This window comes from Nicotiana attenuata, chromosome 6 (genome assembly GCF_001879085.1).
Source record: "Nicotiana attenuata strain UT chromosome 6, NIATTr2, whole genome shotgun sequence".
Classification (NCBI taxonomy): Eukaryota; Viridiplantae; Streptophyta; class Magnoliopsida; order Solanales; family Solanaceae; genus Nicotiana; species Nicotiana attenuata.
The window spans coordinates 23,639,376-23,711,464 of NC_031994.1; the positions used below are offsets into that span (position 1 = coordinate 23,639,376).

Below are 72,089 nucleotides of genomic sequence, written 5' to 3' on the forward strand. Positions count from 1 at the left end.
CCCTAGTTTATAGTGATTTCTTTGTTTCCTTACTGTGAACAGCTTCCATTGCTGCATACTTCATTACTGCTGACAAGACAATCTTGGCATGCGCGAGGAGAAACACTCACTACGATAAATCCGCTTAAGATACTAGTATGCTTGTTGTGAGTGAGTACACACGCTGGTGCTCCATTACTATCTACTCTGTCTTAAAGGAAGATTTATGAATTTGTTGATGTTAGCATTTGGATTTGCATCATGTTTGAGTAATGTTTTCCTCTTTTTACTTGTTTTCCTCTTTTTTCTGCCTCTGTATATCAAGGATTTGGAGTAAGAAGTGGTTGGTCCTTGGTCCATGTTTTATATATATGATAAGTCATGTTTGCTTTTCATCTTGATAAAGCCATTGACTCACATTTGAATTGACACTCCCAATCAAATTTTCTTCAGTTAAATTTAGCAAAATTTCACTTTTTATCAAAGTCTAAAAGCTTCTTTGAAAAAGAATCATCACTCTTTTGCTTCTTCTTCCAAAAATATATGGCCAGGGCAAGTCTTGATTGCTTCACAGTGTAACACAAAAGCTAAAGTAGAACAATTACCAGACCTCTTCAGCTTTTCTGTATTTCTAGAATTTGTATTTATAAAGCTATCCATCATTAATTTAATTTTTCAATTTTGCAAATATTTTCCTCTTTTTCCTTTTTTGTCTTATTCTCTCTCTATATATGTATTGATTAAAAACTCTAATATATTATTTTATTTTATATTTATATATTAAGTAAATAAAAATTAATTAAAATCCCCCCGTAAATATTTAGATCATTTCTATGCTTAAATATTACTAATTGTACAATAAATTTTGATATTATTATTATTTGACATGCAAAAATACTTTTGGAAAGAATGTTCGAATACAATAGTTTATCAAATACTTAAAAATTACTTTTCAACCCAATTGATCCAACACAAACTGCTAATTTTTCCTATACCATATATGAACCTATATTAACAACTATGTTCATAGTTTGCATATTACCCTTCATGCTAATAGTATTTCTACCTAATATATACAATGCATTAAATAAGGAATCGTTGTAGCTTTATGATTCCTTATTTTGCGCGCTATAAAAGGGGAATTAAATATTTTCCAGATCTTTCCCAACGTAAATCACGCACATTCCATAATTATCGTCGGCTTCACTCTGATCTTCCACAACGCAGAACAAGATTTTTTATACTCTATTTTTGCGATACACTCTGTTTCCAGAATTCTCTCTACATCTCTCTCTATTTCTCAATCGCAAATTTCAGTAATACAAAGCAAATGAAAAGAGAGCAGCAATTCCACCATTGACAGCCATTAAAAAGCTTGAAAGCTTTGAATTCAAATTTGGGTTTTCAAAAATCATTATTTGTTTGGATTGGGTGTTGTTGAAAATATCGGGAATATGGTTTGGAGTTTATATCTCAATTTTGAGGGGTTTTGGTGAAGATTGGACTTGGTTTTGACTGAATTCCAGATTGAAACTCGAAGAAGAAGGAGAGAAGAAGACATATTGCAGAAATTGTAGAAAAATTGTAGATAAATTATAGACTGTTGTTTATTTATTTATCTTTTATTCATTTACCTATTGTATGAAAGTTGAACAACATTGTATAAAAATTGTATTAAAGTGGATGATTTAGTACTGTTTTGGACAAAAATATGTATAAAAATTGTGAAACATACATTTCAGGGGAAGCATGTCGAGTCCAAATATGTACCCAGTTTGTAGATATTTTGTAGATAAATTGTAGATTATTTGTATTCTGATTGTAGATGCTTTATTTTCTGTTTTCACAAATAAAAAACGGCTAAAACTTCTAAAAATCTTCTGAAAAAATGTAATTATGTCAAAAATCCCAATTATGCTACAATTGAATGGGAATTGGGATATAAAAATTCAATGTACCGAGTTTGTAGATAAATTGTAGATTATTTGTATTCTCATTGTAGATGCTTTGTTTTCTGTTTTCACAAATCAAAAACGACTAAAACTTCTACAAATCTTCTGCAAAAACGGCAAATATGTCGAAAATCCCAATTATGAGTCGGATAGCTTCTCATTTGTTATGGCTAGGCCCTTTTATGGCGGATATTGGTGCGCAGACCCCTTTCTTCTATATTTTTCGAGAAAGAGAATTGATATATGACCTCTTCGAAGCTGCCACCGGTATGCGAATGATGCATAATTATTTTCGTATCGGGGGGGTGGCTGCCGATCTACCCTATGGCTGGATAGATAAATGTTTGGATTTTTGCGATTATTTTTTAACAGGGGTTATGCTATAATTGAATGGGAATTGGGATATTAAAATTCAATGTACCCAGTTTGTAGATATTTTGTAGATAAATTGTAGATTATTTGTATTCTGATTGTAGATGCTTTGTTTTCTGTTTTCACAAATAAAAAACGACTAAAACTTCTACAAATCTTCTGCAAAAAACACAATTATGTCGAAAATCCCGATTATGCTATAATTTTGTGATTCTCCTATATGCTCTTATTACTCATTACAAAACTGCTATGCTAAATATGGAATCCAAAAAAATATGATGAAGGGATAGATCTTCCTAAGAAATTTTGTAGATAATTTGCAGAAACATTGAAATTCTGTATTTTCATATTAATTTTTCAAATGATATGTAGTTTTGTTGTAGATTAAATGTAGAAAACAAGCCATTGTGAGTCTTATTTGACTCATTCCTCACATTCAACCTATTCTACAAATTCACGCCTCTTTAAATACAATACAACCATACTTCTTGAATTTCAAAGAAGTATTCATAGTTTGCATATTACCCTTCATACAATACAACTATACTTCTTGAATTACAACCATACCTATTTTACACAACTGAAACGTAAAGCAATGCTCATTCTGGAAGCCCAGGAATCAATTTCTAAACTGATAAGCTACGTAGATTTCAAAGAACCGAACGCCTAGTGAACAGTTCTAATTTTAGTATTAACAGACCATTTTACAAGTTAAATATGTAGAAGTACTGGTGTCAAAGATTCTCCTGGTATCTGAACCAAAAACATATGAAGGAAAAAAGAGGGCATGAAGAAAAGAAATCCCTCACTAAAACGTGGGTGAGGGTGAGGGTTTGGGAGAGAGAAACGTGGGAGGGGTGGGTTATACGGTACCTTGAATTAAGGAGGGATATATGTTGCATTAATTGTACCCTTAAAATATACTATGGTATAGAATTGGTAATTTGGGATACTAAATGTAATTATATCAAACCTTAAACATTGAGGGTAATAAGGTTTCCTATATGATATAGGAATGTAAAAATCTCTTTCCAAAACTACTTCTTTGAAAAGTTATTTTAAAGAAAACACTCTCATAATTTAAAGTTTGATCAAACAGATTTTAGTGATCTATGAGAAAAAATGGAAGATATTTATGGGTCATCACAAACGTTATTTTAATTGTATGATTTTTTTCATATGAGATTTGTAAAATCTAACGCATAAGATATTTGTAATCATTTTCTTCTGTTCAAATTATAATTGGTCATATGAAATCACTTCCTCCAAAAAGGTAAGGAATAATTTTGGCTATTAAGCTATTTTCTCATTTTCGTCTCTACGATCCTACCTAAATGGGCATAAAAGTTGATGGGCATCAAATGAGCGAAAATTACTTTATTTTTCCTAATTTTTTGGGAGAAATTTAAAAATAGCCAGATGTACAAGTGGTCATTCAAAAATAGTCACAGTTTCAAAAGTCATCGAGATTTAGCTTTTCATGTAAAGATAAATCTAAACGAAAATACTGTTCAAAATCTGGAAAATACTCTAGCATAATATACTGGAGCCAGCAAAGTATATCGGTCCAGCATAATATGATGGAAGTTCATACGCAGGTGCACCGAACTCCACTATATTATGCTGGACCGGTCTCTGTTGCAGCAAAATAGTGGCTATTTTTCAATGACTTGGCAAACGCTATTTTGATTAACCTGTCCGAAAACTGGCTAGCCCGTGCTATTTTAATCAATTTTTTCCATCTCCTAAGTTTTGTCTTCACTCTCAAATCAATAGAATTTGTCAGCTGTGACATACAATAGCAAGTCTTGTTTAATATAGGGAGAAATTCAAAAATAGCCAGATTTACAAGTGGTCGTTCAAAAATAGCCCAGTTTCAAAAGTAATCGAAATTTAGCCACTTTTCATGTAAAGATAAATTTGAGCGAAAACACTGTTCAAAACCCGAAAAATACGCCAGTATATTATGCTGGAGTTCCAGGATAAGTATGCTGGAACTCCAGCATAATATGATGGAGTTCCAGCATAAGTACACTAGAACTCCAGCATAATATACTGGAGTTCCAGCAAAGTATACCGGTCCAGTATAATATGCTGGAAGTTCTTACACAAGTGCTCGAATCTCCAGTATATTATGCTGGAGCTTTCCGTGTGTTGGAGGTCCAGCATAATATGCTGGAAGTTCATACACAGGTGCACCGAACTCTAGTATATTATGCTGGACCGGTCTCTGTTGTAGCAAAATAGTGGCTATTTTTCATTGGCTTGATAAACGCTGGCTATTTTTGAATGATCAGTTCGAAAACTGGCTAGATCGTTCTATTTATGATGCAAGGTCTATTGCATGGGCCTTTTGCACCCACCACCCAAACAAAACAAAAGAAAGAAAGAATAATGACAAAAGGTGAAAACTCCATATCCCTCCTTATAAAGAGCAAACAACACCAAAATTTTGGCCATTCAATTTAATAGTTTCCCTTAAGTTTTGGAGAATTTGTTAAGCAAACATTTTTAAATTCTAATCGATTTCTTGAAATTCAAAGGCGTCAAACTAATTGTTATTACAGACAGAAATAAGCAAAATGCCACCCATTACCGAAGAACAAAAAAATCAAGACGTTCAACGTAATTTTCTTTCCTCTTTATTCAATTTTTTCTGCTCTTAAAATGATAAAGATCCTTCATTTCCTCTTTTTTTTTTTTAAAGAAATATATCGTATTATTTCTACTTATTGTTTGTCTAATTCTTTCATTTGTTTTCTTTAATCTTCATTCATTATGCAGACATCATTCAAGATGGATTTAAAGGAGCTACCATGACATGTGCTATTACTTCTCTAGTTGTGGTAATCTATTTTCTCCCTTTTCGAAAAATATTACTACTCCTTTATTCCTTTGTATTAAGAAATTATCTTTATTCTTTTTTTTTTTATAAATAATTCCGATGAAATACTTTGTGTATTTGTGTGTTTTTTCTTCCTAAATGTCTCTTTTTCTGGGGATAAAATGTTTCAGTTCGGGCAATACAAAATTGGTCAGTCGTCCAAACTAGTTACATTTGCTAGCCAATATATATATATACACACACAAAATATATATTTTATCGGCTATTATTTTTAGGAGCGGCTAAAAATATACATTTTTCTTTCAGTTTGCTGCTTCTCGCTACTGTCCATGGACTAAGAGAAATATAAACTATGCTGGTAAAACATTCATTATATCAGCATGTAAGTAATCTAAAATTATGATGTAACATTATTTTTATCTTCAATTAAAATCATTTCATTCTTCTCAATAATTTTCAGTTTTTTTTTTTCACAGTGACTGCAGCTTCTTTTGCCTTCAGTGCTGAACAATCTATGGTGAAGAAGCACCGTGGTCATGGAAGAGAGGACTAACCATGACTCTATACAATCAAGAAATTAATTTTGGAAAATAGAAAAAATAAATCCTACAATAATAAGAAGATAATATTTTGCTTGTGTTTCCCCTTAAATTTTGTAAATTTTTGTAGTTTAGGGAGATGGCTATGCTGTCCTTTTTTCATTTATATATACATCGGTTTCCCTACTCATTTATTAATCTCAGTTGAAGAAAAGATCATTTCCCCTTTTTTGTTCGCTTTAGATCCTTTATGACATTTTATGTAATATTTTAAGATATAGTTTCCATAATATTGCCATGCATTCTCAAATTTTCTGTCCTACTACAAGTTGTTATTTCTTTTTTCACAGCAATACAATTCATGCGATATAAGCCATCTCCAAACTGCCCAAATGTAGAGGGTGTTTGGATTGGCTTATTTTAAGTGCTTAATGGCTTTTAAGCACTTTTTTAGTTTGTGTGTTGTTTGGCAATGATAAAAAGTGCTTAAAAAGCACTTACTTTTAGGCATTAAAAGTACAAAAATAAGCCAAAAGCCAAAAGTTGGGTTTATGACTTTTGGCTTTTAGCTTAAAAGCTACATTTTATAAGCCAATCCAAGCACCCTCGTAGTCCTTGATATAGTTAAGTCTCTTTAAAAGCAATAGGAGGTGGATCTAAAATTTAAACTCGATGAACTTAACCCTTAAGGTTCTTTACACTTTTGAAATTATGGGTTAGAATCTACTATTTATTAAAGTTTTAGTAATTTTTCACATAGTGTATCCGCCGTGTTGTGTCGAAATTTATGAGTTCAATCGAATTCATTTGACCTACGCTCCATTCGCCTCCAAACTGGCGTGATGCCAACAATTATACACCAAGCAGTAATCTGTGAATGCATTTTACTTGTTCAGAATCTAGACAGCAAAATGATAAAATGAACCAGTTTATCAAATCAAATATCTGCAGATATGTGGGGACTTGGAGCACTAATTATTTATGTTGCATGTAGAGTTCTAAGAATTAAATCATTGTTGTAATATGTATGAGCTCAGGTTCACATGCAATGAGTATAAAGATGCCATTGACATTCCCTATATTCATTAAAAATTGATATTCTCTGCAGTTACAAAATGTGGTTCTTTCCTCATTCCTTCTGAGGAAAGGTAAATGACAATAAGCAAATTCTTGATCTAAACTCACTATATGGGACCTATGGAATGAAATAAGGGAGTAATTTGCTCCACACTTCTGCCTTATTGCTGGCTTAATGAAAGGTTTCCTCAAAATTGAATAAATTAGAAAACTAAACCTTTAAAACTTGTTGAACTTCTCCATTCCCCGTTTTCCGATTCTTCCATTCCTGAAGACAGCCTCAAAAAGCATAACGATAGATGGCATCAGCTGCTCCATTATCATCATTGCTGGCACCAATCACATCAGCAGCGGCTTTTGCCTTCTCTGAACCATTGCTGAGAGCAACACCAAGAGAAGCTAACTCAAGCATCTCCACATCATTCTCGCCATCACCAATGGCCATTATCTGAAAATAGAAGTGGAAGCGGAGTTGGAGAAAACTCTATAACTAGAGTACAAAATTTTAGATAGCGCACGCCCACGGAGATCTAAAAATGGTTCGGTAGCGCTAAGTTTGATACTAGCTCCATCATATTTCTGCCTCCGGCTTAGACTAGTCAGGGACAATATGCAATGGAAAAATAAATCAGTCTCCCAAATCATGGCCCCATCAAGGCTGTAGAGCAAGGAATTGTTTACCCGACAGAAGCAACAGAAGGAAAGCTCCATAGTGTCAACCAAATCATTGTTGTTTTAAGAGGCTAGGGGGAAAACATAAACAGATCTTCCAATAAAAAATGCCCCATGAGTTTTGAGAGGTTGTACAATATAGATATCTCCTGCTCACTCCATATACGCAATTTTTCATATTGAAACTATTGCACTGACACCCTGCAGCATCATAAGATTTGCACCATATCGAGTGAAAGAACAAGTCTATACCAGAGGAACACCAAATGTTCAGAAATTTCAAAGGTGTCTGAGGTGACATCGCTCAATTAAGTCTATAATTTGGGAGTGCCATCCTCATATTTAACCACTTTGATGTTCGCTTTATCTCTGACTGAAAAATACGTGTGTACATGTATACAGTAAAGCCCCGTGAATTAACCAGCTAAATGTTATTAGCACGTACGCATTTCTTCAAACATACAAGAGTTAGACTTTTCTGGTATTCTACTATTACATATTTCACGGGCTAAAAATCCATTTACCGTAACATCTGCAGATGTGCATTATGCAGAGAAAAAAGGGAAGCCCGGTGCACTACGCTCCCGCTATGCGCAGGGTCCGGGGAAGGGCTGGACCACAAGGGTCTATTGTACGCAGCCTTACCCTGCATTTATGCAAGAGGCTGTTTCCACGGCTTGAACCCGTGACCTCCTGGTCACATGGCAGCAACTTTACCAGTTATGCGGAGAGAATGAAGCATGTTTCAGGAAAGAAAACGATAGAAGCAACATAAAAATGTAGGTGGCGCAACATTTATGCTGAATAAAGGTACCTAGGGAAATTTTTGGTAAACTTAAAAATATACCAGGATTAAATGCTAAGAAGTTAAACTTTGGAAAGATAACTATCAATACTCTGTCAATGTAATTCTGAATAACTTCCAATGTTTCTAGGTAATAGAAGAGATTATGGAACAAAATTAAAACAGCACTCACCTCCTTAGGACTAACACCCAAATGATCAAGAAGTATTTTTACTCCACTGCCCTTGGAAGTTCCAGGAGGAACAATTTCAAGCATGTCCGGACAAGCTTGGACAACAGAGGCATTATCTCCAATAGCCTCTGCCCAGTAGGGTCTTAATGTAGTATTCACTCCCTCCACAGTATCTAAGAAGATCACTTTCTGCAAATTGGAAATGAAGTATTATTTACAACCAAACCTAGAACTTGGATGCTGAATGAAAAAAATCCAACTTGCTCTTAGTTCAATAGAACAGGTGCACAAATTGACAAGGGTTTTTCCTTTTTTTTTTTTTAGNNGGGGGGGGGGGGGGGAATAGCCTTCTTACAGAATTCAAAAGATCATTTAAACAACCAAAGAAACAGGGAGGAAGGCAAAAGTGAAATTTAAGAATAAACAGAAACATGAAAAAAGATTTAAAACACTTTTATTTTAATCAGCATAAAAAGATGTAGAACACAGCAGAAAGAAAACAAAAAAGGCCGTAACTGTTTGCCATTTAGCTTGGACCTTGGTTTACTTTTGCGTGCCATGCCAAAGAAAGGGGGAGTTCTTTTCCCTTTCTACAAATGGAGTGTTGACCGTGTATTTTCCAAAAGCCCCCCCTCCAATACCAATAAAAAAAAGGAGGCCCCACCCTTCTATCAACACCCTAAAAAGAAAAAAGAAAAAAAAAGAAAAAAAATCCTGAGAAAACTAACAAGACCGTGTAATGATGCTACTGGCCCCTTTCACCTTGCCCATGAAAACACAAAATACCCATAAGCATGAGAAGGCCAAAATATTACAACCCAAAATACAACAACAACAACCCAGTAAAATCCCACAAATGGGGTCTGGGGAGGGTAGTGTGTACGCAGACCTTACCCCTACTCCGGAGGAGTAGAGAGCTGTTTCCGATAGACCCTCCGCTCACGACGATGGAAAGAGAGAGTGGAGCAGTAACACCAGAGGAAGCCAAAAAGATAACACCAGCAACGTAATAACCAGAAAATAGAAAGAAAAGCAATAACAATAAGCAGTACAATAGCACAGTACTACAAACACAGCGAAAGTAATAAGGACACAACAAAAGCCACTAGCATCCTAATACAAACCACTATCAAACTAGCCTCCTACAACCTAACCTGCAACCCTAATAAAGTAGTATAGACACCACAGGAGCTACTAGCAGCCTAAGACAAAACACTATCAGACTAGCCTCATACCTCCTAACCTACAACCTTAATGCTCGACCTCCACAGCTTCCTATCAAGTGCCATGTCCTAAAAAATCTGAAGTTGCACCATGTCCTGCCTGATCACCTCTCCCCAATACTTCTTAGGCCCCCTCTACCTTTTCTCATACCCGTCAAGGCCAGCCGCTCACACCTCCTTACCGTGGCATCTAGGCTTCTCCTCCGTACGTGCCCGAACCATCTAAGCCTAGTTTTCCGCATCTTGTCTTCAATGGAAGCCACGCCTACCTTCACCTGGTACCTTCATTCCTAATCCTATCCAGCCTAGTGTGCCCGCACATCCATCTCAACATCTTTATTTTTGTAACTTTCATCTTCTGGATATGAGAATTCTTGATTGGCCAACACTCTGCACCATACAACATGGCCTGTCTAACCACCACTCTGTAGAATTTACCTTTAAGTTTCGGAGGCACCTTCCTATCACACAAGACGCCAGACGCTAGCCTCCATTTCATCCACTCCACCCCTATACGGTGCGTGACATCCTCATCAATTTCCCCGTTCCCTTGGATAACCGACCCCAGGTACCTGAAGCTCCCTTTCTCAGGGATGACTTGAGAGGCAAGCCTCACGTCCATGTCCGCTTCTCTTGATACGCAGCTGAACTTGCACTCCACGTATTATGTCTTAGTCCTGCTCAACTTGAAACCTTTAGACTCGACGATCTGTCTCCAAACCTCCAACCTCTCGTTAACACCGCCTTGCATCTCATCGATCAGAACTATATCATCGGCGAATAACATACATCATGGTACCTCCCCTTGAATATGGTGTGTCAGTGCGTCCATCACCAGAGCAAATAAGAACGGGCTGAGCGCAGATCCCTGGTGTAACCCCATAACAATGGAAAAATGCTCCGAGTCGCCCCCCACAATCCTAACACGAGTCTTAGCTCCATCATACATGTCCTTAATCACCCTAATATAAGCTACCTGAACACCTCACACCTCCGGGCATCTCCAAAGAACTTCCCTAGGGACCTTGTCATATGTTTTTTCTAGGTCAATAAACACCATGTGCAAACACCATGTACAACCTAAAATAACCGACACATTAGCAAACTGGCATCTGCATCTTCACCGACAAGCCGGCACTCAATATAGTAGGGAAATCTATCTCTTTAGATTGTCTTTTATTTCTTATCTTTCCTTTTCTCTCCGCTTGTTTTGCTTTATGGAACTCGTGTTCTAGCTCATTACCTCTTCCCGTACTTTTTCTGTGATTACAATAATATGTAAATTATGAAACTCAAACCTGATAAGAAAAATGATTGCAAAAGAAAAACTAATCAGTGCTCGACTTGCATTAATAAACAAAAACCGGGAACGGGCTATTTCGAACATATGAAGAGGAATTTGATGTCTACACAAACTTTAGTTGGGGAGGGGAGGCTTCACCTCCATAATATTGCAATTTTCATCACAAACTGTAAGCCACCAAAATTAGAAAAGGCCTATAGTCGAATTTAACCAACTACCTAAGTATGTGTAGCATCCTAAGTCAGCTAATAGTTTGAATAAAGACTCTTCCAGGGAATAATGATGTCTTTTTCCTTTCAGCTTGCGTGTAGTACAAGTGCAAACTGCAATTCCCTCTCAGGGATGAATAGTATATGTTCAGGGCAACAGTGTGACCCTGCAGTTAATTTCCCATACCCTCCGATACTTGGAAAGTACTAGTCATATAATTAGCAGCTAATTTTAATAACATACCTGTATGTCCGTCCCTGCCAACAGTTGTTCAACTGAAGGAATAATCTCCGCCTGTCAAATGATTAGATATGAAGCATTCAGCAAGGCATGTCAAGGCCTGTATAATGTCTAGTGAGATAAAGACTATTGATAAGTATGGTACCTTTGGCTCGTTATATATAGTATGAAGTGAATCCACAAGAGGGTGATGAAACAATGTTAAGCAACGATCCTCACTAAATGCAATGAGAGGAACCTTATGCTCAAGAGAGTACAGAAATGCCTGTAAATTGAAGAATGATCAGAATCTGGTCTCATATTGACCAGTAAATGTAATAGCATGTGTTGATGTCAGCATGAGACCTTATGGAGCATAGTTTACATATACCCTTGTGGATGGAGTACCTGTTTTTCAATTAGTATGCCGTAATCCCAATAAAGAGCATTTCTCACTAACAGTTTGTATGTACTATCATAAACTTATAGATAATCAACAAATCCAGCATCACCCAAGTATATGATAATCATGCAACAACAACAGCAACAACTACGTCTCAGTCCCAAACAAGTTGGGGTCGGCTGTATGAATCCTCACTTCATTCTTTAAGCTCAACTCATATTATCATCATATCAAAATAAAATAAAAGTGGAAGCGAAATACAGGTTAAGTATATATATATAAAATAAGAGTAAAATAGAAAGTAATTAAGACAAATAGAAAGTACCCGGATGTTCTTATACTCGCAGACAAATCACTATAACCTCACATTTAAAACAAAAAAATTGCACCTTTCAGAAAAAAATTGTGCAATCACAAATTTGTACTTTAACTAATATAAATTTTAGAAGAATGTAGAAGTTACTTTCCATCTATAACATAGAGAAACAATGAAAAAACGAAATTCATTAAAAAAATTCTCCTAGATAATGTTCAAACCTTAAAAATAAACCATCTTTATTTTGTTTTTGATGATCAAAGTGAATCTAGTTCACAGAAATCAGCAGCTGGAAAGTGCTTAACTTTACAAATTATAAAGGACTTGAACTCCTTGAACTAACGAAGTCCGTCAACGTATAAGAATTACACAATGGTTATGAAACCAGTGCCATTATATGAGAATGATGCTGGGTTTTATATCCACAAAAGATGCCATATAAATGCAGATATTAAGATGGAGCTGTCATATAAAATACTACACATGATAGAAATGACCACATCCTACAAAAGATGCAAGTAGCCTGAATGGTGGATAAATGACAAAAGGTCGCCTAAGTTGGATTGCTCGCGCTCTACATAGACCTCCAAATGCATGATGTGTGCATTTAACTGTGGAAGGGTGAAATTTAATTGTGGCATATATTCTAACTGCATTGAACATACAATGTATTGGTAGCCTTACAGTCATAATAAGTAGATTTCCATATTACTTAGGAAAGGTAATCTAAGAGTCATTTCTTTATAATGGTAGTGTTCAGACCCAGCTCACGTGCACCTCCCACCAGTGCAAATACCAAGTAATTTTGTCCATCAAGGCTTTGGCAAATGGGAAGACATCACATAGTGTTTTTATCCTCGTGCATTGAACCTTGGATTTCCATGTTCGCATCCACTTCTTTGACCACTAGACAAACACTTGAGCGCATCTAAGAATCATTTTTTATTTGTTGTACAAGTTGAAGTTACGTCTTTTTTTTTAGAAATAAGAGAACCAATAAATTGACACGTGAAACATATGATTTTCATCCTTCCACTTGAATTTACTCCGAGTAAATCACAACATTTTGTAGTGCAATTATATTTATTTTTATTCAAAGAGATTGATTAATGATATGTGAGTATTGGATAAAGAGAGATGTTGTATAACATGTTGCTTGCTATGAAATAGTATTGTATAAAAATCTTGATTTGAAAGAACGAGATGAATAAGACTGTAAACAAATGAAAGGGAACTAAGACAGCCACAAGCAAAGGCACATACCTCTTTACACACATTCTGATCCAAGTTTCTTCGAGAAATTTCCCGGCCTTGTCTGCCATAAACGAGCAACCCCTGACAATTGTATGATTTTTAAAAACATAAGAAACTTATAGCCATGGGAAAAATTAGAAAAAGTGAAAGCTATAAATTCTATACCACAAAAGAAACTACTACTCCTTTTAGCAAAACTACTGCCTCAAATATGCCACTGAACTTGAGAAAATGGCTCATATATGCCACTTGTTAATAGTTGGTCTTGAATATGCCCCGGTTTTTATCATTTTGGGTCATATGTGTTATACCCACTAACAAAATCTAATTAGTAACATATTTTTCCAAGGGTGTGCCGCCACAGTGGTTTTCATGGTGGATTTTGGAGATGAATCGAATGTGGGTTTGTATGTTGCTTGGGGTGATTTTGGGAGAAAATGAAAATCAATGACCAACTTTATATTTTGGGATGCTAGAAAATATGTTCTTTTTACTTATAAAAGGAAATGTGTTCTTTTTCCTGAAGAGGGTACTTTTTCTCCCAGCTTTTGATACTAATTCGATATCTTATAACCAAAAAGTTAAATGGGACCAACCTTTATACTTAAAAATGCTAACATTCTCATTAAACTTCATCTCCACTCTAAACTATACAATAAAGTTCAGGTCCAGTTAATACATTTACCTAATTAAAGTAGGAGTATTTGTTTACTTCATACTCCCCTTAACCCATTTCATGTGCCACACTTCCTTTTTAGTTTGTCCCAAAAAGAATGGCACCTTTCTATATTTTTAAACAATTTTATCAAACTTATAATTTTACCCTTAATGAGATGATTTATCGCCACACAAATGTATATGGCTTGTTTTAGACCATAAATTTCGAAAGTTTGCCTTAAACTCCTTTCTATATTTTTAAACAATTTTATCAAACTTATAATTTTACCCTTAATGAGATGATTTATCGCCACACAAATGTATATGGCTTGTTTTAGACCATAAATTTCGAAAGTTTGCCTTAAACTCCGTGCCACTCAAACAGTGCCACATAAATTGTGACAAAAAGTACCTGTTTATTTCATTTTTGTCTAAAAGGAAACAGGAAATAAGAATCTCGTAAGGGCATTCAACATATAGAGATGTCCAGACTCCAAAAAATGTTGCTAATGAGAATATGTTTGCCAAATTTCCCTGCATAATCATCCTTCTAGTTCTCCATCTTAGGCAATTTCTTCTATTTGATAATCCTTTCAACCTCCTTGTATTTTCCACTCTTTTCTTTTTTGTGTGTTCATGCTCTCTCTCTCTCTCTCTCTCTCTCTCTCTCTGTGACAGACTAAAAATAACCACTTAAAACTGTTTTAGAAATTTCAGACGAAAAGACTATATAAATCAACTTCTTATAGACAGGAAATTACCAAATCATTAATTCTAATTCAACTCTCCCCAATTTCACTCACAACACAAACATATAATTTGATACCATAGCTGCTGAAATAGAATGAACAAATCATGCTATAGAGAAGAATTTGTCAAGCAGTTGTTTCCCAAGCAAAGGTTTATCCTAAATAACATCAGATATGGTTCACAAATAGGCTACTCCCTCTATCCCTAATCGTTTCACTTTTTTCGTTTCTGTAGTACCAAAAGGGCCATATTTGTTCCCGAACTAACCTTCAACATACAAGGGAAAACTTAAGTTCCCTTAATTATTATTTGTGGAAAGGCAAGTTGGAAAACATGTAAAACCCTCTATTTCACTTAAACTAAGTGAAAAAGCAAATGGGACAAAGTTACGAGAAGGAAGGATTACTGCAACCAATAAAAATCCCCTTTATTTAGGAAGTAAAAGACGTTATGATTATCTTAAATGAATCTCTGCGTAATTTTGAAGTGAATGACTATTACCCATATCCAATTGGAAATATTAAATGGTTCGAAAATTGAAGATGCTATTGACTAAGGATAGGGATGGAGTAAGACAGTAAGTTAACCTGCACGAATACTCCTGGAGAAACCTCTGAAGCAATGCCGTCTTTTCCAGCTAAACCTACACTCTTGAACAGAGTAATGACAGCAGGACGGGTCTGCCAAGACAAAATATAAAGCTTATGATAGTTACTCGGAGGCAGAGGAAAAAAATGGTATATTGCATAGGGAGATACTATTAGATCAGAATGAAATCAGAAAACTACTGTAGGATATGGGAAAAGAAAAAAACTTGTCCTCACTTTTCCAGTAGCTATCACCACTTTTACACCCCTAGAAGTGGCCTCTCTAAGAGCTTCAACAGTTGCTGAACTAATCTGACTTTTGCTGTTGAGGAGGGTACCTTACATCAACAATGGGAGGAAACCAAGAAGATAATAAACAGGTGAAACAGATTAAAGGAACCAATTCTAAGAATCACAACTGTTTTCTTACCATCCATATCACAGAAGATGTAGCTAAACTTTGGTCTGTAAAATCGAAGAGTCCCTTCTTTCTTCCTGTCTTTACACAGTTGGCATGTAAGATTATCTCTTCAATCCCATTAATCAGGAATGTAAACTTACAAAAGAGAGTAACAACATAACTAGAAGAGAGTAATTTAACAAAGAAAGACACAATCTTTTTGTTATTATTAGGCACATTACCAATGTTCTCCAAAGGAGGACTATCAGCATCCTTAGCATCATATGCACTCTGAATTAATCCTTTTCCCTTCCACCCAAGACTTTTTAGAAGGATCTCCTCTTCTTTCTCCATTTCAGCTTCAGCTTCATCACTAAGCTCATGATCGAACCCCAAAAGATGTAGCAAACCATGAACCTGCAGGGGAGACAAACAACGATTGTCTTATTTGTAACACAATACTCCCTCCGTTTCAAAAAGATTGTCTTAGTTTGACTTGGCACGGAGTTTAATTTTTGGGAGAAGACTTTTGCCAAATCATTTAAATATACTCCCTCTCTGTTAAAAAGATTGGCATCTTTGTAAATTTGGTAATCCTCTTACTTTTGAGTTCCGTTACTACCCTAGCTATCATTCCCTTTAAAAACCTGATAAGACCTCACCGAATACAAAAGTAAACAATGTGGGAACTGGGATTATTACATTAGGTAGAAAAGTCAATGTTTTAAAAGTAGGGCTACAACGTGTCAGATCTCTTTCATTTTCTTACGATTTGGCTTTTACACTTTTATTCTTTTCCACTCTTTTAGGCAGAATGATATCTTACTTTATGAATAGTTTGACATTAAACATAACCAAAGAAACAAATCCATGATTTAATTTTTTAGGTCACGTACGTCTTCAATACCTTAATTAAAACAATCTAAAACTTCATGAGATATGCACCATATTTAGATGGGAAATCACAACAAACGACTAAGCTCCAGGAACCTCAGGTTCACACCAATATTATCTAAATAGCCACCATAGTGCAACACTCTTGAACTAGAGTAACTAGATAATCAAGCATAAATAATCACATCACTCAAACTTATAGCGAAAAACAACACAAATTAATTTTCAAAAATTGGCAATTGCATACAAAACGAATTGTAATCACAACCATCAGACTAATAAATGACAAGATACAATGTTCTCTTCAACAAGATGATTTTAGCATCTCAAATAAAGAAAGCAACTCCAGTGGAATTTTAAATTTCTTGTCAAAAGTCCTCAAACTGCAGAAATTGAGCAAGCATCTCCCCAAAGCAGTGAACCAAGAAGCACGAAACAATTTTGGGAGCAAAACGCATCAGGATCCAGTCAACATCAACAAGATTAATTTCTTTGAAAAGCTTGGACTTCATATTTTCATCAATATGTACCAATTGTCATTATAAACGGGGACAAAAACTAGATTGTTACGAAACATATAATTTATTAAAGATATACAAACTTAATATTCCCGTTTCTTAAAATGCAGTACATAAGTCTTAGATTATAGACTTAATGCTTATAGCTTCATTAAATACACCAAGTGTGTACAAAAAGAGCTAACACAAACCTTGACGTAAAAGTTATAAATCAGAAACAAACCTTACAAAAAAAGTTATAGATAAAACCTCGACGTATTACTATCTGATACACCTTAAAGTACAATACACCATAAAGTACAGCTAGAGCTTCATCAACAATGACAATGTCACAACAAACTTGAATAGGAAGATTTCCCCGTCGTTCTAGCATCTCTTTTTCATATGTGGCACTTTGTATTTGTTCCCACAGTTATCTTTCATCACCTCGACCATGCAAGATTGTAGATTTAGAAACACATGCTTCAACTGTTCAACTTTATCTCATTAAAAGATCTCTCAACTGCATTTATTAACTCATCAATATTTGAAGGAGCCATTTGATGTTGAAGGGATTCGATAACTCTAAAGAATCCAAGGTCCAAAACATTTAGATCGAGACTATTAGGAGGTTGAAAACATAGCCTAATATCAAATACATCTTGTCGACCAGCCCCATTAAATTCCAAGTCATCAACCACTAAGATGAGGTCTTGAATTATCTTGTTGAATAAAAATCGGAGCATTTGATTGCGAAAGTGGCCACTTTGATTGAATCGCTGGAAGAACTCTTTCTATTAAGCAAATCCTAGTGACAGATAAAACAAGTTTAGTTTCTAAAGTTCCAGCAACTCTATTTTTGCTATTCCTTTTAGCTGGTTCCTTGACTACAAATGGAAAAATGCCTATTTTTCCAAAAACTAATTCAACTACATCTTCATCAAACCTAGGTCGTGCAACAGCACTAATAAACATAACTTTTGGTACGAAGCTCTTACTTTTGCAAGATCTATATGGGTTTGGCTAATGTTCCTCGGGAAGAAGGTAGAACTTTGCAGATTTTTGGGTTAGAAAGAACCATTTTCGCCTATATAAACATAGGACTTGAATGGAGTGTACCAGACTCAATCATTGATAGGCATAATCGAACTCTTGTTGTCTTATTTTTCTCTGTCAAATGAGGCTTTATGGCATTAGTATGTGACCTTATAGAACCTTCTTTGATACGCAACAAAACAGTTAATGTTGACATATTTATAGCACAAGCCAAAGATCGAATATTTGTTCGACGACAAAGAGAGGTTTCCTTGACCAGATTAACTTTGATGTGAACTCGTTTCCTCCCAACTTTGTCGGCATAATTAGCAGACATCTAATGAATTAGCATTACCAACACTTAAGTTTGCATGTTTCCAAATTCGTACCAATGTTCTCTTTGGAATATTGAACAAAATTTATGTTTCCTTTAGAGACCCATATTTAAGAGTTCCTTTTTTTACTTTACTTTAAAAGTCATTTTGCAATAGTTTGGCGCTCCTCATTTTTTTAGTTGTAACCAGAATATGGATAAATATAAAAAAGAAACAAAGGAAGCAAAAAAGAGTTCATCTCAATATCTATGTATAAATAGATAAGCCTTTCACTTAATCTAATAGTGGCACCACTAACAAAAAATTTCACCCGCCCTAATATCAGTAATAACCAAAAGCTGCTGAATTTCAGGAAAAGAAATTTTGAAATATGTTTTCATCCCATCAATATGGTTGGTTAAAAATATACACCAAATCTAGAATAAAAAATTCATAGAAATCTTGTTCAAACTTGGGTTGCTTTTTTTTGATGAAGTAATTGGTTTCATTACTTACATCAAGAAGATGCATAAAATACAAAAGTGTAGTAATTGTTTCCTTACAAATGTTTATACTAGTACTAGGGAGCTAACAAAATTCAAAAAACTATCAGGGGAGTCTATAGGGGATAGATAAGCCCAGCTATACAAATACATGAGGCATCTAGCCTTGAGGCATCCAACTTGGGTTGCTGATAAATCCATAGAAATCTTGTTCACTCCGTCCATAGAGAAAGAAGAAAGTTTTTCCTTTTGGCTTGGGCAAAAGGCTTACGGTGAATATTTTGTTGAAATGGGAAAGCTCCAGGATGGGATAAGTTTCTGGGGAAGGGACATCAATGTGGAGAGAGAAGATGGACCATGTCAAGTACTTTATCTGTTTTCCATTCAAAAGCTAGTTAGTGGGCCCTTAAGGGTATAATTGGAACTTGGTATACCCCCTCCGTTTCAAAAAGATTGTCTTAGTTTAACTAGGCATAAAGTTTAATTTTTGGGAGAAGAAGCCAAATTTCTTTTCCTAAAATTCAGCAGCTTTTGGTTATTACTGATATTAGGGCGGGTATAATTTTTGTTGTGGCGCCACAGAATTTCATTTTAGATTAAGTCAAAGCCTTATATATTTATACATAGATATTGAGATGAACTCATTTTTGCTTCCTCTGTTTCTTTTTTATATTTATCTATTCTTGTCACAACTAAAAAATGAGGATACAACTAAAAAATGAGGAGCCCCAAGCTATTGCAAAATGGCTTTTAAAGAGAAGTAAAGGAGGAGCTCTTAAATATGGGTCTCTAAAGGAAGTGGAAATTTTGCTCAATACTCCAAAGAGAATAGTGGTACGAATTTGGAAACAGGCAAAATTAAGTGTTGCTAATGGAAATTCATTAGATGTGTCTACTAATTATGCCGACAGAGTTGGGAGGAAACGAGTTCATATCGATGTTAATCTGGTCAAGGAAACCCCTCTTTGTCGTCGAACAAATATTTGATCTTTGGCTTGTGGTATAAATATGTCAACATCAACTGTTTTTCGGCGTATCAAAGAAGGAGCTATAAGGTCACATATTAATGCCATAAAGCCTTATTTGACAGAGGAAAATAAGAAAGCAATAGTTCAATTCTACCTATCAATGATTGAGTCTGGTGCACTCCATTCAAATCCTATGTTTATAGATATGTTTAATTATGTTCATATAGACGAAAAATGGTTCTTTAACCGAAAAATCTGCAAAGTTCTACCAACATCCTGAAGAATACGAGCCAAACTCATATAGATCTTGCAAAAGTAAGAGCTTCATAACAAAAGTTATGTTTATGAGTGACATTGCGCGACCTAGATTTGATGAAGATGGAGTTGACTTATTTTCTGAAAAAATAGGCATTTTTCCCTTTGTAGTCAAGGAACCAGCCAAGAATAATAGCAAAAATAGAGTTGCTGGAACTTTAGAAACTAGGCCTAGTTTATCCGTCATTAAAGATGTCACAAGGATTTGCTTAATAAAAAAAGTTCTTCCAGCGATTCAATCAAAGTGGCCACTTTCGCAATCAAATGCTCCTATTTTTATTCAACAAGATAATGCAAGACCTCATCTTAGTATTGATGACTTGGAATTTACTGAAGTTGTTCGACAAGATGGATCTGATATTAGGCTATGTTTTCAACCTCCTAATAGTCCCAATCTAAATGTTTTGGACATTGGATTCTTTAGAGCTATTAAATCCCTTCACCATCAAATGGCTCCTTCAGAGATTGATGAGTTGATAAATGCAGTTGAGACATCTTTTAATGAGATGAAAGTTGAACGGTTGAATCATGCTTCTAAATCTACAATCTTGCATGGTCGAGGTGCTGAAAGATAAAGGTGGGAACAAATACAAAGTGCCACATATGAAAAAGAGATGCTAGAACGACGGGGAAATCTTCCTACTCAAGTTTGTTGTGAAATTAACATTGTTAATGAAACTCTAGTTGTACTTTAAGGTGGTATTAGATAGTAATACGTCAAGGTTATCTATAGCTTTTTTTGTAAGGTTTGTTTTTTATTTATAACCTTGAATAGTAGTTGGAATATAGTTTTTATGTTAACTCTTTTTGACTTTTTGTACACACTTGGTGTATTTAATGACGCTATAAACATTAAGTTTGTAATCTAAGACTCATGTACTCTATTTAAAGAAATGGGAATATTAAGTTTATGTATCTTTAATAAACTACATTTATCGTAGCAACCTGATTTTTGTCCCCATTTACATCGTTTACAATGAAGGTTGGTAGAGATTGATAAAAATATGAAGGCCAAGCTTTTCGAAGAAATTAATCTCGCTGATGTTGACTTATGAAGTGTTTTGCTCCCAAAATTGTTTTGTACTTCTTGGTTCACTACTTTGGGGAGAAGCTTTCTCAATTTCTGAAGTTTGAAGACTTCTAACAAAAAATTTAAAATTCCATTGGAGTTGCTTTCTTTATCTTGAGATGCTAAAATTATCTTGTTGGAGAGAACATTATATTTTGTCATTTATTATTCTGATGGTTGAGACTACTATTTGTTTTGTAAGCAATTGTCAATTTTGAAAAGTGATTTGTGTTGTTCATCGCTATGAGTTTGAATGATGTGAGTATTTATAGTTGATTATTTAGTGGAATAGTGTCGCACTATAGTGGTTATTCAGAAAATATTGGTGTGAACGGTGAAATTGGAATGAGGCTGGGAGAACATGAGGTTCCTGGAGCTTAGGCTTGTTTTGTTTGGATTTCTCGTCTAAATATGGTGCATATCTCATGAAGTTTTAGTATGTTTTAATTAAAATGTTGAATACGCATGTGGCCTAACAGATTAAATCATGGATTTGTTTCTTTGTTTCTTTGGTTATGTTTAATGTCAAAGTATTCACAAATTAAGATATCGTTTTGCCTAAACAATTTACAGCAAAAGTGAGAAAGAACGAAAAAAGTAAAATCAAAATCTTGTTTGTTGTATTATGTCTTCAATGTTGAATGCTTGAATGCAACAACAACAACAACAACAATAACCCAGTAAAATCCCAATAATGGAGTCTGGGAGGGTAGTGTGTACGCAGACCTTACCCCTACCCTGCAGGAGTAGGAAGGCTGTTTCCGAAAGACCCTCGGCTCAAGACAAAGGACAAAAGGAGACAATAAATGCTTGAATGCAACAAAAGAGTAGAAAAGAATAAAAAGTGTAAAAGCCAAATGGTAAGAAAATGAAAGAGATCTGACACATTGTAGCCCTACTTTTTAAAACACGGACTTTTCTACCTAATATAATAATCCCACATTATTTATTTTTTTATTCGGGGGGGATCCAATCATGATTATCGGAATCCGGGTTCAAACCCCGGCAGCGGAAATCTTTTTCGGAAACAGCATCTCTACCCTCAAGGTAGGGGTAGCGTCTGCATACACACTACCCTCCCCAGACCCCCACTCGTGGGATATACTGGATTTGTTGTTGTTGTTGTATTCGGTGGTCTTGTCGGTTTTTAAAGGGAATGATAGCAAAGGGCAGTAATTGAACTCAAAGGTGAGAGGATTACTAAATTTAGAAAGGAGGAACAGACCAATAAGGAAATAGTGCCTATCTTTTTGAAACAAAGGGAGTATCAAATTCTGCTACTGCTGGTTCAAACAACTATGCTCCTTCCTACTTCAGGAAAATGACAATCCAAAAGGCTTTAAATATATAACTATATGACTGCATGAAACGAGCAACCGAAATAAAGAAGTGAAAGAAACGATGCATGTCCATATTTAATGGACACTAATGGATGGACTAACTAGTACAAAAAATGCCAAGGGTACTTGTCATGGAAATATATTGACAACCAAGCTTGCGGATTAGCCTTTCTTTCAGTGAAAATATTCCGAGATGACCACATATTGCATCATAAATTAGGGACAGGAATCGGTCATCAACTGTAAGACAGCTCGGATTTAACAGCAGCATACAGTGAGTTTTTCAGAGGTATGTGAAACCTACCAGTAAGATGCGTATCTCGTCCAGTAGAATATGTCCCCTTTCCTCTGCTTGCCGTGCTGCTGTCTCCACCGAAATCACAATGTCTCCCAACATTAACTGTAGACACGGACCTGGTCAGCCTTTTTAAATGAGGTGTGACATGCGAATAATGCAGCTAGTTCTTACAATTGGAAGCTCAAGTTCAGGTATATGTTGAGACATTGAAAGAACATCAGTAGGGTGGTCCTCATCTCTCCAATCCTTATTAAGCTCGCGGATGAACTCATCATTGCAAAGCAGTACTGATAATTCAACAGTTTCAAAGCAACCAACATCATTAATTACTCTATCCCTCGTTTGATACTCTGAGTCTTTCAAATTATCAAATGCTAACTTCATAGCCATTGGAACATTAAGACGAAGCATTTCAGCAATATCCTGCAGTGGCGAAACTGGGAATGAATAAAATAGAATGAAACGGGTTTACATTTTTTAAATAAGAAACAAATTTACAAATAAGAGTTGCTGCAAAGAATTAGTGCATAAACTTTCTTGATGGAATTTTACTTGGAATTTTCAATTAGCTCAAAGGGGGTGGATTACTTTACTTAAAATGCATATATGTTCCTGCCTATATTACTGATTTTGGCATAGTTGATGCTGAAATTCTTTCTTTTGATGAAGAATATTTGATGCTGAAATTCTTGCAACTTCAATCCCTATCATCCGTTGTGGAAGCGTGCATGATCGTATCTCTTTCCTGGCCCGTGAAACTCATTTATCGGATTCACATTGCATTGTCTTTTCCTAAGTACTAGTTCTCAATCTCTTTCTTACTAAGCCCAGTTTGGAAGTGAAATCATGGGAAACCTGTAATTCAATTAGCAAAATCATGGGATTCTTTTACACCAAATAGTGTAATTTACCCTGTTATAGCAGGTTAATTACCATTTATTATAGGTTACCAATCAATGTAATTTAATAAAGCCACCTACAATTAGCTTTAAGCCACCTGATTTAAGCCACATGATCAATGTATAGAACTTAAACTCAATAAAAAATGATGGGCAAATCAAAATTACCAAATTTGCGAAATGTTAACTGAGGTATTACCAGAACTTCAGGATCATCGGGCAATTGCTCTTCAATACAAATCTTTACACTAAGTTCCAACTCTTTCTCTTTGTCTCTCTTCTTCAGCGGCCGTTTCCGAAACTTCCGATAGTCTCTCTGCGAAGCAAACACTTTACCGTACCATCCGCCAACACTCCATTTCCTATCCCCTGTGCCACTCAAGCCATTGTGAAACTTCCGACCAAAAACTGACGAGGATTTTGCGAAGGAAACATGAGCCACCGTAGGCAGCGGAAGAGTAAGAAAATGCGAGTTTGCGGAGAAAGCCATGGCGGAGGCGTGTGCGCAATGGAGTGCGCGTGGGAGAACACGCGCCGCCATGGCGAGTGGTGGTGGAGGGTGAAGAGTGCGGCAAAGACGAGATAGCATTCAGGTTGAAAAATGTAGGAGTAGTATTTATTTGTGTAGTTTCTTTTTTGCTTAAAATGTAACGCTCGATTGTGTGGTGCTGCGAATGCCGTTAATTTGATTAAGATTATATATGGTAGGGAAAAGGGCTAAACATGCTAATATATACTATTAAAAATAGAATAATTATATCTTCTTTTTTTCTATGTCTATATCTATATCAATATCTATATCTATACTATATTAAAAGCACGAAGGCCCTTAATGAAATGTCGTTCGTCATTTTTACCCTTTTAAAATAGAATTCGTACTATACAAAATAGTCATTTTATTATTGTCCTTATATTTATGATTTCAAAATGACTAATAATTTTTACTGTAACATTTCCTTATTTAAATACAATCTCAAGATTTTAAAAGTATTTCCTTATTTGAATACAATTTCAAGATTTTAAAAAGGCCTAAGAGCAATATATTTTAACTATTTTAGACGCTTTTAATAAAGACATCCGAATTGAATTGCTAAATGAAGTTTTAGTAATTGACTATCATTATTTTGCTTCCATGATTTCATACAAGTTTTTGTTAGTAAGACTAATATTTAGGACTACTTATCTTTTCCTACATAAAAAGGAATCCTTCCAAGCATAAAAAAGGTGACGTGGTGTTGACCACTATCTTTTTTATCCACTTCTATTTCTTCTAAATTTTTAAATACAAATTAAATTTAACAAATTTTATATAACTTCTTAATGATCGTGTTGTTTAGAAAATGATGATAATAATTAAATTTAGTAATATTGTTGCAAGAAGATCAAAATAAATTCTCTATTCTTCTTAATATTCAGTTAATGATATTACGGATATCGTAACTAATGACCTTGAATTGGATATGATTTTTGAGAATTTGTCGTTACTTTTTATTGAGCGACGGAGTTTTGCTGCTTAGCTACATAATTTATCTGTCGCAATTTTTTTTGGTTGACTTGTCTAGAATATACAGTACCTAAAACAATCATTTTCATACAATATTAAAATAACATAGGGGGATACGTGATAGATCATTAAGCTTTTAAAATTATCTGAATTGTTTCCATGCTTAGCTAGGTCATCCGTTATTTTTTAACTAAATAGGATCAATATTTGTCATTTCAAGAGCTTATATTTTTAAATTTTATTTTATAACTCAAATATATTATTTAATATTATTTGTTAGATTTTTAAATACTTATAAGGTACACGCGCATCGCACGTATTCTAAAACTAGTTTAGGAAAAAATAGGAAGCTTTATATTAATACTAAAATTATTCCTAACATATTACCTTCATTTCCCATACTAGAGAACATATTATAAACCTTTGATGCAAGGTATTATTAACAAGATATTCCTTACTTGTCTTTTTCGATTTCAAACACAACAAAAAGTGGTGGACAAGCATAGCACATAGTCTCATCACAATATTTGCTACTATATTACTAAAGCTTATTTTTGTCTTACCTGGTTAACATACTTAGTGACGGATTCAGAATTTTGTGTTGGTGGATGCTTAACTTTTTTTATTTAACATAAAGTTACCACCAATCAAATTGTATAAGTGCGCAACTAATTAAATACCATAAAAGAACTAGTGAGAAACCCATAGTATTAATATTACAAATGCCATAAAACTATGATGGATAACGCAATTGACGAGAAAGAAAATTAGTGGATATTACCGTTTCGGAGGAACTCTTGATTCTTTTAAAACAAAATTTCATTTTCTTTCTTTGCTAGAGTGAATTAGATGAAGTAGAAGGAAAAGCAAAAAAGAAAAAAAATCAGAATCAAAAGAAATTTAAAAGAAAAAAGTAGTATTGGGTAAAAAAAACTGTCGGTGAAAAGCAAAAAAGATGACCTAATAATTGGGGCAAAAGAAAAATAGTGTTTGATAATATAAGAAAAGAAAAAGGGAGTAAAACAATCTTAATCTTGCTAGGAGTGAGTTTCAATCTCTCAACCTTCAACTTTCATAACCCTCTATCACCCATTAGGCTTTTTGTTACATGTGTGCTTGTTGTTTAATTATATCGGTTCCCTTAAATTTTTTATGTAATTATACATACTCCGAGTCAAGGTTAATGGGTGCTCGAGCACCCAATTTTTGTATGTAAATCCGCCCATGAGCAGAATTCGCATCAAATATAAGCACACATCAAAAATATTTACTTTGCTGCGATGAAAATTCATGTTTAAAAAAAAAATCAGGTGTATTTTATATTGATTTGATATGACATTTGTGTGAGTGTATTCTTGAAGCCAAAGCTAAGGCAGAGGTAAGTGGAGGTTTAATTTTCTTTTATATATATATATATATATATATATTGAGAGGATGATATGAACTTATTAAGGCCAAATTTGCAATGATTTGAAGCCACTGATAAAATATGAAAACCTAATGCGAGTATTATGAATAAACTCCATCTGAATGATACGACAGAATATAGTTAATCCGAACAAGATATCATATCTAAGATCGATTGTATAACCATACTAGTCAATGCATTATAGGGCTTCAGGGAAAGTGTGTCGTATCATCTGTCTTAATGATATAATATTAACCTTAATGTGGAAAACACCTCCGGCAAGGAGGTGATGACGATATTCCGAAGTGGTTAAGCAAGTGAAATAATTAATTGTTGAACTATGAATTAGAACAACCCAATGTGACGACCCAAAGGGTCATCACCTGTTTCCACACTCGTTCCGTGCTTCCGAGGCCTTGAAAACCTCATTTTTACTTGCCTCGATTTGCGTGCGCAGTCCGAGCGTGTAGCCGAAAAATTTTTATGTTGAAATTTGTGAATTCTGAGAAAAATTTGAAGAATTTTGATATTAACATGATTAAAGTTGACTTTGGTCAACATTTTTGGCAAACGAACCCGGACCCGAGATTGGACGGTCCCGGAAGGTCCGTAGAAAAATATGGGACTCGGGCATGTGCCCGGAGTCGAATTCCGAGGTCTAGAGCCCGAGGAAAGAATTTTTCTGTGAAATTATTTTTCTGAAATTATTAAGGAAATTGGAAATGAAAATTGATTAAAAGAATCTGGTATCGGGCTCGTATTTTGGTTCCGACACCCGGAACAAGTCTTATATATTGTTTAAGCGCTTTCTGTAAAGTTTGGTCGAAATCGGACGTCATTTGACGTGTTTCGGACCTAAATATCTAAAGTGGAAGTTTATGAAGTTTAGAAGAAAATCATGAGTTTTGAGGCTTGATTCTATGAACATAATGTTATTTTGGCGATTTGATCGCGCGAGTAAGTCCGTGGGATGTTTTTGAGGTTGTGTGCATGTTTGGTTTGGAGCCCCGAGGGCTCGGGTGAGTTTTGGATAGGCATCGGATTGCATTTTCTCATTTTTAAAAATCTGGTATTTTCAGTGCTGGTGTCTTCGCATTTGCGAAGAAATGATCGCAAATGCGAGCACTTGATCGCAAATGCGAAAAAGGGGAGACTTTGCTTGGGTCGCAAATGCGACAATATGTTCGCATATGCGAGGGCTGCCCAGTCGCAAATGCGACGTCTTCCTTCGCAAATGCGATAGCCCCATTTTCCCTATGTGTTCGCAAATGCGGGAAAAGGCTCGCAAATGAGAGGTAGGGGTCATCGCGTTGCCTCAAGACCCAAGTTCGCAAATGCGAACTAAAATGTTCGCAATTCCCACGCCTGTTTTGTTCGCAAATCCGAACCTATGTTTGCATTTCCCATATCCGAGGCCCAGCAAATTTTATACTTAGTCGAATTTTCATCACTTTTCACCATTCTTTCAAAACCCAAACACCATAGGCGATTTTTTTCAAGAGCAAACTTCATCCCAAATCATTTGTAAGTTAATTTTTACTCAATTCTTTCAACTTTTAATATCATTAAACATGTTTTCCACTTGAAATCAAGGATTTTCATGGATGAAATTGGGGTTTTTGGGTAGAACCTAAGTTTTCCATAAATTGGGGAGTTGGAACTCGATTTGAGGTCCGATTTCAAAACCAATTATATATTTGAACTCGTGGGGGAATGGGTAACCGGATTTTGGTTCGAACCTCGAGTTTTGACCACGTGGGCCCGGGGGCATTTTTGGAATTTTTGGGAAAAACTTGAGAAATTCATTTTTATGCATTCAAATTGTTTCACATAGTGTTTATTAAAGTAATTAAGCAATTTGTGATTAGATTCGAGCGAATTGGAGGTGGAACCGCGAGGTAAAGCGATAGTTGAGGATTAAGTGGATTTCAAGGCTTTGAGGTAAGTGTTTGGTTTAACTCTAGCTTGAGGGAATAGGAGTTGAGTCTTGTTGCTAATTGCTATGTGATCGAGTACGATGTATAGGCATGGTGACGAGTATCTATACATTGGTGTCTAGCATGACCGTGAGTCCTTATAATGTGGTTATCATGAACTGATTGTGAATTTCATGTTTATTGGAGTATTTCTATATGTTGTGAATAACATGTGAATGGTGATATGATAATTTGATTCCTAGGAGCATTGGCTCGAACAGTGATACGAATATTGAAAGTATATGAAATGACTTGATTCATTGAGGAGCGTCGGCTCCAGTTGTAGAACGAATTGCGAAAGTATAAGTGATAATTAAACCTCTGGAGCATCTGCTCGAGTTGTGAAAAGAATTGTGAAGTAAAAGTGAGAAAGAGGAGGGCTATTGTTGGGTTGTGATTCCTCTGCATTGTGTTCTTAACGGATACTAGGGTCGCTTAGGTTAATGTTTCCTTGTTTCGTATGATGACTATAGTTATAGATGGGTTGGTTGGGTGTGGTAGTCGGTTAGATATAGCTGAGGTGGTCAAGTGTGGTAATAGGTTGGTTATAGCTGTGGTGGTTAGATGTTGGAACTAATGTGGTGGTTAGATGTTGGAACTAATGTGGGTATAGTAATTCCCTTGCCGGGATATTTGAGATAATGTTTTGTTCCCTCACTGGGATGTCGTTCTATTGTTGTTTGTGACAGAATATGAGATAAGAATTTCTTGCAGCTTGGGCTCCAGTGATATCGTGGAGTAAGAAAAGAAAGAAAGGGAAAGAGTTACTGGTTATTCCCTTGCCGGACGTTTTGTTGATTCTGTTGTTGGTTTTTTTTTCTCTCCTTTGCCGGGATACTGAGATTATTAAGTTGTTTGTCATGTGTATTCCCTTGTCGGGATTTTCATTATTGTTTATTTACTCTCTTACCCCGTATTTGTGACTGTGGTTTGGATGAGGAAATATGATCTTGGCGGAGCGGGTTGCACGCCGCAACAATGATATTGAGGATCGGGTTGCACGCTGCAACAATAATATGTGAGGGTCGGGTTGTAGCCGCAACAATAATATGTGAGGGTTGGGTTGCGCGCCGCAACAATGATACATGATAAATGATATGGGTCGGGTTGCACGCCGCAACAGTGGTATTTGTGGAGCGGGTTGCACGCCGCAACAATGGTAATTATGGAGCGGATTGCACGCCGCAACAGTTATTTGATGCCCTGTGTATATATTGAGTATTGATTCCTTGTTTATGGTGGATCTAAGTTGCTTTAGTTTATTACCCTGGGTTACTGTTAATATTGTATCTCCCCATAGCATGTTTCCCCCTCCCATATTGTTAATTGCTTTGTATTCGATTTTCGCTATATATTTATAACTGCACAAGTTTATGTGGTGTCCAGTCTAGCCTCGTCACTACTTCGCCGGGGTTAGGCTAGACACTTACCAGCACATGGGGTCGGTTGTGCTGATGCTACACTTCTGTGCATTTTTGCACAGGTCCAGGTTTTGAGGAGCAGCAGCAGCAGTAGTACGGGAGCAGGATTTCATTTACACGAGACTGAGGTAGCCTTGCAGGCGTCCGCAGGCCCGGCGTCTCTTCTTTATGTTCTCTGTTTTGACTGTTGCCTCATTGTTTTCGAGACAGACAGCTTATATATTTCTTTCATACCTTTGTATTTAGTATATTCTTAGTAGTTCGTGAGTAATGTGACACCAAATCTCGGGTAGAGGTTATTATTGACTATTCCGCATTTTGTTTCATATTTATAAGACAGACTTCCGCTACTGTTCTTAGTAGATTTCATGTTCTATATTGATGCTACAAACTGTTAAGATAATTGTTTATTGATGCAAAGGTAAATAAGTTGGCTTGCCTAGCTACCACGAGTAGACGCCATCACGGCTCTGATGGTGGGAAATCCGGGTGTGACACCTAATGATTTTAGAAATGAACTTAAGGAAAGAATTTCATGGTTTAATTTATTGCGGCACTCTTATTTAAATACACATGTTGAAATGCTTAACAAAGCCTATGATTATTTTGTACCTATTGCTCATGTTTTACTAAAGACTTGCCATATCTTTCGGGTGATAAAGTCTATGGCACTTTCTTTTGACATACAGGTGCGCCATCCGACGGACATATACACTTGAGATGACAATTCTAGCTTCTCTCAGACCAAGTGGTTGATAAGCCCTATTTATAATTCGATAATGGCCAATAATCATTTCTTATTTTTGTATTGGGATATATCCTAAAATAACTCATGTATTCTTTCTTTTATAATTTAGTGAATTTCTATATTAGTGAGTTATTCATTTGGATTGTATGTACATTGACGTCTCGTATAGCTGGGACATTATGCTTATATCGATATTCGTAATCTTATGTGCAAATATATGTTTGTTGCATTTAAATATAAATGTTCGCTGCATGATACGGAACTACTTGGATTCGGTGATAATGATATGCATATGATGGTAAAAGGAAACTCGTATCCACATATGTGTTGGTGTTAAATATAACATAATATGAAATGCCGATTTATTCGGGGGATTAAGTAGTCGAATGGCACTGACGTAACCCCTGAACCTAGGGCGTGACAAATCTAATTTTTATTAAGATGAGCTTGCAGTTAGAACAACAATCTCATTGTGTAAAGGTTAATTTTTACACCTTTTCTTTTAAATAAAAGATATTTTTTTTGAATTTACTAAAGTATCAAATGCGGACTTTTAATGTAATATTTCGCTTCAATATGGAGCATTTGACCGGTAAGAGAAACTTACTTTGTATGTTCTTTTGTGTTTAGCATTCTTGCCATCCAAAAATAGAATGTTCACATTAAATAAAAGAGTCCGAGACAAATGGACAACTTAAGCTACTTTTTAGTAATTAGTACCTAATAGATTACAATTAATTTTTACCAGCTTAAATTTGAATGGACGAACATAACTAAACTTATAATTATCTCAAATCATATTATCACGTTTGAGAAAATAGATGATAGCCTGATAAAGGACATTTTCAGTATCATCGATGTTATCTTGCTTCTATATTTTCTTCAATATTCGAATTAGATGAATACATCGCAAAAGAAAGAAAAAGAATGATTATTCTCATCATCAATTATTATTATGAAGGGGAATGCCCTAAACACTGTCACGGCTGCTAGGGTTTGAAAGGGAAAATCTACAACTAAGAAGAAAACTAAGAAAATAGAAATGATAATTCTTCAATTGATGAAAGCAACGATTGCTTACAGGGATATATGTGCTTCCACTATCAGCTAAAAGACAAAATAGCATAACTAATTCTATTGGACTATAAGTATTTGAAATAGACATCTAACAGGGCTAATCCGTAAATATCAAAACTTATACTTAAACTATTCTGGGACTTGCACTAACTACAAACTTTTAACTCTCTTGACTATTTAACTAACTTAACCGTCAGGTACAACTCCGCAAGTCCAGTGTACGACTTGTTAAACAGCTACAATTCATCTTCGTATCAGTTCCCCCTTGTTAACATCTTCCTTGTCCTCAAGGAAGGAAGGTGGGAAAACGTATCTTCAGGACCTGATAGTCTTCCCGCGTAGCTGACTCTATTGGTAATTGCTTCCATTGAATTAAGACCTGAGTTGCTGCCTTGTTTCATCTTTAAATCATACATCTGTCCAAAATCTTTACCACTTAAGTGCTAAGAACTGAATCCAATCATCCTGAGAGTCTGAGCATAAACACCTTAAATAGGTCTCTAAACACCTATTTACCACTTATGTCTGGCCATCTATCTGAGGGTGGTGTTCAGAGTCACCCCATCATAGAAAATAGTTCTTGCCAAACTTTGCTTGTAAAATTGGGTCCCAGTCACTGTGATATCTTCTGGCACCCCATGTAACTTGTAAATATTTTCCATGAAGATTTTAGCTATATCATAAGTAGAATAAGAGTGAGAAAGACCAATGAAATGGGCATATTTTGTGAGTCTGTCTAGTGTCTACCACTACCCAAATCATAGTTTTCCCCTTTGATTTAAGCAATCCTTCTATGAAGTCCGTGCTTATACTACTCCATGTTGCTACTGGAATTTTAAGAGGTTATAATAGTCTAGGGTAAGGAGCATTATCATATTTATGCCTTTGGCATATATCATAAGCTTTCACATAGTTCTGAACCTCCTCTCTCATCTCCTTCCACCAGAAAAGTGCTGCCAACTTTCTATAGGTGTTGTCAATGCCAGAGTGCCCTCCTACTGGTGCACTATGCCAGAGTAGCAGGATGTCCCCTCTCAGTTACTTTTCTTCTTAGTTGTTCATGGATGAAAGTGTAACCATTAACCTTAGTTCTGTTTTCCTTCGGTGCCTGAATTAGTTCTATTAATTCTTCTTCCTTGTCCCATATTTTCATGATCAGCTCCAATAGGTCAGTTTCCATATTTGACAGTGTCATTGTAGCCAGTATAACCAAAGAAAGTCTTGATAAAGCATCAACTGCCTTTTACTCTTTTCCCTGTTTGTACTTGCTTTCAAAGTCAAACTGCATTAGCTTAGTGATCCATTTGAGTTGAGTGCATGTGTGTAACTTCTGCTCCAATAAGAACTTGAGAGCCTTTTGGTATGTCTTCATAATGAAGGGTCTAGCTGTAAGATGTTGTGGCGGCTTATTCACAGCTAGTACAAAAGCCACTAGTTCCTTCTCATATACAGACAAAGACTGATGTCTTTTGGATAGCCCTTTGCTGAGGAATGCAATAGGGTGCCCTTTTTGCATTAAGATAGCCCCAATGCCCATGATACATGCATCAGTCTCAACCACAAACATTAGAGAAAAATATGGGAGGATTAAGACTGGTGATGTAGTCAATACCTCACCTCCTTTAGTTGTTTCAAAGCTTCCCCGACCTCTTCACCACATCCAATATTGTCTTTTTTAACCATGTCAGTAAGAGGTTTACTAATGACCACATAGCTCCTGATGAATCTCCTGTAATACCCTGCCAGTCCTAAAAATCCTCTCAATTGTGCCACAGACTGTGGCTCTGGCAAAGATCTCACAGCTTAACTTTTCTTGGATCAGTGGACACCCCTTGTGCTGAGATATAATGTCCTAGGTACTAAACTCTTTTAGCAGCAAAGACATACTTGCTCTTCTTGGCCAGCAACTGGTGTTGCACTAATAATTCAAATGCCATCTTGAGATGTCGTATGTGATCTTCCAAGTTCTTGCTATAGATGAGAGTGTCATAAAAAGACTGAAATGAATTTCCTAAGGTGATACTGAAAGATATGGTTCATCAGCCCTTGGAAGCTAGAAGGTGCATTGGTCAAGCCAAATGGCATGGACAAGTATTTATAATGGCCAGAATATGTTTTGAAGGCTGTTTTAGGGACATATGTAGGTGTCATTCTTATCTAGTGATAGCCTGCCCTCAAGTCTATCATGGACTGAACATGAGACGCCCTAGCTCATCCAGTAATTCATTTATAATAGGAATTGGTAACTTTTCCTTCACAGTCACCTTGCTTAATGCTCTACACACATAACCTCCAAGAGCCATCCTTCTTCCCCACTAACACCACAGGTGATGCATAGGGACTTGAACAATACTAGATAATTCCCTGGTTAAGCATCTTTTTAACCATAGTCCCAATGACATCTTTTTGAATGGGTAAGTATCTATAAGGCCTTGAGTTTATTGGTGAGGTACCTTCTAGTAGGGGAATGTGATGGTCAAAAACTCCTCTGGAAGGTGGTAGTTGAGTTGGTTCCCCAAACACCTACATACTTAGCAAGTACCTCCCTAACATCTACAAGTTGCTCTTCATCCTGGCTTTCCTTTACTTCTGAGACCTCATCTTCTGCCTCTTGGACCTTGATCATGAAGAATTGTGACCCCTTGATCTCATCCAAGTCACACCTCTATTTAAGGTTATGAAATGGTCGATTCAATAGTAATACCCAACAAGGAGCCGGTGTCGATTTTCCATAGGGAGCTACGAATGGGACTTAGGAGTATATATTGCAGTGTATGAGCTAGAATTATCTCAATTTGCACTTCCACAAACTTGGGATTGTTTCTAGGTCTAATTTAAACTAAGATTGCAAACTAAGAAATAAATTAGGAAATTGTTTTTGTTGTTTTTCAAATGATATAAAGGGCCTAGGGTTATGACCTTCACCTATGTGTTTGCCTAATGGGTTGTAAAATTTAAAGCTTGTTTTATTGGACGGGGTGTATTATAGCTATCAACACTCAAGTACCCACTCAATACCTCTCTGTCAGAGATTGATTTTGCCCAATTTGGCTTTCTCAACACCAAATGGGTATTGAACAAAACGGATGATAAAAAACTCAAGTCGGGTTTTACTATCTCTAGGTTCAACCCTTTAATTGGATTTATCAATCTCTCGATTGATCTAAATTGTTAGCCAAGCTTTCCTAGATTAAGTCTCTCTTTTTCAAGTAGAGACCAAGTAAAAAAGGCATGAACTAATATTTGCAACCATTAATTCTACAATTAAAAGCAAGAACAAGGCTAAATAATAAACACCAACCATAAACAAACGATAAATCAAACATCCATTAAGATTACACTCTAGGGTTGGGTCACAACCCTAGTGAAAAATCTAGCTACTCATGCTTAAAATAGAAGAAGCAGAAGAAGAAATGATAATTAAACCCATATTAATAATTAAAATGATGAAATCAATGTTCAAAAAGCTCTAAATAGCAAAGACTACTAAAAAGAGTAAAAGAAACCATCTACTGTAGCGGCTGATGTCAAAACTTGACCTAAAAAAGTGAAACTCGTCTATTTATACAGGGCTAAAAATTTCGGACAAAAATGCCCTTTCGGAGTTTCTACGACCGCACAATTCCATGTGCGGTCCGCACTTTTCTTCAGCTTGACAAGATTGGAACTTTGCGGCCGCATACTTCTGGACTGCGGTCACACTACACTCTTTCTGCGGACCGCACAATTGTAACTGCGGCCGCATAGCTCTTCTTCTGCGGCCGCACAATAATTGTGCGGTCCGCACTTTTGACGGTCTTGAAATGCAGATTCTCTGAACTTTTCTCTTAACCCAGCTTCTGTGGCCGCACAATTCGTGTACGGACCGCACTTTGCAGCTTTTTCTGTTGACCTTTCATTCATACTTTGCGGTCGCAGATGATATTCTGCGGTCCGCACTTTTGAGCTTCTTTATGTCCCTGAGTTTAGATTACTCCTTCTTGAGTTGGATTTCATCTCGGGAGTTCACGTTCCAATATTCCTGCAATTAAGCACATTTCATCATTTTTCGTGAACACAATTGAACGCTTTTAGACTTAAAAAAAGCTAAAAGGTGCTAATAAGTAGTCAAAATCCCCACTTATCCCTTCCACGCCAATAGTCACTTGTCAATGTTCAAATATATTTACTGTGCACATTGATTAGGTTGTGACAATTAAGATTTTACCACATATTCAATCTTTTAATGCTAGATTAAACTTTTGAATGTACAAATAATAAGTAATTCAGATTTGTTAACGCGCGATTCATAATCCAATCGGAGGAGAGGGCGGAGGTATTAAGAGAGTTAATTTGATGATTTCATCTCTTTTTCTCTTTTCAAATCTTGAAACATCTGTTGGGCTATTGGAGACCCCAGAATTAGTGAACGATTTGTTTGACCATAACTTCTGGCCATATGAAATCGCCTTTATTAGAAAGTGTTTTACTACTGGTATAGAATTTTTCAACGCGAGTCCAGATTTAGTCGACCGCCAATGCAAATACCGAAAAAGAAAAGTAAATATAGAAAGCATCAAATCTGCATACGGTAATGGAAAAAACTTCATTTTAATACAACTAAAACAATGAGGAAAGAACCAAATACAAAGTTCCGTGGAAGAAAGAATGAGACCTTGAGTTAAGGTCATTCAAATTAGCAGCTAGTGGTACACAAATGGCCGTAGTAGTAGTAATAATAAAATATTACTTCTAAAAATCGCAATAATAAGGATTGTATAATATAATTCCTCTCTATTGGAATTGGAAACTTTGCTTAAAGTGGTCGTGTGTGCCGCCCAGCCACTTTGCCACAAAGACGAGCGTTCCTTGGAATTGGATATTCGTCTCTCAAAGATGTTGATGTAGTGTAAACTCTCATGTATAATTGTTGTCCAAGATATTGTCGCGCCCAAAATTCAGTCCTTAGGTTCCACATTCCTACATTGTCCAATGCAATATATATTGCAGTCCATGACTTATGATACACCCGTAAAATTATAGGGAGTAAAGTTCAGTGACCATATGTGAAATTAACGCGTATTTCTTCCATTAAACAAGTGACTTCAAATTCTTTATTCTTTTTAACGTTACCTGAGTTGTGCAACGTGCAACTATATCACGAAGATTGTATATATTTCTACTAGCTTGAGTCCACTGCCTTACATCCATCCTGCATATAAAATCAAAATTAAATCAAAATAAAGATTCAAATAACGCGCATAACAAAAATCATTGATCACTACATACCCTACGACCCCGAAAGAGTAGCCATTAAGATGCCAACTTTGGACAATATCCTCAGTGTTCTCGAATATAATCTCAATGAATTACCTGTAATCAGCGCCTAGAACAGACGTGTCTAGGAAAATTCCTCCACCACTTGGAGCATCAGATATGCTTCCAACGCGGAATTCACCAACTTTGAAGTAGTCAAGAAACTTGAAAGGAGTGTCAAGTGGCACAAACGACACGTTGTTGGCTGCACATGGCCCGCCTAATAACCTCTCCCCAAGACTTCTTAGGCCTATCTCTACCCCTCCTGCTGCCTACCGAGGCTAACCGCTCACACCTTCTAACTGGGGCTTCTATACTTCTCCTCTTAAAATGTCCGAACCATCTCAACTTCGCCTCCCGCATCTTATCCTCCACAGGGGCCACTCCCACCTTTTCTCGAATAACTTCATTTCCCACCTTCTTCGTGGCTATTTATACAAATAACATAAATCCACATCAACAAATTCAACTTTATTTTTTAAGAGAGAAATCATCTATCACACCATTATATACAAATTTTTATGTCTACGAGTGTTACTTTAAGAAAAACGAAGATCCAAAAGAGGTGCAAACTTTGTCATAGTATTTGTATTGGGTAAAATTTATAGGTTACAAGTGTACGTCTCCCGAGCAGACACATGGCAGTGATGACAAGGTGAAAATGAGTCAGTATATAGTTAATATTGGAAATAGTCACGTGACCGGTATTGAGTAGATTCTGAGGACATAAAGATCGGGGAAGAGAATTTGAAAGTAGTACCGATTGGAAAGAATAGTATTAAAGGAGCAGCCCTTACAAAAAATTCACAGCATTTACTCCCAATGTTATGCAGTCATCAAGAAGAGGTTTTATTTATATTTAAGAGGGCGTCTTTGCATGAAAACTCTTCATGTTCTCGAGCAAAGAGGGGCAACTGTAAATGCCTAATTTTTGCTTTTTCCTGAACCAATTGAATTCCAGTGTTGTGCTAAAAAGAAATGTTTGTTTCAAGGCCGGACGACCACCACCTCGTACTCTCAGCGTTTTCTCGCTACTCGACCTGGCCTCGAACTCCCTGTGTGATAAAACCTTTATCCATTTTCCTCTTTTCTTGTTTTTGCTTCTGCAAGTCAAGACTAGGATCATGTTTCTATCTCGTTTAATCCTACGTAATTAGGTAGTAGTTTTTATTTCAATTAGCTTCAGTTTTGCTTCATTATTGTTTATAGGTAGCATTAAGTATTTGTTTAGACTCGGGTATTAGTTAGAATAATGTAATATTTTAAAAACTTTAGTATTTTCTGGTTAATATATACTCGGTTAGTCTTGTTTGTGTTAGCTGTATTATCTGTTTGGATTGGCATAGCCCGAGAAGCATGAACAATTTTGTTAGTCTATCTTGTTTTGATCTTTTCATGCTTAAATAGATGAATATTTGCTAGATTCAGATCGCATAATTGACTTGGGACTAGCGATTATAAGTTTGGTTGTTTCGCTGTTAGTTCATGACCATCGGTTGACACTTAGATCGTGTCGATGCTTGTTTTTTATTTTTTATTAATTGTGGACCGTTGGATAATGAATAATGAATGCCAATGATTTGATCTTGGTTTCATTTAATGAAACGACATAGTTTAAACAAAAACTACGTCGTGTCAAACATGTTGGACCGGGTCCGGCATATTTGGGCCACTGATTTGGGTCAATTTTGACTTGAAATTGATAAGCCCAATCCCTTAACCCCCTATCAAACTATTTATCTATAATCTAATTCAAAAATCTACAAATACACATAGTAATCTTAAAAAATATAATGTAGAAGAAAAGTGAGTGATTTTGCTAGAAATGCAAATACTATCATTCTTTCTCTCATTTTTCTAAGCTTTATAGGAGTGTTATTCCTCTCTACCTTCACAAGGTATGGGCAAGGTCTGCGTACATACTACCCTCCCTAGACTCCACAGTGTGGAATAATATTGGGTATGTTATTGTTGTTGTTGTTGTTGTTGTTGTTGTTGTGTTATCAAGTGTTTTCGGTTATTCTTGGATTCAATGGGATTAATCTAAAGTCCAGGCTTGTTCTTTCCTTTATCATCTTTATTTTATTTATTGTTTTATTAATCAAATCAATTTAATCCACGTGTCTATAAATTACGTTTACAAATTCAACTGTATCTTTTTTTGCTATCAAAATTGAGGGGTAAGTACAATGGCGGCTCTTTCGATAAATGAGTATTTAAACATTTGTTTAAATAAAAATAAAGGTGACGATGATGATTGTAGTAAGAACTCTTAATTTTAAATTTTTCCTTACGTTTTAACTTAAACTCTTAAATTAGAAATTAGGAAAGAGTTTAATGGAGCTAATTCTTAAAGTTGTTATCAAAATCCCTAATGTATACATATTACTAATACTTATCATACAACAATTCATGATCTCTTAATAGTTAGTGCATTGTAAAACAAAACACTAATGGTCTGTTTGATTCAAACCAATTGTATTCTGGAATTGTTTTGGAATTATAATCTCATATGCTATATTGGATCAATAATACCAAATATTTTGTATAAAATTTATATCGAAATTAGCTAATATTAATAATGAAATATAACATTTTATGTCAAAATTAATATCCTAATTACCATAATCTACATCTACAATATAATTAAAGTTAAATTACAATATTACCCTTCTTATTTATCTAAATATCTCATTTAAGAAAACTAACGCTTAGGAACAACCCAAATGAAAAGACACTACAAAAGTTGGGAACACTTAACAAATGGGCACAAACGGTGGTAGCTTTTGGTTTTGCAAAGATACTCTCTGCAATCAGGGGCGGACCCAAGTGGTGAGAAGTGGGTTCAACTGAACCCGCTTCGTCAAAAAATAATATTGTGTATATAAATTACGGCTAAAGCAAGGTAAATTTTGTATAGAAATTATTTTTGAACCCGCTTATACAGCTTATACCGCTTATGTTAGTTATGGACTTCTCCGATTGAACCCGCTTATACAAAATCCTGAGTCTGCCACTGTCTGCAATGAAGCATCCGAACAAGTGAATTATGTTTTTGATGCGGCTCTTGTTAAAAATTCCAATTGTTTCGTTCTAACTAATCTGAATATTAATTGGGAGAATTAAACAATCCAATTGTTACTGAAGATGTCTATGCATGAAGTTACAAAAAGTAGTGGTATTACTATTATATATTGGTCCCACTAAGTAATCCCTGATTTATAGTCCTTTATCTTAATGTTTTCTCTTCACATTTCAGCCATTCATTTTACATAGCAATGATTATGGGATAAGTAATTAGAATAGTAGCCAAGATTTGTAAGTTCACCAACCAATACAACAACAACAACAACATATCCAGTAAAATCCCACTAGTGGGGTCTGGGGAGAGTAGAGTGTACGCAGACCTTACCCCTACCCCGAAAAGAGCAGAGAGGCTGTTTCCAGGAGACTCTCGGCTCAACAGGAGAGACAATAATATCAGAAAAGAAATAAGAGAAAAGACATGTAACAACAAAAGATACCAAAAAGAGAATAACCACAGCAAATAAGTGAAAGGACAATAACACAAAACTATGCAAAACAACAATGTGAATACAACAAAGACCGCTAACAAACCTAAACGAAACTCTATCAGACTACCCAGTACAAAGAGGGAAGAACTCTCGACTACCCCCTAGCCTACCACCCTAATGCTTGACCTCCACATGTTCCTATCAAGAGTCATGTCCTCGGAAATCTGAAGCCGCGCCATGTCCTGCCTGATCACCTCGCCCCAATACTTCTTAGGCCGTCCTCTGCCTTTTCTCGTACCTGCCAAAGTCAACCGCTCACATCTCCTAGCCGGTGCATCTAGGCTTCTTCTACGCACGTGTCCGAACAATCTAAGCCGCGCTTCCCGCATCTTGTCGTCCACGGGAGCCACGCCCACCCTATCCCGAATATCTTCATTCCGAATCTTATTCAGCCTAGTGTGCCCACACATCCATCTCAACATCCTCATTTCTGCTACTTTCATCTTCTGGATATGTGAATTCTTGACTGGGCAACACTCAGCTCCATACAACATGGCCGGTCAAACCACCGCTTTGTAGAACTTACCTTTGAGTTTCGGTGGCACATTCTTGTCACATCGGACTCCAGACGCTAACCTCCATTTCATCCACCCCACCCCAATACGGTGTGTAACATCCCCGTCGATCTCCCCATTTCCCTGGATAATTGACCCTAAGTACTTAAAACTTTCTCTGTTGAGGATGACCTGTGAGTCAAATAAACTAAAATCCATGATGCAAAATAACAGTAAGAATTAAGGCTTTTCTCCTCCAGGTTGTCTGATGGGAATTATAATTTTCTTCTCTATTTTTGTTAATAGTAATGCATTAGACCAAATGCATTTCATGGCCTTGTAAAGCAACCGTTCTTGTAAGATTGCACAAAATTTTGTGCCAAGACACTCTGCAACAATTCCTATGAACAAACTACGCACACTATTGACTATATCACAGAACACCAGACACTAATTCTTCTTCAGTCTTCACATATATTGCACGTTAGATATATATACATATATACAGGATCTGGAATACAAGAAGGGAATAAGTGTCGGCGAATTAAATAAATATTAGGTGAGGACGTGAGCACCTAATATATCTAATTATTAGGTTGTAGATCCTAATTGGGAAGAGGTTTTCCCAATTTTGTGCCAAGACACTCTCTGCAACACTTTACATGTCGTGTAACGCATGGAATCAAAATAAGTCAAAACAAGCACACATATCTAATTAAAATTTGATTGTTCATCTTAATAGGTGTCACGACCCGGATTTCCCACCTTCGGGAGTCGTGATGGCGCCTACTAATAGGAGCTAGGCAAGCCAATTAATTTAATACCTCTCTTGACATCATCAACAATATAAAGAAAGACGAGACAATTAATATAAAAGCGGAAGTCTCAAAACATCAATAACTGAAACCAAGTGCGGAAGCTCAAATACATCTCTACCCAGATCTGGTGTCACTAACTCACGAACTTCTACAGAATGCTAAATACAAGGTCTGAATAAAAACACAGTACTGTCTGATCCGATACAAAGGAAATCAAACGAAAAACAAGGATAAGGGAGACTCCGGGCCATGCGGACGTCAGCAAGGCTACATCGGGAATCTCTGGACTGAAGTCAGCTCCCAATGCTCCTACTGCTGTCCAAAAGCTCCTAATCCGGTACTGTGATCTGTGCAAAAAGATGCACAGAGTGTAGCATCAGCACAACCGACCCCATGTGCTGGTAAGTGCCTCGCCTAACCCTGGCGAAGTAGTGACGAGGCTAGACAGGACTACCAATCAACCTGTGCAGATATATATATACAAACACTACAAAAATAACAGCGAAAAGTAATAATTAAGACTGGGAGGGGAACATGCTTTTGGGGATAACAGATAAAATAGAACGGTAGGAATAAATAAGGAAAACTACAACTAATCTCTTCTAACACAGAATACGTGGTCGGCGTGCCACACGGTCCCATTTCATGATATATAAGTGGTCGGCGTGCCACACGATCCCATTTCATAATATATAAGTGGTCGGCGTGCCACACGATCCCATTTCATAATATATAAGTGGTCGGCGTGCCACACGATCCCATTTCATAATATATAAGTGGTCGGTGTGCCACACGATCCCTTCTCATAATATATATATGGTTTCCCGGCAAGGGAACAAGTATCAATTCAACTATCCCGGCGAGGGAGAATACAAGTAAACAGCTAGTTCCCGGCAAGGGAGCAACGACAATAACTTACACGTCCCGGCAAGGGAATAATTACATCTCTTTCTCTTTCGTTCATTTCTTACTTTCTAACCAAGTCATAATTCGAGCCAACGCTCCAAGGAGTTTACAAGTCATATTTCCTCTTCATACTGTTCACATTATATAGCAACCATCAATTAAACAAGGAAGAGTCACTACAGAATCCCAAATAAGCACAAATAAGGACTCACGGTCATGCTAGACACCGGTGTATAGATACCCGTCACCATGCCTATACACCGTACTCCACATTTAGCAATTAGCAAATAATACTCTAATCCTATTCCCTCAAGCCAAAGTTAGATCAAACACTTACCTCGAATGCTCCAAACTCAACTCAAGCCTCTAGTATAGCTTTACCCCTCGAATTCGGCTCCAACTCAGGCAAATCTATGAAATAATGACTTTACAATATTAATAATAGCTAAACAAACTAAACCCAATGCCTAAATATGAATTTCTAAGCTTTCTTCCCAAAATTCCAAAAATCGACCCCGGGCCCGCTTGGTCAAAACACAAGGTTCGAACCAATTCCATGTTACCCATTCCCCAAGGAGCCCGGATATACAATTTGTTTTCAAATTCGACCCCAAAACGAGGTCTAAATAAAAGAAAATAGAAAAACCCTAACTCTACCCTTTTTCCCCAATTTCAACCCTAGTTTACATGATTTGAGCTTAGGAATTTGATAGATGATGAAGGAAATTGAAGGAAACAAGTTAAACAATACTTACTAAGAAGCTTTGGTGAAGAAGTGATCAAAAATTCGCTCAAGAGCTGTGGAGAAGAAGAACTCATGTGAAATATGGACTAAATCCCGTCACTGTTCTGTTTTGGGGTATTTAAAATCACTGGGCAAAAATGCCCTTCGCGTTCGCGGGAAGGGGGCCACGTTCGCGAAGGGTAGATGGGTCAAGGCATCGCGAACGCGAGATGCTAGCCGCGATCGCGTAGAAGAATGGGCTGGGGGTCCAAGACTTTGTTATACGCGAACGCGTGAAGGACCACGCGAACGCGATTAGGGAAATGGCAACATATGCAACAATATTTTTCTTCATCCTACGCCACCAATAATGCTGCCGCAAGTCCTGATACATCTTCGTGGCGCCCGGGTGATTAGAATACCGAGAACTATGGGCCTCCGCTAAGATCAACTCTCGAATCCCATCGACATTGGGAACACAAACTCGCCCCTGCAATCTCAAAACACCATCATCATCTAAGGTCACCTTCGTGGCACCTCGACGCTGCACCGTGTCTCTCAGAACACACAAATGGGGATCATCAAACTGCCGATCACGGATACGCTCCAATAATGAAGAACGAGCGACCGTGCAAGCTAACACTCTGCTAGGCTCAGAAAAGTCCAACCTCACAAATCGATTGGCCAAGGCCTGAATATCCAAAGCAAGCGATCTCTGGCTGACCGGAATATAAGCAAGACTACCCATGCTGGCGGACTTCCTACTCAATGCATCGGCCACCACATTGGCTCTCCCCGGGTGATACAAAATAGTAACATCATAATCTTTCAATAACTCCAACCACCTCCTCTGCCTCAAGTTCAACTCCTTCTGCTTGAATAAGTACCGAAGACTCTTGTGATCAGTTTACACCTCACACGTCACACCATATAGGTAATGCCTCCAAATCTTCAAAGCATGAACAATGGCTGCCAACTCTAGATCATGAACCGGATAATTCTTCTCGTGGATCTTCAACTGCCTCGAAGCATAAACAATGACTCTGCCATCCTGCATCAATACCACACCGAGCCCAATACGGGAAGCATCACAATAAACTGTATAAGGCCCTGAGCCTGTGGGCAAAACCAATATCGGTGCCGAAGTCAGAGCTGTCTTGAGCTTCTGAAAGCTCGCCTCACACTCATCTGACCATCTGAACTGGGGCCCCTTCTGGGTCAATCTGGTCATCGAGGCTGCAATAGATGAGAAACCCTCCACGAACCGACAGTAGTAGCCTGCTAAACCCAAGAAACTCCGAATCTCTGTGGCTGATGCTGGTCGAGGCCAGTTCTTGACTGCCTCTATCTTCTTCGGGTCCACCTGGATACCCTCTGCTGATACAACGTGACCCAGAAATGCTACTGAACTCAGCCAGAACTCACACATGGAGAACTTGGCATATAACTGACTATCCCTCAGAGTTTGAAGAACCACTATGAGGTGCTGCTCGTGCTCCTCCTGGCTGCGGGAGTACACCAAAATATCATCAATAAAGACTATCACGAACATGTCCAAATATGGCCTGAACACTCGGTTCATCAACTCCATGAATGTTGTTGGAGCATTGGTCAACCCAAATGACATGACCAATAACTCATAATGCCCATACCGAGTGCGGAAAGCTGTCTTAGGGACATCAGACGCCCTAATCCTCAACTGATGGTAGCCAGATCTCAAGTCTATCTTTGAAAACACCTTTGCACCCTGAAGCTGGTCGAACAAATCGTCAATCCTCGGCAGTGGATACTTGTTCTTTATCGTCACTTTGTTCAATTGCCGGTAATCAATGCACATCCTCATCGAACCATCCTTTTTCTTCACAAATAACACTGGCGCACCCCAAGGCGAAACGCTGGGTCTGATGAAACCCTTCTCAAGCAAATCCTGCAACTGATCCTTTAACTCTTTCAACTCTGGCGGGGCCATGCGATACGGCGGGATAGAAATAGGCTGCATGCCCGGAGCCAGATCAATACAAAAATCGATATCCTTGTCGGGCGGCATACCCGACAGGTCTGAAGGGAAAACCTCGGGGAACTCCCGAACAATAGGAACAGAATCAATAGAAGGGACCTCTGCGCTGGAATCGCGAACATACGCCAGATAAGCTAAACACCCCTTCTCGACCATGCGTCGAGCCTTCACATATGAGATAATACTGCGAGTGGCATGACCTGGGGTCCCTCGCCACTCCAAACGGGGCAAATTTGGTAAAGCCAAGGTCACGGTCTTGGCGTGACAATCCAAGATGGCATGATACGGGGACAACCAATCCATCCCTAATATAGCATCGAAATCCACCATGTCTAAGAGCAATAAATCAACACGGGTCTCAAGACCCTCAAACACTACCACACAGGAGTGATGAACTCGGTCGACCACTATAGAATCCCCCACCAGTATAGATACATAAACAGGAATACCCAAAGCATCACTGGGCATAACCAAGTAGGGTGCAAAATAGGACGACACATATGAATACGTAGACCCAGGGTCAAATAGCACTGAAGCATCCCTATCACAGACCAGAATAGTACCTGTAATGACTGCATCTGAAGACTCAGCCTCTGGCCTGGCTGGAAGAGCATAACACCGGGGCTGGGCCCCACCTCCCTGAACCATATCTCTGGGACGATCGGCTGCTGGCTGGCCTCTACCTCTGGCGGTCTGAGCTCCACCTCTATGATCTCTACCTCCACCTCTATGGCCTCTACCCCCGCCTCCAGCTGGTTGGGCGGCCTGTGGATCACCTGATGCCTGAATCATAGGACGAGGACCCTGCTGCTGAGAGCTGTCAGAAGCTCGAGGGCAATACCTGGCAATATGTCTCGTGTCGCCACACGCGTAACAAGCCCTCGGCTGCTGAGAATAACGGAGTGGTGGTGCGCTGATAGGTGCTGATGGTGAACTGAAAAGCTGCTGGTCAGAAGACTGCGACTGAGAGCCACGACCACCTGAAGTACCATGTGAGACCTGTAGGGCTGACTGAAAGGGCCTCGGAGGATGGCCTCTACTATAGGAATCCCCACCTCCAGACGAGGTACCACTGAATCTACCTGCATGACGGGGCCTCTTATCTGACCCATGACCACCTCCCCGTGCAAGAGCCATCTCAACTCTACGGGCCGCATTGGCCGCCTCCTGAAAAGAAATCTCACTCCCGGCTCCCATAGCCATCTGGAGACGGATCGGCTGAATCAACCCATCAATAAACCTCCGCACCCTCTCTCTCTCGGTGGGGAGTATAACAATAGCATGGCGTGCTAGATCAATGAACCGAGTCTCATACTGAGTGACTGTCATAGAGCCCTGCTGGAGGCGCTTGAACTGCCTGCGAAGAGCCTCCCGCTGAGTAACTGGGAGATACTTCTCCAAAAACAACTCTGCAAACTGGTCCCAAGTCAATGATGGCGACCCTGCTGGTCTGGATAAACAATTGTCTCTCCACCAAGTCTTGGCGGATCTTGCTAGACGAAAAGTGGCGAAGTCGACCCCATTGGTCTCCACAATACCCATAGTCCGAAGAACCTCATGGCAGCTATACAAGAAATCCTGGGGGTCTTCTGAAGAAGCACCGCTGAATATGGTGGTGAAGAGCTTGGTGAACCTATCCAGTCTCCACAAAGCATCTGCGGACATAGTCGCTCCATCGCCGGCCTGAGTCACAATACCTGGCTGAACTGCCACAGCTGGCTGAACCACTGGAACCTGAGCCTAGGGAGCTACCTGCTCCGGAGTACGTGTAGCAGGAGTCTGAACTCTTCCTCCAGCCTGAGAAGTGGCTGGTGCTACTAGAAGCAAAATCGCTCTAGTGACGCTCTCCACAAAGCCTACCAATCTGACCAGAGCGTCCTGAAGAACTGGGGTGGCTATGAACCCCTCTGGGACCTGAGCTGGGCCCACCGGAGCTGCTGGGGCTGGAACCTCCTCGTCATAATCAGCATGAGGCTCCACCTCTGGGACTGCTGCTCGGGGCTGAGCTCTGCCCCTGCCTTGGCCTCTGGCACGGCCTCGGCCTCGCCCTCTGCCCCTCGTAGGGACTGCTGCTGGGGGCTCGGGTTGCTGCGCAGTAGAAGAGGAAGCACGTGTTCTCGCCATCTGCGAAAGAACAGAGTAGAAAGACAATCAGTATTTGAGAAACAGAATCGCACGACAAGAAGGAACAAAAGTGGAATTTTCCTAACTCCATAGCCTCTGGGGGATAAATACAGACATCTCCGTACCGATCCCTTAGACTCTACTAAGTTTGTCCGTGAGTAGCGAGACCTATGTAACCTAGTGCTCTGATACCAACTTGTCACGACCCGAATTTCCCACCTTCGGGAGTCGTGATGGCGCCTACTAATAGGAGCTAGGCAAGCCAATTAATTTAATACCTCTCTTGACATCATCAACAATATAAAGAAAGACGAGACAATTAATATAAAAGCGGAAGTCTCAAAACATCAATAACTGAAACCAAGTGCGGAAGCTCAAATACATCTCTACCCAAATCTGGTGTCACTAACTCACGAACTTCTACAGAATGCTAAATACAAGGTTTGAATAAAAACATAGTACTGTCTGATCCGATACAAAGGAAATCAAACGAAAAACAAGGATAAGGGAGACTCCGGGCCATGCGGACGTCAGCAAGGCTACCTCAGGAATCTCTGGACTGAAGTCAGCTCCCAATGCTCCTACTGCTGTCTAAAAGCTCCTGCTCCGGTACTGTGATCTGTGCAAAAAGATGCACAGAGTGTAGCATCAGCACAACCAACCCCATGTGCTGGTAAGTGCCTGGCCTAACCCCGGCGAAGTAGTGACGAGGCTAGACAGGACTACCAATATATATATATATATATATATATATATATATACAAACACTACAAAAATAATAGCGGAAAGTAATAATTAAGACTGGGAGGGGAACATGCTTTTGGGGATAACAGATAAAATAGAACGGTAGGAATAAATAAGGAAAACTACAACTAATCTCTTCTAACACAGAATACGTGGTCGGCGTGCCACACGATCCCATTTCATGATATATAAGTTAGGGGTGGGCATCGGTCGGTTCGGTTCGGTTATGAATATTATCGGTTTAGCATATCGGTTGTCGGCTTACAAATTTGATAAACAGATAACCGAACCGATAAGATATCGATTATCGGGTATCGATTAATCGGGTATCGATCATTATCGGTTCGGTTATCGGTTTACCCGATAAGATAACTCAATCTAGAGTTAAGCCAAAAAGAGAAGACAATTCACTTGAGTTGAGCAAAAAAGAGAAGAATTCACATATAGTATACTAAAGACTTACGCTAGGAGTAACTAGTAAGGTCTATGAAGAATGAAAATGAAGCAACTGAAGAGTGCGTTTGAGAAAGAATAGGAGAGAATGAACTGAAGCCCTAGCATTTGTACATACTTAAGGGTAAAGACGTAATTTTATTAATTCTTATTGGGTTATCGGTTAACCCATTAACAAAATTGGCAAACCGAAGCCCGAACCGATAACCCAATAGTAAAAAAATTCTAAACCGTTATCGAACCATTAACCCAATAACCCGATACCGATAACCTAATAAACAATTAACGGTTCGGGTTATCGGTTTTACCCGATATATGCCCAGCCCTAATATAAGTGGTCGGCGTGCCACACAGTCCCATTTCATAATATATAAGTGGTCGGCGTGCCACACGATCCCATTTCATAATATATAAGTGGTCGGCGTGCCACACGATCCCTTCTCATAATATATATATGGTTTCCCGGCAAGGGAACAAGTATCAATTCAACTATCCCGGCGAGGGAGAATACAAGTAAACAGCTAGTTCCCGGCAAGGGAGCAACGACAATAACTTACACGTCCCGGCAAGGGAATAATTACATCTCTTTCTCTTTCGTTCATTTCTTACTTCCTAACCAAGTCATAATTCGAGCCAACGCTCCAAGGAGTTTACAAGTCATATTTCCTCTTCATACTGTTCACATTATATAGCAACCATCAATTAAACAAGGAAGAGTCACTACAGAATCCCAAATAAGCATAAATAAGGACTCACGGCCATGCTAGACACCGGTGTATAGATACTCGTCACCATGCCTATACACCGTACTCCACATTTAGCAATTAGCAAATAATACTCTAATCTTATTCCCTCAAGCCAAAGTTAGATCAAACTTACCTCGAATGCTCCAAACTCAACTCAAGCCTCTAGTATAGCTTTACCCCTCGAATTCGGCTTCAACTCAGGCAAATCTATGAAATAATGACTTTACAATATTAATAGTAGCTAAACAAACTAAACCGAATGCCTAAATATGAATTTCTAAGCTTTCTTCCAAAATTCCAAAAATCGACCCCGGGCCCGCTTGGTCAAAACACGAGGTTCGAACCAATTCCATGTTACCCATTCCCCCAGGAGCCCGGATATACAATTTGTTTTCAAATTCGACCCCAAAATGAGGTCTAAATCAAAGAAAATCGAAAAACCCTAACTCTATCCTTTTCCCCCAATTTCAACCCTAGATTACATGATTTGAGCTTAGGAATTTGATAGATGATGAAGGAAATTGAAGGAAACAAGTTAAACAACACTTACCCAAGAAGCTTTGGTGAAGAAGTGCTCAAAAATTCGCTCAAGAGCTGTGGAGAAGAAGAACTCGTGTGAAATATGGACTAAATCCCGTCACTGTTCTGTTTTGGGGTATTTAAAATCACTGGGCAAAAATGCCCTTCGCGTTCGCGGGAAGGGGGCCGCGTTCGCGAAGGGTAGATGGGTCAAGGCATCGCGAACGCGAGATGCTAGCCGCGATCGCGTAGAAGAATGGGCTGGGGTCCAAGACTTTGTTATACGCGAACGCGTGAAGGACCACGCGAACGCGATTAGGGAAATGGCAAAGCTACGCGTTCGCGAACTGTGGAATGCGAACGCGAAGAAGGAATTACTGGGCCCTGAATTTGGCTTACGCGTTCGCGAGGTTCAAGATGCGAACGCGAAGGAGGAAGACACAGAGCTACGCGAACGCGAGGGGAAGAGTGCGAACGCGAAGAAGGAAATCCCCGTGCACGAACACCAGATTTTCTGCAACTTTTTACTAAGTTCAAAACACCCCGAACCACCTCCGAATCACTCCCGAGCCCTCGGGGCTCCTAACCAAACACACACACTAACTAAACAACCTCATACGAACTTAACCGTGCGATCAAATCGCCAAAATAACATCATAAACGAGGAATCAAACCTCAAAATCATCACTTTTTCATCAAACTTCATCAACTTTCATTTTTAGATATTTAGGTCCGAAACACGTCAAATGACGTCCGATTTCGACCAAATTTCACAGGAAGCGCTTAACCCACATATAAGACCTGTACCGGGCGCCAGAACCAAAATACGGGCCCGATACCAACGCTTTCTAATCCATTTTCATTTCAAATTTCCATATAAATTTCAGAAAAATAATTTCTTTTAAAAATTTATTTCTCGGGCTCGGGACCTCGGATTTCGATTCCGGGCATACGCCCGAGTCCCATATTTTTCTACGGACCCTCCGGGACCGTCAAATCACGGGTCCGGGTCCGTTTAGCCAAAATATTGACCAAAGTCAACTTTAATCATATTAATATCAAAATTCATCAATTTTTACACAGAATTCATATTTAAGCTTTCCGGCTACGCGCCTGGACTGTGCACGCAAATTGAGGTAAGTAAAAAATGAAATTTTCAAGTCCTCGGAAGCACGGAATAAAAGAGAAAACAGGTGATGACCCTTTGGATCGTCACAATAGGTTCAGACAATATCCAATGCTTGACTTTGACAAATAAGTCGTCACATGACAATCCACATTACTTATCATTTTCAAAAACTTGTACTCAATTCATTCATGTATAATTATTTACTCAAAGTTTCATTTTCATAATATCAATATTATTTTATAAAATCGTGTAATACATGACTCGGCACATACGTATAACGCACGTGCTAAGAAACGAGATTTTTAGTCGAATACTAACTAAAATACAAAAGATCTTGAAAGAAATGGAGAACAACTCAGCAAATGCTTTCACACTCATTTTTTAGAACTTTGTTTTTTTCTTAGCTAAATAGCAATATGCAAAACAAGACAGAAAGGTTGCAGCGCAAATCATTCATCATGGATCGGCATCGAAGTCTATGGAAAACGTTTGTAACATTTATCCTAGTCCACAACTTTTGTCTTAACGTTATTTTGAAAATTAACTTTAAGAAAAAATTAAATATGCGAATATATTATAAAAAATAACAACAACAAACCCAGTTTGATCTCAACAAATGGGGTCTGGGGAGGGTAGTCTGTACGCAGACCTTACCCCTACCTAATTCAGGTAGAGAGGCTGTTTCCAAATAGACCCTCGGCACAGGAAGGGCAAGAAGAAGAGGAGGAAAGCAAGGGAGGAAGAAAGATAAAAAAAGAAAAAGATAAAGGATACTTTATTTATAAATAAAATACATAGTTAAAAATATATTATATAGTATATAATATAGAAGGTATTATATAAACATGAAGGTTTATATAATATCAAGGGTATAATAGACTTTTCAAGTAAAAATATGACTTTTGTGATAATTAGAGCAAAGTAAAATGATTTTTGTGTAACAAAGGAAAGAAAAATGACTTGTGTAATGAACACAAACTTGAATGATTTTTGTGTAACAAAAAAAAAAGTGACTTTTGGATAACAAACACAAAAGTTCAATGACCATGGATAAAATTAACTCATATATATATATATTTTGTGTATCCACAAATTTATTTTCCTAATATATTATCTTGCTATGAATTGCTATAAGCGCTTCTTCCATCTTCTTTAGCCGAGAGTCTATGGGAAACAATCTCTCTATCCTCCCAAGATAGAGGTAAGGCTACGTACATCCTATCAGAGACGAAGCTAGTATGCAGGATACGGCCCAGTAGCTTTAATCCAGATCTTGTATTTATCTTAAGAAATCTATTAAATATGTACGAATTATCAATTTAGAACCCACTAACTTAAACGAATTACAATCCTAAAAAGAAGAGTCCCAGTATAGTAAAGTATTAACAGCTTGTGTGGATGGTTGTTACGCATCGTTTCATAATGTATCGTATCGTACTGTATTGTATTGTACTGTATCGTTTGATAAATACAATGTTTGGATAGATTGTGTCGTTTGCCATTGTTTCATGATATCACGCACCAGCAATATGAAGAATAAACTTGTAATATTATAAAGAAAAATTATGATACAAGATAAAATTACTATATAAAAAGGTAGGGTAAATGATAAAATAATATAATTTAATAATAATAAAGGGCGAGATTGAGAGAAAAAGATAAGGTAACGACGCGACCACACCAAATCGGTCGTTACATAAAATGGCATATTTCGTCGTTATGTAACGACGGATTTAACAATACGATACAATAAAATTAAAGTGACAATTAAAATAAATATTGTATTTAAAGTAACAATACGATACGATACAACGGGTAACAACCATCCAAACAAGGTGTAAATATGAGAAGACCAGCTGGATATGGAAGATTATTAGTAGTATAATTATTTGACCAATTTGACTACTAATCCAAAAGAATTTGGCTTGGGCTCAACCATCCCGGAAAACCCCAATACCGCTTTCATTGACCCCTTTTCCCATCTTCTCCACTTCCACCCTTTTCTTTCTCCCCAGATCTCTCTCTATCTCCCTCTCTCTCTCCGCCTTTTCTTTCATATTTAGGGTTTTGATTTTGTTCTTCTTCCAGTCGAAACAGATATGAAATTCCGCACATTTTTCACTCAATTTCTCGTTTGGCCACTTTGTGGGCCTGATCTATAAAGTTTTGATTTTGGGTCTTTTATTGATTTCGTAATTCGTTGATTTTCTGAGGTTTTTTTTTTGGAAATTGATGGTGGGTTCCGAGAGCTTAACGCCGCCGCGACCAGAGGCGGCGCCACCGCCGCCGAAGAAATATGGTGTCACGAAGCCTTTGTCTAGTGCGGGGCCCACCGATGCAGATCTTCAAAGAAATGCATCATTAGAAAAGGTGCGAACTCTTTACCGCGTTCATGTAATAAAAATTCAATTTTGCTTATGAATTTGTACTGAATTTTGAGTTTTTTTGTTGTAGTTTTTGAAGGACTCAGGGTTGTATGAGAGCGAGGAAGAAACAGAAAGGAGAGAAGAGGTGCTGCGTCAGCTTGATCAGGTAAATTTTTTTGAAGCTTAGTAGAGTATTCACTTAATCTGTTGCAGTAATTTTTCTTTAGTTTTTGCATGAATTGTTACCATGTGTTAGGTTTGCAGCTTTTTATTGTATTCTAAGTTCATATAAGTTTTTAGCAAATGGAGAACTGTATGAGAAGTTAAAATGATCTTTTGTTTTGGCGTTGGGCGTGTTGACTTTTAGCCTTTGGTTTCAGTTCTTAGCTTAGGGTGGAATTGAATAAGTGAAGACTTTCTTGTTGAGCTCTGAAATAAAACAACTGTTTTTGAGGGCATTGCTAATAATCATGATGGCGTCCATACTTGTCGGCCAGCTCTTCAACCTAAAGGGTCTGTAAAAGTTAGATGACTTTGGGTTTTATTGCGCTTTGGATTATTCCATGTTCTGGGGATTTAGTAGGAAAAGAAGTATGGGATAGAAAATAGGATCCCTGGCAGAATATATTTAGAGCCTTAGTGATTGGAGTTGAATTCAAGCCATAACGTTGTTTTGTACTTGTACATGGTGATGGGTAGAGTGCATGGCAGAATACAATAGAAAACAAAAGCTGTGTAGCTATTGTCAAAGTGAAAGAATTTTGTTCCAAGTTCAATTCTATTTGATGTTGTACCATAGAGCCTGTGCGAAAAGAGAAAAGAAGAAGAGAAAAGAAAACTCATATCAGCAACTTATCAAATAATTTTTTGATAAAAGATGTACCTATATATGAGTTTTATATACAAAATACTCATTCCAACACATAACTAACTGAAGAACCTAACTCTTTTAATGTCGAGTTCAACCATTTTAACATACTGTACTTTCTTATACGTTCCCTCAAACTTAAATGGGCTAATCAACAGCAGTTGCTTACTTTAAAGTATTAAAAAAGAAAAAAATAGTTGTGCGAGAACTTGTCTTTAAAGTAGCTGGAAAAGTTCTGATAACACGAATCTTGTATGAAAGTTTTGTTCCCGGAATAGCGGTTGAGAAAGATGGTTTTGCCGGTACTCTTATTGAAAAAGGCAGGGTGCTGCGGAGATGGTTATTGCAAAAAATGATGTGTCCCTGGAACGATCTCTGAAAAGAGGCGCATGCTGCTGGAATGACTAATGAAAGAGGTATGTGCGACATTGAAAACTGGCGTGGTGCTTTGGGTCCTTGAGAATAAGAGTGGTGCTGCTAGAATGGTTACAAGATAAAGACGGAGAAGAATGGTGAAGCTATGAAAGTAAAGAAAATTTTAGCCGGAAGGGCGTATAAGGCCATTTGCCCGTAGGCATAAGCTACTTAACTCGCTCTCTAAAGCATCAAGGCTTTAATACATGCTGAGGAGCATTTAGTTGAGCTTGATTAAAAAAGAAGAGCTTTTAGAAGAGACTGCTCATACAACTCAAGTAAGCTAAGATTTGATTGCCTTTGGTCACTTAAAATAAGTGTGGTGCCCGCTAGAACAATTACCAGATTCCATAGAAGAATAAAGTAGTGACGTTATGAAAATAAAGAAAATTATAGCCGGCGGGGCAGACAAGGTCATTTTCCAGTAGGCATAAGCTATTAACTCACTTCCAAGGTTATTGAGGCTTTAATACATGTTGAGGAGCTTTTAGATGAGCTTGATTAAAAAAGCTTTTAAATGAGACAATTCACACAACTCAATCTGGTAAATGTGTGTTTTACATTAGATTTTTTTCCTTATTGGGCAATCATTTTTTGGTAACTTCATTGGACGATCATTATGTGTGTGTGTGTGTGTATATGAATGAATGTTTTGTGTGAAACCATCTGGGCTGACCAAATCATGAGTAAGATGCTCTTCTCTTTTTATATGATATGAGAGCAACCGAAGACCTTGCGTTTTGAGTCTCACCACTACCCATCAACCAGCTAAGAAAAAGAGTAAACCATTTCGTGAGGGGACATTTTGTTGACCTAAAATTAAAGAAAATATGAATGTTTCATCTCTAATAGCTGAGATAGGGTGGTTGCAATTTGGTCAGGTATGATTTGTAATTATAAAGCAGTATTGTGTGTGATTTTTCATGCAATGATTAAAATTGATTGTTGTGCTTTCTGAAAATCATATTTCCCTTAATAAAGCGATTGTCATGCTTGCAGCAATTAAGCAGTGTGAAGTGAGGGGTTTTCGCATTGTGTGAATGAAGCGAAGCAACTTCGAAAAAGTGCGTGCTTCGGATAGTATTGCATAAAGCCATCAAAAACATTCTCTTCTTTTAATTTGACTGTGAAATGAGAAAGGAGAAAACGAAGATATAGAAAATAAGAACTTTAGTTATCTGAATTCTAGTATTCCACTTCAGAGGAGAGAGAACTTTTTTAACCACCCAAATGAAGTAGCTAAATGAGATTGGGACTAGTGTCCTACTGATGTCCATAGGATATGAGTGTGGGAATCAAACTGTATTAATAAAAGCAAACTGATGGTAGTGTCAAAAGCATTTGCGCTTGGTACTCGGGTGATTTTAGATAGGGTGTAATCTAGTCGAGTTGAACTAAGCTCTGGTTGTTCAAGATTTCTCCTTAGTTTTTTTTAATTGTAAAACTACCATATGTAGCGTAGAATTTACTGGATTTGAGTGCACCTACAATTATGTAGCCTATAACTCGTTTGTTCTCCATACTCACTGGTGTTGGAATAGGCTTGCAGATGAGTCAGCTAATTCCTTCAAGCTTTTTTAGGCACAAAATTCTTATGCATGAGCTATATACATGCTGTACATTCACAGTCTTCTAAGTTTGCTAAATCACTACCGAACTGGTAAGAATTTTAACCTCCTTTTGGTGGAGGGTAATTAACTAACTTAATCATCAAAACAACTTTGGCTTGAAGTTGCTTCTGATTGTGCTTTTGGCATGATACGAGGTGACAATCGGCAGAGTATTATTTATTCCCCTTGTTCGAATAAGTTGACTTATGAAAAATTTCTTATCTTTGGTTAAAGTTTCTCAAGCATCTTTTGATGGAAAAAGTATGCTTGTTTTAGTATTTTTATGTAATTTCTGATTTTCAGTTGTAAAGAGGATATGAGTCAAGTGATTTGATTCACTTTGAATATTGAGTAAATTTGACCATGAAATGGGATAATCAAACTGGAGAGTCGGTGCTAGTACACTGTACACATGGATCATATTAGGTCATAATTAAAGTGCTTGATGTTTGTATTGGTCAGATGTAATTTGATTGCGAAGAAGCTGTAATGACTGGTTACTATTGTTCTGTAGATTGTAAAATCATGGGTGAAACAATTGACTCACCAGAGAGGCTACACTGATCAAATGGTGGAGGATGCAAATGCTATCATATTCACTTTCGGTTCTTATCGGCTAGGAGTAAGTAATGTTTCAGCACTTGATTTTTTCAGTATTTTGCTCTTTGTGAATCAACTTAATTATTTGCTTATTAATGCATTGTTCATAAACTGTATGAAAGTAACCTGCTTTAAAGCCAAGGGTTCTTGAGGGTTGAGATAACAGGGTGACGGGGAATAAAAATGAACATATCTAGGTACTAGGTGCTAAAGTTGCGGCTAGTAGGTCTTTCTTTGGTTTCAGTTCCAGTTTTTTCAACATGAGCATTAGAAATCAGATGTTTGGCATCTTGTAAGTAGTTATTGGACTAGAAATAGATTCATGTATCTAAAGAAATGCAATCACATTATGTATGTTATTTCGATAGTATGTCGAAGTTATATATTTATTATTTTTATTACCTGAATGGCCTGTGCATCACTATTTCATTTGTTGATGGTCACAACATCGTATGCTTTATAGCTGATAAAAAAAATTCTATGTTTTCAGGTTCATGGGCCTGGAGCTGACATAGACACATTGTGTGTTGGTCCCTCTTATGTCAACCGTGATGTGAGTCCCATGTACTGGTCAAAACTTTGCTCCACCTGATGATTCATCATAATCATTCATGACAGTTCTCCTTTTGTTTTCTCTGCAGGAAGATTTCTTTATCATTCTGCATGATATTTTGGCTGAAAAGGAAGAAGTTAGTGAACTTCAACCAGTTCCTGATGCTCATGTCCCAGTTATGAAATTCAAATTTCAAGGAATATCTATTGATCTCCTTTATGCAAGTATATCTCTCTTAGTTGTCCCTGAAGTAAGTTGGAGACATTCTTCTGTTGGATTATATTCTTTATTTAGTAGATTTTCCTTATGTTGAAAAGCTTTAGAATCTAAAGGTCTTTACTGTCGTAACTAATTCATGGAGAATTAGTCCTTATAGTTTCAGTTGATCAATGTGGATGTATAGCAGCTTCTTCATTACTGTCTTGTTTAAATGTGTACTTTGTCTGCCTTATTTCATGTCCTTCCGAACTTTAGAGGTATTCATGTTGTAGTTGAATATTGTTACTTGAGAGTTTGATGTGCTGTGAATTGCATTTAACTTGGATTTGTAATTCGTATGTTAACAGGATTTAGATATCTCAGATCGATCTGTACTCTACAGTGTGGATGAGCCAACTGTTCGAAGTCTCAATGGGTGCCGGGTTGCTGATCAAATATTGAAACTAGTGCCTAATGCTGAGGTAATCCTACTTTTTCCTCGTGTTATGGTGTCTTTAAATTACCATTGAATTTCCATGTTTTTTTCAAAATTTTGTAGCACTTCCGCACGACTCTTAGATGTCTCAAGTTTTGGGCAAAAAGGCGTGGTGTTTATTCCAATGTGAGTTCTTATTCCTTCAGCCCCCTCACTGGTTTGTCTATAGTATTCATAAGCTGGTCAGTTAGTGAGCATGGTTTTCTGCTTTCCTCGTGCACCCTTTATTCAGGTTACCGGATTTCTTGGTGGTGTCAATTGGGCTCTTCTGGTTGCTCGCATTTGCCAGTTTTATCCTAATGCCGTCCCCAGTATGCTTGTTTCTAGGTTCTTCAGAGTTTATACACAATGGCGTTGGCCAAATCCAGTGATGCTATGCCCAATTGAAGAGGATGAACTTGGTTTTCTTGTTTGGGACCCTCGCAAGAATCCAAAAGACCGAACTCATCATATGCCAATTATAACTCCTGCTTATCCTTGCATGAACTCCAGCTATAATGTCTCGCCAAGTACTCTTCGAGTAATGATGGACCAATTTCAGTCTGGTAACAAGATTTGTGAGGTATGGCTTAAAATTTAGTGTTGTTTTCTTCTGTTTTCACTGTACTGACTCATTTTGATTGGTAGTCTTGCTGTTTTTACTTGGTTCTTTCATCCAGGAGATAGAGTTGAATAAAGCACAGTGGGCCGCGCTTTTTGAGCATTATCTTTTCTTTGAGGTGTACAAAAACTATCTGCAGGTTGACATTGTAGCGGCAGATAATGATGATTTGCTAGCTTGGAGAGGCTGGGTGGAATCCCGGCTTAGACAACTAACACTAAAGGTGAGAATTGTAAGCACTAAAGGGAAAAGAAAGAACTTTAGGAGGTTAAATTGGATTCAGTTGTCGGGATAATGATATTTTGTTTTCTTTTGCTTAATTATGTTGATGAGAATTGTAAGCACTAAAGGGACAAAGAAAGAATTCTGGAGGGAATTTATTTAACTCAGTTGTCGTGATTCTAGCGCTGGAACTCATGCTTATCCTTTGATGCATTTCAGATCGAGCGTGACACAAATGGGATGTTGCAGTGCCATCCGTATCCTAATGAATTTGTAGACTTGTCTAAGCCATGTCCACATTGTGCTTTTTTTATGGGCTTGCAGAGGAAACAGGGTGTAAAAGTGCAAGAAGGACAGCAGTTTGATATTCGTGGCACAGTTGATGAGTTTAAGCAAGACGTAAGCATGTACACTTATTGGAGACCAGGCATGGATATCTATGTATCTCATGTTCGGAGGAAGCAAATTCCTCCATTTGTCTTTCCAGATGGGTATAAGAGACCACGTCAATCTAGGAATACAAGTCATAGTACTCCTGAGAAAGTTGCTAGAGGCTGCATGTCTCCTGAAGAAAGGCATCCGAAGAGGAAGCAGGAAGATGAAACAGTTGGTGTAAATTGGGGAAAACTAGGGAAACGTGCTTCTATCAGCCCGCAAAGGATAGGGTCTGTTTCTCCTTTAGGTGGTCCTAGTAGGTCTGATGGATCATCACAGATAATCATTTCTGACGAGTCACAGAAGGAGCTTGAGAGTTCTTGCCTACTGGACAGTTCTGATGATAATTCATTACATAGGTGCAGCAGAAACGATGCCTCTCTGATTGACAGTTCCATTTGTGCACCTGATAGTTTAAATTATACGATGTCAAGGAATTCCACTTTATCCGGACTTCCCAGAGAAGTTGATTTAGATAGTTCTAACACAAAATCCTTCCCAAGCCAAGAGATGCTTAGTCCGCTCCAAGACATTTGCACTAGAAATGTCCAAAATTTTCAGGTGTTGCAGAATGATGAGAAGGGGGAGATTTTGGGATCACTTCATCTGGATAATGCTGGGCAGCTCAATGAACCAGGTGTTCAGACTGGTTGCGCAGAAAGAGGTGAAAGAGTGCCTGTATCAAATTCCAACATTCAAAACCTCACTTGCGAGGTGAGTCTCTCTGTTTGCGTGTTTCGGCTCTTGAATTGTAGCTGATGGCAGTGATTTATGGAAGTGTTGAAGATAGTGAGAGCTAAGAGTCCTTTCAGGGTGATATAAGCTTGGCTGACCGGATTTCACAACTAGGGGATGGATGTTTAAGTGGGAATGGAGTCTTGGGTAATGGCTTGGCCGAGAAGTCACAGGTGGAGTGCAGAAGTCTCTGGTCTAATTTTTACCAATTTTTCATCAAACCTATACTGCATATATGAGTTTCTGTTATTACTGTTCACATGCCTATTTTCCAGTGTTCAATCTCATTTTCTTTTTGTTAGGGTTGTTATGACTATTGAAGAGCTGGTCATATCATCAGCTGTGTAGTGGAAAATTCATCAAGTTGGGTTCTTTGATTGTGAGCATGTCGAGACTATCCCAATCTTGAAAATACAAAAGCTGGGGAATATGTCATGATCTTGGATTTATGATTGGACTATACTCGGCTCCTCGAAAAGCAATGTTTTTTATTTTCCTTTTTTTTTAATTTGAAAATCATTAATTAAATTTGATGGTTTTACGCACGTGTGTCTGACCAATACATGCTGGTGTGTTCTGCTAGCTTCCTACTTCCCTAACTAGCTATGAAACATGTATAGTACATGGTGTGCTAAGAATTTGCATCTGGCTTTATATTTGGTATATTTTCAGGATGGAGAACTTACTCATTGTTCGTCGTTTTCTTTTTTATAGCCAAACCATTCTCTCGCAAGGGCAATGGAATCGCAGGATGGGGCTAGCTCAGAGGCTGTGCAGGAGCCTGCAATAAGGCATGTGTTTCTGTGGCCCTGTGTTTTATGATTTGATAGGCTATGTTATCTTTATGCTTTCTTGCTTTGTTCCTGTCGTGGTTTCTTTCTAGTAGGTTGAGTCTGGAATCAACAGCTTGAATTTGGGAAGGCGTTCCAAAGATTGGCGTGTTTCAGAGCTAGTGCGTTTTTCGAAAATGCTTGCTCGGAAGATGGTTGGTGAGGTGTTTGGATTAGTTCAAGCTCACATTTTAATGTGAGAAGAGGTTGCAGATTATGGCGTGTGGATTTGTCTTCAGGCCAACTTTGAAGTTGGATGAAGATGAGAATCTGTGCCTTTCTAACCCCCCCTCCCCTTAAAAAAAACCAAAAAAAGAAAAAAAAGGAGGAAAAAAGAAAAAAAGGAAAAAACAGGAGCCGTGCCTGCAGTGGGTCTTCAGTTGAAGCTAAACCAGTGTCCTGCTTAATGCTGCTGCAGTCAAGAGCCAGCATCGAGAAGAGACCGCTGTATACATTGTGGGTGTAGTCTGCTTCATTTGTTCAGAACCAAAATAGCTTGTGAATGTTTAAAAGGGAAGAAAGAAGTGTAAAACCCGGATAGTGGCTACTTTTTTCTATTTTGAGGGTCTAGAAAAGACTTATTTCCTTATATTGTGATGTAGGAAACCTTAGTTTTCGTAGGTGGTATTCCTTTGTTTAAATTTTTTATTACCTGACAAGATTATAGTAAAAAATCTGGTATATTTGTAGTTACTTTTCCTCAACTCATAGTCTCATATTATGTGCCTGTAACAAAACTCTCTTTATAGAGTCCTGACATGACATCTTCTGGGGGTAAGGTATCTTAGCAGTCTGTATTCCCATGCGAATGGTGACATTATGCTATTCTAGACTTCCCTCTTGATCCAAATCAAAGAATCTGGTTAAATGAGAGTCGTGCTCTCCTCTCATCCGAAAGGTCTACAATATAAGGCGACGAATTGCCCCACTAGACAAATCCTGACCTTCTCAAGGACTTAATGAATTCTTTTTTTTTGAGAATTTTGATGCTTAAAAGAGGTCAGATGTCAAGGTTAAGGCCATAAGCAGTTGGTTCCTCCGGCAAAAATGACGGTAAAAATTGTACGGGTACCCTATTTGGTCGCCCTCATTTAATCTATACCCATATTTTTAAAATTATTTAACCTATATCCTAATTTTTACAACTTCAGGCGCCTCCTTCTTCTGCTACCTGTGCGCTCCTTTCTTCCTCCTTTCTTGATAGTAATCTTTCAAGTTGGTGGGAGGCGAAACTCATGCATCATCCAATGTGTTTTTGTGCCTTTCCCAGCACTTCCTCGATAATATACTAAACATTTTTTGAGGCCAATGATGCAATCGTGATTTTGTGATTTGGTAGTAGAATAATCAGGCTTGTTAATCCCAGTTGTTTTCCATAATCCAGATCTTGTTACTCTATTTGGTCTTACACTGTTCTTGTATTCAATCTCTAAGAATGCTGAAGTTCAACAAATATAAACAAAAACTTCAGCTCCTAAATTGCTGAAGTTCAGCAAATACAAAACAAACTTCAGCCCTGAAGTTCATCACAAACATAACAAAGCTTCAGCTAAAACATGCTGAAGTTCAGTAAATATAGAACAAAACTTAAGCTAAAACATGCTGAAGTTCAGCAAATAGAGAACAAAACTTCAGCTACTAGAATCCTTAAGTTCAGCAATTACAAACAAAAACTTCAGCCAACACTTGGTTAACTTCAGACCCGTCTACTAGAATACTGAAGTTTGCGTGATTGCCTTTGCTACTTCAGGCCCATATGCCTGAGTTATGGGAAAAGTGGGAACGCTTGCAATTTTTTTTGCAAAGCGGGAACTTAATGTTACTCAGTGGCACTATAGTGTAGACATAGTCTTTAGAGTCAGTTTACTCAGATCATACTGTCATTTTCGAAATTTTCCACTTTCTGATTATTTCCATAACTAGCAAAAGTTAATGATGCGTTCTATTCGACCTATAGGCAGTGAAATAATAGATGCTCCAATGGGCCAATATGGCTGTTAAAATCCAAAAATACACTAAGAAAAACATTATTATAGTGTTTTCTATCCTTAACTTACAACATGCTCAAACTTGTACTTAGTGGCACTATTCTATAGACCTATATTCTATGGTCATTTTACAAAGACTCAGATTACACTGGTATTTTCCACTTTCAGAGTATCTCTGATATTACACAGTGGAGATTATTAGACCATCATCACTATCATCTATTACCTTATTAGAATTTATACGCTTGTAACTTGCAATGTACTTTTCGCTGTTGTTGCCAAGGAGGGGTGCAACATCATACTCTTTATCTGGTGATTTTCCTCCGGAATTCCTAAAGTTCTTGCATCGATGTAGTATCTGCAGAACCTCTTTCATGGTAGGCCTACTTGAAGGCAAGTTGCTCGTGCATATAAGCCCGAGTCTGAACACAGTTTTCATTTCTTCCAAGTAACATGCTTCCTTGATCTCTGAATCCAACATATTATCGATGGCATTGTTCCCTTCTCCGTGCTGCTTCCATGCCCATTCTGCAAGGCTCATATGCTCTTCCCCGAAATTTGGTTGTCTTCCTGTCACTAGCTCCAATAGTACCACTCCGAAGCTATAGATATCAATCTTCTCGTTCACTTTCGTTGTATAAGCATACTCTGCAACCAAACAAAACAAATTCATCGTTAGTCGTACTTTTGATAATGTTAAAGAAATTGAGGCAAAGGGTTCATTGGAGAAAAAAGTTCAAGCTTGGATTTTGCTTTTACCTGGAGCAATATAACCAAATGAACCAGCAACAGCCGACATGGTGTGAAGCTCTTCTTTCTTATCTAAGAGCTTAGCCAAGCCAAAATCAGCAATTTTTGCCTTGAATTCAGAATCCAACAAGATATTGCTGGATTTCACATCGCGATGAAGGATTGGTGGAGTGCAATCATGGTGCATGTAGGAAAGTCCTTGAGCAGATCCAATGGCAATTTCCAATCTTGTTGGCCAATCCATGGCTTTATTATTCAATGAACTTCTCTTCTTTCCATGAAGCCATCTATCAAGACTGTGATTTACCATGTACTCATAGACGAGCAACTTTGAATCCTCGCTCGAAATACAACACAATAACTTGACTATATTGGAATGTCTAATTGATCCCAATATCTGAACCTCAGCCAAGAATTCTCTCTCGAGCCTGTAGTCTACTTTCCTATCACTCCAAATCCTCTTCACAGCAATGTATTCATTCAATCTACCAATGCAAATTTTGTACACCTTTCCTGATCCGCCACTTCCAATCATGTTATTTTCAGTCAAACTTGACAAAATGTTTGCCTCAGTGAAATCCAACCTCTGGAATGAAGTCAACTTCCAACTTGCAACATCCCGCTTATGCTTCTTCCTCTTGTAGTCCCTGACCAGGAACAAGGTCGATACAACAGTAAACAGGAAAACAGCGATAGCAAGGACTAGAACCAGAGCTAGAACTCTATGGGACAATCTTTTGGAATTGCTGACTTTGGCATTACAATTTGGAAGATATGGAAGTGAGTTGCTGGTACAAAGGTTGGGATTGTTCAAGAAACTGTTTTCAAAGGCTAAGTTAGCAAATGCATCAGGGATTTTTCCGATAAGCTGATTGGAAGATAGGTTAAGGCTAGTGATCCTCTTTACACCTAATTGAGGTGGAATTGGACCTGAAAATTGATTCTGAGACAAATCTAGAGCAACAAGATCAGGAATTAAACCTATAGCTGCTGGAATCTTACCAGAGAGTTTGTTCTTAGCAAGATCCAAAATTGTCAAAGATTTCCATGATGTTATTTTTGCTGGAATTTCTCCAGAAAATGAATTCCCATCAAGCTCCAGCCGAGTTAGCCTAGAAAGACTAGTCAACTCCACTGGAATCTGCCCCGAAAATGAATTGTTACTCGCCAAAAGTACAACCAAACTAGTCCAAGAAGATATTCCCACTGGAATTTCACCTGAAAACTTGTTGTTATAGATCTCCAACCGCGTAAAATTGGATGCAACTTTACTCGGTAACTTCCCCCAAAACAAGTTATCATTCAATAACAAACTTGTCATGTTAACCAAAGTCCAAACACCAGATGGAATTTCCCCAACAAACTGATTCTTATAGAGCTGGATCGTACGTAAAGTAGAACAAGTTTCAAGTGATTTTGGTATTTCACCGGATAAATTGTTGACATAAGCTACCACACCAAAGAGATTCCCTCCAGCACACAAATGCTGAGGTAAATTTCCAGTGAATAAATTCTGTGAAACTTCAAAAACTTGTAGCTTTGAATGAAGTCCTATTTCAGATGGTAAACTCCCATTCAATTTGTTCCTGAATACTTTGAATACCTTCAAAGTTGGAATCTTGGCTATGCTTTCTGGAATTTCTCCATACAATTGGTTTGAAAACAGATTCAGAATTTCCAATTGTTTCAATTCTCCAAAACTTTCAGGGATTTTTCCAGTCAAATTGTTTGAGCTAATGTCAAGTTCAATCAAATTTGATGACTTATTAGTTTCAGGAATCAAACCCGAAAGCTGATTACTGTACAAGTAAGCATATGTCAAATTCTTTAACAAGAACAATCCAGATGGAATTTCTCCTTCAAGATTGTTATAAGCCAAATCAATATGCTCAAGACTTTGAAAATTCCCGAAACTTTCAGGAATTTTGCCAATCAAATTCGCTTGTCTCATCCAAAAATACTTCATTTTCTTCAGCTTCTCAAACTCCGGCGGTATTCTCGCCGGAGAAAACCCATTAAACGCCAACCCCAGATTTTCAAGATTGGCTAAATTTCCGATTTCTGCCGGAAATGTTCCATCAAACAAGTTCATATGCAAGTACAAGCTCTCCAACTCCGTTAAATTTCCGATCGTCGGCGGGATATCTCCGGTGAAGTTGTTACCACCCAAATCAAGATACTTGAGTTTCTTAAGACGGTTAATATCCGCCGGAATGGGACCCACAAAATAGTTCTGAGAAAGGTCCAAGTGTTCAAGACTTGAACAGTTGTATAGAAAAGTTGGAAACTTTCCGGGGAGAAAATTCAAAGCAAGATTGAGAAAAGTTAGATTTTTGAGGTCACAAATGGAACTCGGAATTTCGACAGTAATGTCTTTTTCTTGAAGTATTATTCCTCTGACTTCTCCATCATCGGAGCACTCAATTTCCGGCCAATCACACGGCGAGGAAGTAGAGTTCCATGAGCTGAGTGATAATGGGTTTCCCCATTGACGTTTTATCTTCAGTAGAATATCACGTTCATTGGTGGTGACCAGAGATTGTGAATTTACCAAAGTGGGTATAAAGTTCAGCAGCAGTATGAGGTAAACGGACTGCTTTCCGGTCAACATTCCGGTGATCATGGCGGTCGGAAAAACGAGGGGGAATTATGAGTTGATTTTTGAGTGTTTGGTCAACATTAGAGTGTGAACAAAAAGACAATTCCACAAAATATAATATATAGAAGATATGGTATAAGAACAGAGCATCATTAAAATAACTAAGTGGGAGAGTAAAAGTAATGATTCTAATGAAGCTTCCATTGAGCTGCCTAACGCACAAAAAGCTTCGAGATTTGGGTCCCTTTTTTTTACTGTCTTTCGTCCACAATAAGTGATTTTTTTATTTTTATTTATGATCTAAAATAAGTGAATTTTTAATTTCAAAACTGAATTAATTATTATTTTTTTACATTGCCCTTAGAGTAAATAGTGTTGGAATATGTGTTAGAAGCGTTTATATAAATAGATAGTAAAGATTAATATGGTCAATTTCATTGCTAATTACTCCCTCCGATCCAAAATAAGTAATTTTTTGGCCTTTTTCTCGTGGTCCAAAATAAGTGATTTTTTCAGATTTCAAGAATGAATTAATTATTTTTTTCCTACATTGTCTTTGGCGTAAATAGTGTTGGAATATGTGTTAGGAGTGTTTATGTGAGATAGTAAAGGTTAATATGGTCAATTCCATTGTCAATTAATGCTAAAAGGTGGATTTCTTAATCTTGTGAAAACATCCAAAAAATTACTCCCTCCGGTCCAAAATAAGTGATTTTTTGGCTTTTTCTTGTGGTCCAAAATAAGTGATTTTTTCAGATTTCAAGAATGAATTAATTATTTGTTTCCTACATTGTCCTTGGCGTAAATAGTGTTGGAATATGTGTTAGGAGTGTTTATGTGAGATAGTAAAGGTTAATATGGTCAATTCCATTGTCAATTAATGCTAAAAGGTGAATTTCTTAATATGTGTAAAAACATCTAAAAAATTACTTATTTTGAACCGGAGGAAGTAATAATAAAAGATGAACTTTTTAATCTGTGTGAAAACCGTCAAAAAAATCATTTATATAGGCCGGAGGGAGTATTTTGTTTGACTATTGAAAAGTTTTCAGCTCAAAGAGCTCAGCGAACTGTGCGTTAGCCGTCCAACAACCACCCACAAATATTAAATGTTTGGAGTTGCACTCAAAATTTTCTACTTCATTATATCTCGAATATTAGTCTTTTTGATAAAAATTTGCTTTAAACTCATCTCTATTGCTTTATTAAATGGAATATTAATTGAATAGAACTTTTAAAAGAGAAATAACTGATTTTTAAACAAATACTCCCAGAACACTATTAAATAACTTTCTTAAAAGACAAATAATATAAGATGACTATAGTATTAAATATTCTATTTGTTCTAATTTATTTGGCAACTTTTATTTATCAAGGTGAATTCGGTCAATTTTTATTAAAATTAATTAGATAATATTAGAGAATTACACAAAAAGCACTAGAAGTTAGATTTTTTTATTCTAATATCAAAATAAGGATTAATAATATAAGTTGCAACATTTGTAAAAATTATAATTAATAAAAACAGGAAAGTAGCTCATAATATCTACTTGAAAAGTCTTTATATTTTACACGAAATGACGAAGACATGTTTCAACTGTTAGTCAAAGTTTTATTTGTTTTTAACTTTCTAGAAACAAAAAATCGATAAATATAATGAGACTGCAAAAACCATAATTTCTGTCTACCATTTCTTCTTTAGGTGTTCCTTTAGCATCTAGAAACAACATTGCAAGAAATAGTCTTAGTTTTATTTTTATTTTAGAAATAGTCTTAGTAATTTTAATAAATAAGACTAATAATATTCGTAGGTAATATTATGGTTAATAAAAAGAGAGTTGGATTATCTTATCTAACCTGAAATATTGTCCTTATAATTTGACAAGTTTTTGTTCAAATTTGTTTTTTCTAGAGGGGGCTCACTAGTCACTAGTCTACAACAACTAATGGAAGTATTTGCCAAAAAAAAAAAAAAAGAAGGTAAATCTTATAGGAGTATGTCTATCTAACTAAATTGACCACAAAAAAGATGGTGTATAAAAAAGAAATCTACTTAATTTAATAATGATATTAAGTAAGAGACACTGATGATTCATGAAATTAATTCTTTTAGTGAAAAAAAAAAATAGTTGCTAATATAGTTATTGTCAATAACTCTTTTGAAAATATAATGAAATCAAATTATAAAGCTAGCCAATTATGTTGTACAAATAAGCCAAGATTGTTATTTCAGGGAAGGCGGATTTAGGGGACAGAATGGGTGTTTGACCAAAAAGTATTAAGCTCTTTGTTAAACTAATCAATGAGAAAATAGAGGATAAATCTTAGCCAAGAATGATTAACTTTAGATTAACGCGCGTTAAATACGGGAATACAATATAATCAAGCTTATAACCTTTTTCAGGATTATAAAAGATATCAAACATAAACGATAGGCTTACATTCTTGACGTACTATTCCGTAATGTAAGAACAAAGAAGAAAAAGAAGGAATGCCATTGACAACTATGTGATCTATCTTTATTGATCCAACAATGACAATTACAAAGATTTGCAACGAAGATCTAGACCTTCGCTTTATTTTCCTCAGAGACTTTCTCCGGTTTCGCTGTCTCTTTTTCGTGAAGGAGAGAAGCCCCCCTTTTCTGTTCTCTCACCTCCTATATATATTACAAGCATTTCCTTTTGTTCAACGGTCCTTAGCCAGAATACCCTAATTTGCTGATTGTACTTTAGGTTGTTCCCCTTAAGTGTCACGACATATACTTCGCCGTATAGGCTTTCTGATAGTTCGACTCGGCAGTGGCCGAGATACTCATCGTTATGATGCCTAGTGGATATAACCACGGCTTAGTCGGCCCCTTGCCATTCCTTATAACACTAATCAACGTAAGGTCAGATTTTGACCCATACAAGGGGGTTTATCCGAATCCCATTCGCCGAAAAATTACACTATATATATGAGGCAAAATTCGTTTTGTGCCTCTAAATATTATTGAATTTCATTGCCACAACTCAAAATCATAACTTAATGATCAAAAGAGTTCAAAACCTTTGTGAGGTTATTGGTTCAGTTCCCACTGTCTACCATTTATTTGCTTAGCGGATACTCCTATCGTGTCTCCACCATTGAATATTTAGGGAGTCGCATTTATGGTGAACACTTTACTTTTCAATATGAATATTTTCGATGCAAATTCGGATTTGGTCGAACTCAAGTAAATGAGAAACCAACAACTAGTGTAGCTAAATACAAATGTTAAAATAATTGACAAATAATGGAGTAATTCTAAAAGAGTTTGCATTTATTTTTGTTCCCAAATCTTCTCATGAGGATCATCTCATGTGGACCCCACTGAAGAGTTGCCTTTAAGTTTTCAGACATGGTCTAAGTCGTGCAAAACCAGAACTCTTAAACGTTGAACTCCACCCTTAAAAGCCAACTACTAGTCTACTACTAATAAACAAACAAATCTTTACTAATTTAAGGATTGCTGTTATAGACTTGTAGTTGTTGAAATTTTAGCCTCAAATAACTTATACGTAGGATTTAAATCTCACATAAAGTTTTTTATTCTGTTTTCTTACTTTTACTATTATTCATGAGCTCACTCACTGGAGACTGGAGTAACAGTTCTCCATATATATTTTCAAGATACAAAAAATTAATTGCAATCACAAAAATTAAAAAAATATAATTTTATTGATAAACAATTATGAATACACTTTTATTTATTCTCTTGTTTTTTTTTTCTGGATCGTTCTTCATGATTCGAGGGATTAAACAACGTGCGTCTCGATCGTAAAATGATACAAACTTTATTGAGATGTATTTGACTTTATAAAAAGAAAGAATATTTTTTGGCGGTTTTAAAAAGACAATATTTGATGTCTTTGATTTTTTTTTGTAAATGTTCCATAAATTTGTGCAATTTCTCGAGATGAGCTACTCATTGGAAAAACAGAAAACGATTAAAAAACCCTTGCGTATTGAAATTCATGACTGTAACGACCCAACATGCCGTTTCGAGCAATTGCGTCCGATTCGGCAGTTTGAGGTCATGAGTAACTTCACATGGTGTATTATGACTTGCATGCATCATCGACTGTTGTTTTTGAGAGGTTTGGAAAGGATTTTAAGGAGTGACTCTCATTTGAGAAGCTCGAAGTTGAAAGAATTGACAAAGGTTTGACTTTTGAGTATTCGACCTCGGATTGGAGTTTCAATGATTCCGATAGGTCCGGATAGTGATTTCAGAGTTGGGCGTATGTCCGAAATATCATTTGGATGTTTCTAGAGGGTTTCAGCATCATTTGGCGGAAGTTGGCAATTTAAAGGTTTAGAATTTTCCTAGGTTTGACCATGGTTTTTTGTCACGACCCCAGTTCGCCCTCCGTGAATATGTCGTGACGGCACCTAGTCCCTACGACTAGGTAAGCCTAACAATGCGGAAGATAAACCATAGTTGCGGAAGAAAGTAAATAAAACTGAACTAGAAAAATAAAACAGTGTTTAAGGTGCCGCTCGGCACATACCACAACAATTCTCGAAGCTAACAACATTCTCAAAACCCGGAAACTCACAAATCACAAGCCAAGGGATACATAAGAGGCTCTGACTCAAGAATATCTATATAAGGGAGAAATACTGAAAGAGCTATACTTATTACAGAAATCTGGAAAGGGACTCCTCGGTCTGCGGACGTAGCAAATATACCTCGAAGTCTCTACCGATACGCCTCCTTCCAAGTCTGACAGAACTGAGTGGGAGTACCTGTATCTGCACAACAAAAATGTGCAGAAGAGTAGCGTGAGCACACCACGGTGGTGCCCAGTAAGTATCAAGACTAACCTCGGTGGAGTAGTGACGAGGAACAGTCAAGGCACCTACCGATCAAATAAATAGTATAATCATAGGAATAATGAAAACGATATATAACATGTAAAGACTGCATGAATGACTACAAGTGCTACAATTCACGTTAAGGAAAAAAAAAGGCAACAAGTAACAACAAGACTATAATAAATAATGATACGAAATGACGCAGAATCTTAATCCAAATCCTAAGGTCACAACACAGCAAGGGGGAAACAAGTCAATAACTCATATCCTACAATGATGATCACATAAGGTCATATTCAACTCCTTCCACAATTTTATCAAAATCTCGGACGAACCACAACTCACGAAAAACCCAGCATCTGAAATCTATCACTTGGCACCCTGTGCCTCATCAATCTCACATTCATACTGACAACTAACTGGCCAATTAGGGCCAC

General features: G+C 37.3%; 4 protein-coding genes across 6 annotated transcripts in view; 2 read left to right on the forward strand and 2 right to left on the reverse strand.

The window, feature by feature from the left end:
- The window catches only part of LOC109226715 (early nodulin-93), a 5,543-nt gene extending 5,159 nt beyond the window's left edge, over positions 1–384 (forward strand). Inside the window, exon 4 of the mRNA XM_019391557.1 lies at positions 43–384. Within this exon, the coding sequence (XP_019247102.1) occupies positions 43–128 (86 nt within the window). The 3' untranslated portion in view covers positions 129–384. The remainder of the gene's footprint in view (positions 1–42) is intronic.
- LOC109226716 lies at positions 6,726–24,524 on the reverse strand. Its single transcript, XM_019391559.1, has 12 exons — positions 24,067–24,524; positions 23,140–23,391; positions 22,975–23,070; positions 15,978–16,152; positions 15,766–15,834; positions 15,573–15,673; positions 15,336–15,428; positions 13,351–13,422; positions 11,535–11,654; positions 11,393–11,443; positions 8,414–8,602; positions 6,726–7,212 (listed from the first exon to the last, which is right to left on the reverse strand). Exons 1-12 carry the CDS (start codon positions 24,454–24,456, stop codon positions 7,045–7,047), a joined length of 1,776 nt encoding a protein of 591 aa, XP_019247104.1. The 5' UTR covers positions 24,457–24,524; the 3' UTR covers positions 6,726–7,044.
- Positions 53,440–62,177, forward strand: LOC109226717 (nuclear poly(A) polymerase 4-like). 3 transcript variants are annotated; one of them, XM_019391561.1, is made up of 13 exons: positions 53,440–53,915; positions 54,000–54,077; positions 57,318–57,425; positions 57,894–57,956; positions 58,045–58,206; positions 58,523–58,636; positions 58,714–58,776; positions 58,883–59,212; positions 59,310–59,474; positions 59,693–60,622; positions 60,721–60,816; positions 61,358–61,434; positions 61,527–62,177. In XM_019391561.1, exons 1-13 carry the CDS (start codon positions 53,778–53,780, stop codon positions 61,552–61,554), a joined length of 2,352 nt encoding a protein of 783 aa, XP_019247106.1. In that variant the 5' UTR covers positions 53,440–53,777; the 3' UTR covers positions 61,555–62,177. The 3 variants fall into 3 exon arrangements, with proteins under 3 accessions (XP_019247106.1, XP_019247107.1, XP_019247105.1); XM_019391562.1 differs by having other exon boundaries at positions 61,530–62,177; XM_019391560.1 differs by having other exon boundaries at positions 61,358–62,177.
- On the reverse strand, positions 63,440–66,950 carry LOC109226718 (receptor-like protein kinase HSL1). Its single transcript, XM_019391563.1, has 2 exons — positions 64,221–66,950; positions 63,440–64,109 (listed from the first exon to the last, which is right to left on the reverse strand). Exons 1-2 carry the CDS (start codon positions 66,832–66,834, stop codon positions 63,643–63,645), a joined length of 3,081 nt encoding a protein of 1,026 aa, XP_019247108.1. The 5' UTR covers positions 66,835–66,950; the 3' UTR covers positions 63,440–63,642.

What these genes read in the sequence shown, in the direction of transcription:
- LOC109226717 (XM_019391560.1), top strand. Translation starts at nt 53,778, where the DNA reads ATGGTGGGTTCCGAGAGCTTAACGCCGCCGCGACCAGAGGCGGCGCCA. An exon ending in CTGGTAACAAGATTTGTGAG is followed by an intron (nt 59,213 to 59,309) that starts GTATGGCTTAAA and finishes TCTTTCATCCAG; the next exon opens with GAGATAGAGTTGAATAAAGC. An exon ending in TTAGACAACTAACACTAAAG is followed by an intron (nt 59,475 to 59,692) that starts GTGAGAATTGTA and finishes GATGCATTTCAG; the next exon opens with ATCGAGCGTGACACAAATGG.
- LOC109226718 (XM_019391563.1), bottom strand. Translation starts at nt 66,834, where the DNA reads ATGATCACCGGAATGTTGACCGGAAAGCAGTCCGTTTACCTCATACTG. An exon ending in ATTTGGTTATATTGCTCCAG is followed by an intron (nt 64,110 to 64,220) that starts GTAAAAGCAAAA and finishes GTTTGGTTGCAG; the next exon opens with AGTATGCTTATACAACGAAA.
- LOC109226716 (XM_019391559.1), bottom strand. Translation starts at nt 24,456, where the DNA reads ATGCTATCTCGTCTTTGCCGCACTCTTCACCCTCCACCACCACTCGCC. An exon ending in TGGTGATAGCTACTGGAAAA is followed by an intron (nt 15,429 to 15,572) that starts GTGAGGACAAGT and finishes TTGTCTTGGCAG; the next exon opens with ACCCGTCCTGCTGTCATTAC. An exon ending in CTATATATAACGAGCCAAAG is followed by an intron (nt 11,444 to 11,534) that starts GTACCATACTTA and finishes ATCATTTGACAG; the next exon opens with GCGGAGATTATTCCTTCAGT.